The sequence below is a fragment of the Schistocerca piceifrons genome, chromosome 1, assembly GCF_021461385.2.
Source record: "Schistocerca piceifrons isolate TAMUIC-IGC-003096 chromosome 1, iqSchPice1.1, whole genome shotgun sequence".
NCBI lineage: Eukaryota > Metazoa > Arthropoda > Insecta > Orthoptera > Acrididae > Schistocerca > Schistocerca piceifrons.
This window is the reverse complement of record NC_060138.1, coordinates 692753784-692825872: the sequence shown is the minus strand read 5'-3', so window position 1 is coordinate 692825872 and position 72089 is coordinate 692753784.

The window sequence follows — 72089 nt, the reverse complement described above, 5'->3', positions numbered from 1 at the left end:
CCCGAGGAGATCACGAATGTAAAATTAGAGAGATTAGAGCGCGCACGGAGGCTTTCAGACAGTCGTTCTTCCCGCGAACCATACGCGACTGGAACAGGAAAGGGAGGTAATGACAGTGGCACGTAAAGTGCCCTCCGCACACACCGTTGGGTGGCTTGCGGAGTATCAGTGTAGATGTAGATGTATCCATGCTTCCTATCCATACGAAGTATAAATTTAGAAGACTTATAGTTGCTCCCCTATTATTAGGAAATTAACCATCCGTTAAAACGTTTAAAAAAATTGTGTCAGGTGGTTTTTGCAAGTGCTATGTATACATAATTCGAAACGAAAGGTATTTATTGCTACAGTTTGGCGATACGGAAACTTTGAATTGCAGTATGAAACTTTTCCTTAATAACTCTGCAAAAGATGAAATTATGTGAATTTCTTGAGTTTGACTCCCTTACAGACGAAAGTACAACCGGACATTGTAGCTGAGGTCTCCATTGTACGCCAGAAGATGGATTCGAACCGAAATTTTCACAATCAATATTTGACTGGCAAAGGGAGGAGAAGTGGTGGCATAAAATTTCTGATCGCCAGATTTCGCGCCGATGTCTCGGATTACTTTCCAAACCCCTCTGCAGCAGGTCGTGGAATGAGGTCATAATCCGTCCTTCGGATGGACGCGCTAAGCTCGGCGACTCCCACGATGCTCTTAGAGTGGAGTGGGCTGTGGGCCTCGCACCAGGTTTCATTCCTTCCGTTCTCTGATCTTCATACAATACTAATATGGCACGAAAGAATGTTGTTTTATCTACACACCTGGTTTTTCCTCGTAATCTCCATCCCGTTTTATGGTCTCCCTACAGCGCGAAACAAGGGTTTGTATGCCCTGTCGGTACCAATCTTTGTCACGGTGGCGGAACAAGTGCTTCACTGTGTGAACTTCCTTTGCTGATTGACAGATGCAGTGTCAACTGCCGAGTCGTAATGCGTCTGTCCTCGTGAATGACATGATCAGTTCACTGCAACATGTCAAGTGTGACCGCCGTGGATGGTCTCCCCGACCGCTGCAAATCGTGGAGCTCCGCCGAACCGCCTTCTGATGACGTCACCCTCCGTGCCCAGCTATTAACTGTACTTCTGTCGACAGCAGATGCTCCATAGACTTAGCACAAGTGTTCGTGAATATTCCCTATACTTCCTTTTCCTACAGTGAGATATTCAATGATGGCTTGTTGCTTGTGACGTACATCACCTACAGATGCCATTTTGAAACTGACCTGCAGCTACGCTATCTGTCGGAAGCGACGGAAACTTGGCGCGCCCACTCAGGAGACTTCAAGTAATACATAGGTAACGTTTCGCATTCGTAGCATTGTTTTCGGCTGAGAAAAAATATGCGGTGCATTTCTTTCTGGACAACTCTCGTATACATATAGATGGAAAAAAATTGCAGATCCAAAAAAATAATTAGTGGAAGATAATGAAATTTCTGCAATACATTTGCCTAGGTAACATATTTAAGCGATTAACATTGGAACATCACGGGTTAAAGTGAAATGCTGGTACGTTAATAACCGGTGTAATCATCTGAATGTTGAATACAATCATGCAAACGTGCACACTTGTGTTCTGCAGGTGCTGGACATCAGTTTATGGGATGGAGTTCCGTGCCTGTAGATAGGTCAATAAAGGGACGGTTAATACTGATGGGTGGATGACGCTGCAGTTGTTGTCCCATATGTACTCGATAGAGACGAATCTGGTGATCGAGCAGACCAAGGCGCCATGTCTACACTCTGCAGAGCATGATGGATCACAACAGCGTTATGTGGGCGAGCGTTATCCTGCTGGAACACACTCCCCGGAATGGCAGCACAACAGGTCGAATCATCAGACGACCTACAGATTAGCGGTCTGGGTGCGTGGGATAACCACGAGAGTGCTCCTGCTTTCATATGAGATCATACCCCAGGCCATAACCCAAAATTCAATATTCAAGCAATAGAAGTCTTCAGAGTCGTGGCGTAGGCCCTCTGTAAATCAAAAAAGACGGCTACCAGATGTTGGCGCCTGAAAAAAGTCGATCGGACGGCAGACTCAAGACACACCAAATTATCTGTCGTTGAGCGGCCTCGGCGGAAACCATCCTGGGATGGAGCCAGAAGACCCCGAGACTCCAGGAGCCAACACAACCTCTGGCTCACCATTCGTTCGAGTAATTTGCAGAGAACGTTGGTGAGGTTAATGGGGCGGTAGCTGTCCAATGCTGCAGTGTTCTTCCCAGGTTTCAACACTGGGACAATGACGCTGTCTTGCCACTGGGACAGAAACACTCCCTCGCCCCACATGCGGTTCAAGATATACAGCATCAGGAAGCAGTGAGGCCACACAGATGTTTGAGAAATTGGGAGTGAATTTGGTCAGGGCCTGGAGCTGTGTCAGGACAATGGGCAAGGGCACTGAGGAATCCCCACTCAGTAAAAGGAGCATTGTATGGCTAAGGGCGGCGCGATGTAAAAGACAAGTGCTGTCGTTCTGCCCACTCTTTTAATGAACGAAAAGCCAGGTGATAATTTGTAGATGCAGAACTCCGAGCAAAATGCTCAGCAAATTGCTCGGCGATTTAACCAGATTCGGAGCACACCGCCCCATTTACTGAAATCCCAGGCACCCCCAGCGGTGTTGGGTAACCATAAAGGCGACGAATCCGACTCCACACCTGGGGGGCAGGAGTACAAGAACCAATGGAGGAAACTTATCTCTTCCAGCACTCTTGCTTCCGTCTTTGTATTAGGTGGCGGGCAGAGGCACGGAGCCGCTTAAAAAGAATGAGAGTCTCCAACGATGGATGCCGCTTATGTTGTTGGTGGGCCCGCCTACGCTCTTTGATGGCCTCAGCGATTTCCGTCGACCACCAAGGCACAGTTTTACGACGAGGGTATGCGGAAGAAAGAGGAACCGCACGTTCTGCAGTCGATACTATCGACGCAGTGACCTGCTCGACCACCACATTAATAGCGCCATGAGCGGGAGCGTCAACAGTGATAGCAGATGTGAAAGCCAGCCAATCGGCCCTATGAAGGGAACATCGCGGCAGACGTCCAGAAGTGTGACGCTGGGGTAGTGACAGGAAGATCGGAAAGTGGTCACTACCACACAAGCCGTCCTGAACCCTCCAATGGAGGGATGGTGAAAGTCCTGAGCTGCAAAGCGAGAGGTCAATGGCTGAATAAGTGCCATGAACCACACTGAAGTACGTGGGGTCTCCTGTATTTAAGAGGCATAGGTCGAGCTGAGAGAGGAGATTCTCAATATCTCTACCCTGGCCAGTAATCATGGCGCCACCCCACAAGTAGGAAAGGTGGGGGGAGTTGGGAAATCAGAGCAGCCAATTCATTAAGAGGTAGTTCACCATCTGGAGGAAGGTAGACATTATAGACGGTAATATCCAAGGTTGTCCTTATCCTCACAGCAACAGCCTCTAAAGCTGTATGAAGAGGCACTGATTCAGAGTAAACAGAGGTAAGGACATATAGACATACGCCACCTGACGCCCTGTCAAATTTTTATAAAAACCTTGATAGCCACGAAGGGCAGGGGTCCGCATTGCTGGGAACCGGGTTTCTTGGAGGGCAATACAGAGAGCAGGTTTTGAGCTCAAAATCTGTCTTAGTCCAGCCAAGCGGTGGAAAAAACCGCCGCAGTTCCACTGGAAGATAACGATTTCTGTGTTCTGTGAAGGCAAGGAGGGATGGAGAATGCAGGTTACTCCCTAGAGAAGGGTAACGGCTAGGAACATTTTATCTGAGGCATCAGTGAGAGCTAGATCCTCAGGGGACACTAGAAGCTCCACCTCGTCCTCAGAGGCGGAACTGGTGGGTGGTGGTGGTGGTGGTGTGGGAACCACCAGAACCTCTTTTGGTGGAACAGGCTGTTTCTTCTTCGTCTTCGGTTTGTCTTCCCACTGCTTTTTCAGAGCTTGCTGGGAGGGCTTCCCAGAAACAGCATCAGGTAACGACGAAGAGCAGGAAGCCCTTTGACCTGCAGCTCCTTGAGCCACTGGCTAACTTCCACTTGTACACGGTGTGGGGCCTTGTAGAGCCCCAAAGGATCCCGTATGTGGGAGTGGGGCTGAAGAAGAGGGGCACTCCTTCAGCTTAGATGTGGGGACCGGCAGCCCCGATGGTTGTGAGGGCATTGCTCCCGAAGACGGAGGTGCAGAAGCAACAGTGAGAGGGGGAGCCCCCACCCTTGAGGGGGCAGGTGTGGTCTTGTGGCCCAAAGGGCCAGCCACAAGTGGCGTCACTGAGGAACGGGAAACGTGTGTGGTTGCGGTGGCATATGAAGCGTCCATGCAGACTGGGTTTAACTGCTAAAACTTTTTCTTAGCCTCCGTGTAGGTCATTCGATCCAGGATCTTGTATTCCATTATTTTTCGTTCTTTCCGAAAAACTGTGCACTCGGGCGAGCAAGGGGCGTGGCACTCCCCACAGTTGACACAGATGGGAAAGGGAGCGTATGGAGTGTCAGGATGAGAAGGACGTCCGCAATCTCAGCATCTAAGGCTGGAATTACAGTTGGAAGACATATGTCCAAACTTCCAGCACTTGAAACACCACGTAGGGGGAGGGATGTATGGCTGGACGTTGCACTGGTACACCATCACCTTGACCTTTTCGGGTAAGGTGTCCCCCTCGAAAGCCAAGATGAGACACCGGTGGCAACCTATTGTCCTTCGGGCCCCTGTATACGCGCCAGACCAAGTGAACACCTCGTCGCTCGAGGTTAGCGCGAAACTCGTCGTCGGACTGCAGAAGAAGGTCTTTGCGGAAGGTAAGACCCTGGACAGACTCTTATGGGGCGTTATGGAGACAAGAACATCATCCAGGTGGTCGCAGTGAGGAGCGTCCTCAACTGAGCAGATGATGATGTCTGAATTAGGACAGACTCAGAATGCATCTTGGACAAACCGTCCGCCTCCCCATACTTGTCTTCTAAATGTTCGACAAAGAACTGAGGCTTCATGGTGGCGAAAGTTTCCCCATCAGAACGCGTACAAACTAAGAATTGGGGCGAATTTGGCTCATGCCGTTCTTTAGCCTAACATACCCCCCACGGTGTGGCCAGGGAAGGGAACGAGTTCGGATCATCTTTTCTGGCATTGGACTGATGCTTTCCTCGCTTTGACACTGCTGGTTGAGGATCGCTTCATTGCGGGTCATCCACCCTTATGCCACCCACTCCGATCAAGGGCCCTCCCCACAGCCGCCATCCAGCCACAGCAAGGGCCACGTGGCAGGACGGCCATTGCCGTGAGTCTCGATGCCCCAGGGAGATAGGCATCTACTCCTTGGTATGCGTGGGGAATTAACGGCACGGGCATCAGTAGAGCGATCCCTGCGTTGTCAGGGGCTGCAACCAACAGGCTACATGGCGATCCTACCACAACGGACTGGCTACTGTGTTGGATATTAGGTGACAAATAGTCCATGGTCGTCGTCAGTGCAGAAAGCGACACTGCACACTGCATGGCGGAAATCGCACGCAGGAATGTATCCATGCCCAAGAGATGGAGATCGAGTGGGACTGTAATGCAATGACAGATAAGCTGTCTAAAGGTCTCAATGCACGATGGACACAATGCACCAAGTAAGGCGCCCTTCCCCAATCGGATCGCTCTTCGAAATAATTTTGAAATATGGAGGTAATATGGAGGTCAAACCCGAGAGGGGACCATCATATAACGGCCGAAACGTTTGAGACTCCTTTTAGTCGCCTCTTACGACAGGCATGAATACCGCGGGCCTATTCTTACCCACGAACCCGCAGGGGGGTTGGTCTGTTGATTGGGCTTTACGCCACCAGCATAATCGGCTACTTCACAGTTCCTTTGTAGCATCTTTTTGTTTGTATCGTTTCCTTTCGTCTGTACCACTGAGCTTGTCAGGCAACATCCCCTCCCCCTTCCCCCATCCCCGGTCCCTCCCGCCCCTCAGTCGTAAACTATTCACTGGTTTGTCAATACAGTATACAGGGTGTTACAACAAGGTACGGCCAAACTTTCAGGAAACATTCCTCACACACAAATAAAGAAAAGATGTTATGTGGACATGTGTCCGGAAACGCTTAATTTCCATGTTAGAGCTCATTTTAGTTTCGTCAGTATGTACTGTACTTCCTCGATTCACCGCCAGTTGGCCCAATTGAAGGAAGGTAATGTTGACTTCAGTGCTTGTGTTGACATGCGACTCATTGCTCTACAGTACTAGCATCAAGCACATCAGTACGTAGCATCAACAGGTTAGTGTTCATCACGAACGTGGTTTTGCAGTCAGTGCAATGTTTACAAACGCGGAGTTGGCAGATGCCCATTTGATGGATGGATTAGCACGGGGCAATAGCCGTGGCGCGGTACGTTTGTATCGACACAGATTTACAGAACGAAGGTGTCCCGACAGGAATACGTTCGAAGCAATTGATCGGCGTCTTAGGGAGCACGGAACATTCCAGCCTATCACTCGCGACTGGGGAAAACCTAGAACGACGAGGACACCTGCAATGGACGAGGCAATTCTTCGTGCAGTTGACGATAACCCTAATGTCAGCGTCAGGTACAGGGTAACATTGACCACGTCACTGTATGGAGAGTGCTACGAGAGAACCAGTTGTTTCCGTACCATGTACAGCGTGTGCAGGCACTATCAGCAGCTGATTGGCCTCCACGGGTACACTTCTGCGAATGGTTCATCCAACAATTTGTCTATCCTCATTTCAGTGCAAATGTTCTCTTTACGGATGAGGCTTCATTCCAACGTGATCAAATTGTAAATTTTCGCAATCAACACGTGTGGGCTGATGAGAATCCGCACGCAATTGTGCAATCACGTCATCAACACAGATTTTCTGTGAACATTTGGGCAGGCATTGTTGGTGATGTCTTGATTGGGCCCCATGTTCTTCCACCTACGCTCAATGGAGCACATTATCATGATTTCATACGGGATACTCTACCTGTGCTGCTAGAACATGTGCCTTTACAAGAACGACACAACATGTGGTTCATGCACGGTGGAGCTCCTGCACATTTCAGTCTAAGTGTTCGTACGCTTCTCAACAACAGATTCGGTGACCAATGGATTGTTAGAGGCGGACCAATTCCATGGCCTCCCCGCTCTCCTGACCTCAACCATCTTGACTTTCATTTATGGGGGCATTTGAAAGCTCTTGTCTACGTAACCGCGGTACCAAATGTAGAGACTCCTCGTGCTCGTATTGTGGACGGCTGTGTTACAATACGCCATTCTCCAGGGCTGCATCAGCGCATCAGGGATTCCATGCGACGGAGGGTGGATGCATGTATCGTCGCTAACGGAGGACATTTTGAACATTTCCTGTAACGAAGTGTTTGTAGTCACGCTGGTTCGTTCTGTTGCTGTGTGTTTCCATTCCATGATTAATGTGATTTGAAGAGAAGTAATAAAATGAGCTCTAACATGGAAAGTAAGCGTTTCCGGACACATGTCCACACAACATATTTTCTTTCTTTGTGTGTGAGGAATGTTTCCTGAAAGTTTGGCCGTACCTCTCTGTAACACCCTGTATATGAACTAGATTTTGATGCTCCACTTACATAAATCGATCTTATTCTTGTCTCTCGACATCGTGGTATTTCTTGGCCGAAAGCCTTTGAGCAAAAGGAGATATTCAGATTTCTCTAGTTCAGCGTGTGTATAGCAGTGGCATCAATACCCGTCGTCTGCAGCACTATTCTTTATTTTAAATTTGCAAGTTGTTGTTGTGACGAGATAGAAGGAAAGGAGGAAAATACGATTTACCTTGGATAGCCGATAAACATACAACTTCAGCTTATATACGAAATAGTTTAGAGAAGTATTTGGATGGGGAGAAAAGTGGTAATTGACACCGAACAGCAAAACTGTGATGTCCTCCTCATGAGTGCTAAAATAATTTTCGTTACATGTCGATTAAACGATAAATCAGTCGAATTTAAAGCGAGTCGATTCAACTAACTACTTACAAGGAACCCATTGAGTGCGAGATAGCAAAAGGCGCATTATGTTTACAGCGTTCGACGCCCCAAGTATTGTATAACATGCAACCATAATATTGGCTGCAACAGGATACTAGAGTATCTAATATGAGGACAGCATGAAGCTACGGAGCGTAGCTGAATTGTCTTGTCGACGAGGAAATGCATATGAAAGAAGCTTGCAAATTAAAGGTACCAAGAGAATTCTATCAACATCACCTAACATCAGTGCCTTAACGCACTCGAATAGAATTATGCTGACTATTAATCTGGATAATAAATTGGCTGAAAAGTTGTTTATTGCGCTGCGAGAAGTTGGAGGTTCTGTGCCCCCTGCGATTGTTACTCGTGTGTGTTATCTTGCAAGGGCGGTAGGGAATACTTACGTCACAGGGAGCAAGGGTGCGAAAATGGGCTTAAGAGAACTACAACTAAGATATAAGCACTGATTTTTGGCAATAGATTGTCAAAATAACTTGCTTTTGCTTGATTCCTGGTCTGCGTATGAAAATCATGCTCTCTTAGAGCCAAGTATCTGTCTTGAAAGGTGTGTGACGTTGCAGTTCATACCATCTGGACCTGCTGGACAAGTTCAGCCTCTGGATTTTTGTTTTTTTCCGTGCCCATAAAATATATTACCGCACTATCTACAGTTGTACCTTATTGGTTAGTCAGTTTCACGATAGGATTTAGGTGTTAATTTTTCCACGCGCTGTTCGAGAGTGGAAAGACAGTTAAGTGTGAATTACAGAGTAATATCTAGAATTAGATGTGTTACGCAGCATAGTCATATGCTTAATGGTTTTTAATCTAAATATTGTTGGAATATAGTTTTTGTAACGCAACTGTGTACACCTTAACTGAATTCGAGAGCCCTCAAGCAACGCAGCGTAGCACCTAGTGCTGTTGCGTCCAACAGCGAAGGTTTGCTGGAAAGAGCCCAGAATATATGTATTCCATCTCAATAGTGGAAGTCAATTACGATGATTCGACCGTAAGGCCAACACAGCCCCCAGGCACCGACCGGAAAAATCTCCAACCCGTCCGGGACTCTAACCTGGGCACCTTCGGTTAGCAATACGCCACGTTCACCGCTCAGTTATCGTTGTACTCTTGTCTATTTGTTGAACATCAAATAATTCTCGGAGTGCACATGCGCTTTACTAATGACGTTTAGAAACTCACGTGACATATAGAGGATGCTATTGAAATAATGAGCTCAATAGCGAAGCAGAATCGATGATGAACTGTTCGAGTCTTAGAGGAACAAACATGCAAAATGGTGTGTTGCACTTGCCTGCATCTGCTGGGTGAGGGACAGATATTACTTCAGTGTGACTCTGGTAGTTAAAAAATTTAAAGGCAACAAAGTAATGTGTAGGAACTTTCATTGTTAACTGTAGCAGTAGCAGTAAACCAACCCTACAGAAAAACGAACGTGGAGCGTGAAGACTTAGGCTTCGTAGGTGGCTTATTACAACACTACTTCTTACAGTTGCAGTAATCACCAATATCATAGTAATGTGCTATTGCTCTTTTCCTCGGCGAATGTCGGAGTGGAATTCAGTTTTCTTAGAATGGAAACTGTACATTTCTTGAAATGTGTTCAAATCAACAACCACTTAGCGAGCCCTGCAAGTCCGATGATCTAGTACTGAAATTTAGAAACATTCTGTACATCTGCAGCTATTTCTGGGTATCGAATAATAAATACGTTTGAAGGTTAATGCCAACCGTTAAGAAGAATTAATTGAAAAGTGTATGTGTGGAGATCTTACAATACATTTTTGAGTTGTCTATGGTGTAATATTTTATAGCAAATCCGGCATTACTTTTCACACACGCCTTCCAATACGACGTAAACCTTGCTAACAAATCTAAGTGTTACGTTCACCTTCCCCGAAACTGATTGTACGTTATCATCCCATTTCATATCGCTTCTTAAAAAATGGTTCAAATGGCTCTGAGCACTAGGGCACTTAACGTCTGAGGTCATTAGTCTTCTAGAACTTAGAACTACTTAAACCTACACTACTGGCCATTAAAATTGCTACACCAAGGAGAAATACAGATGATAAACAGGTATTCATTGGACAAACATATTATACTTGAACTGACAAGTGATTGTATTTTCACGCAATTTGGTGCATAGATCCTGAGAAATCAGTACCCAGAACAACCACCTCTGGCCATAATAATGGCCTTGATACGCCTGGGCATTGAGTCAAACAGAGCTTGAATGGCGTGTACAGGTACAGCTGCCCATGCAGCTTCAGAAAGATACCACACTTCATCAAGAGTAGTGACTGGCGTATTGTGACGAGCCAATTTCTCGGCCACCATTGACTAGACGTTTTCAGTTGGTGATAGATCTGGAGAATGTACTGGCTAGGGCAGCAGTCGAACATTTTCTGTATCCAGAAAGGGCCGTACAGGACCTGCAACATGCTGAAATGTAGGGTTTCGAAGGGATCGAATGAAGGGTAGAGCCACGGGTCGTGACACATCTGAAATGTAACGTCCACTGTTCAAAGTGCCGTCAATGCGAACAAGAGGTGACCGAGACGTGTAACCAATGGCACCCCATACCATCACGCCGGGTGATACGCCAGTATGGCGATGACGAATACACGCTTCCAATGTGCATTCGCTACGATGTTGCCGAACACGGATGCGACCATCATGATGCTGTAAACAGAACCTGGATTCATCCGAAAAAAATGATGTATTGCCATTGGTGCACCCAGGTTCGTCGTTGAGTACACCATCGCAGGCGCTCCTGTGTGTGATGCAGCGTCAACGGTAACCGCAGTCATGGTCTCCAAGCTGATAGTCCATGCTGCTGCAAACGTCGTCGAACTGTTCGTGCAGGTGGTTGTTGTCTTGCAAACGTCCCCATCTGTTGACTCGGGCTTCGAGGCGTGGCTCCACGATCCGTTACAGCCGTGCGGATAAGATGCCTGTCATCTCGACTGCTAATGATACGAGACCGTTAGGATCCAGCACGGCGTTCCGTATTACCCTCCTGAACCCACCGATTTCATATTCTGCTAACAGTCATTGGATATCGAGCAACGCGAGCAGCCATTGTCGCGATACGATAAACCGCAATCGCGATAGGCTACAATGAGACCTTTATCAAAGTCGTAAAAGTGATGGTACGCATTTCTCCTCCGTACACGAGGCATCACAACAACGTTTCACCAGCAACGCCGATCAACTGCTGTTTGTGTATGAGAAGTCGGTTGGAAACTTTCCTCATGTCAGCACGTTGTAGGTGTCGCCACCGGCGCCAACCTTGTGTGAATGCTCTGAAAAGCTAATCATTTGCATATCCCAGCATCTTCTTCCTGTCGGTTAAATTTCGCGTCTGTAGCACGTCATCTTCGTGGTGAAGCAATTTTAATGGCCAATAGTGTAACTAACCTAAGGACATCACACACATCCATGCCCGAGGCAGAATTCTAACCTGCGACCGTAGCGGTCGCGCGGTTCCGGACTGAAGCGCCTAGAACCGCTCGGTCACAGCGGCTGGCTATCTCTGCTTAATGTTCCCAATAAATACTTATACGATGAGACTGATCTTCTAATTCGAAAATATCAGCGTTTTTATTTTTGTAATAGAGATTATCTACGTTTGAAGAGAACTGCCACACGTCATACCAAGTGTAAAATTTTGTGCAAGTCCTTCGGCATTTTATTACGGTCGATTAATTCAGTGCATATGAATAGTGTTGTCTGTATTAGGACTGTTGTCAAATTTAACTTAAATTGCCATAGTTAGTCTTTACGCTTGATAGCTGTTACTACTTGCTCCCCTCTGAGTTACGTCTGTCTCTTGCACAGTAATATCGGATACATCTTTTGTCGCATTAAAATCTTAAGGACGACTTAGCTGAGAGAAGTGCGACAGGCGCGATTTGAAACGGCGCCGTGGAGATTCCGAACTAACTACGAGTTAGCTTCTGTTTTCGCAGAGCAATTAAAAAGTTCTCGGCTGTAAATACGTGGGGGCAGTCGGCGCCTTGAGGGATCGGAGCAGCGTTAGCGGGCGGGCGCTGAAATTCGCTCCTGGCTGACGGCCTCGGTGCCTCAGCCGCGGTGACAAGTAATTTTCTCTTGTTTCCCCAAGTAGTCTGCTCTCAACAAAGTGCGACGAATTGAGCAGCCTAATGTATTCCATTAAAGTTTCCGGAGCTGTTCCCAGTACAATGCAGCAGACTAGGCTAAAGTTTCCACCTTTTCAGCATCAGACACGTCGTTAAACTGTGTGTGTACGTAAGAAGGCGGGTGAAGGGCAGCGTGTGCGTTGGCAAGTGGCAGTGCATCACGTGTAGGCCAGCCAACGAAAGCTAAAAGATGTCGAAAATTAGTGTAGTCACAATTTTTTGCACTGTATTAGGAGAGACTGCCATGAATAAGATACTAAAACTCCTGCATGGCGGGAGTACAGCATGAGTGTGAGGGTGTTTGAACATCACTTTAAGTTTTTCTTCATTGTCGCGAAAATTGCGGCATGTATAGTGAAAATGTTTCCCGCTACGTTAAATGTCCTACAAAAATGGTCGTATATATTTTTTTCTCTGAGCCTACTATTTCATGTGACGGAAAAATCGCAGATTATTTAAAACAGTATTGTAATGGTACAAAATTGATATATATTGTTAAAACAAGTGGTTCAAGAATAAATATTAAATGTATATACAGGTTAGAAAAGTGTGTTGAAGATTAGCAGCGTCAGGACAGGTAGATCGCCAGATTGTGATTATGCATTTTCCTCCTCCTGTAAGATGAACGAGCAGACAATTCCCCATTTTCTCTACCGCAAAATGTCAGAGAAAGCTACTACAGAGTGTCTTACAAAATTGTGCTAAGCCTACCACAACTTCCTACGCACTGTGTAGACACGTCTGGCGATATTTATTTTCCTGCAGGAGCGTTGAAACTACGTGGAACAAAGATTTGATTTACCAATAATACTATGGCAACAAACGTACATTTCTGCATACTGTTCTACAATGCTAGAGCGGAATTGTTTGTTAGATTTCCTGTTTGGCAGCTGTAATGTTGTTCTGGTAAAGACATTTTCCCCACCGCGAGTGCTTCTCGCTTTTCAGTTTACAGGCAGACTTCTTCAAAAATGGTTCAAATTGCTCTGAGCACTATGGGACTTAACATCTGTGGTCATCAGTCCCCTAGAACTTAGAACTACTTAAACCTAACTAACCTAAGGACATCACACACATCCATGCCTGAGGCAGGATTCGAACCTGCGACCATAGCAGCAGCGCGGTTCTGGACTGAAGCGCCTAGAACAGCTTGGCCACAGCAGCCGACTACTCAATTGATAAACTAAAAATAACGTATGTGCTGGCGTAAGCTGTCGCTAGCACACCAGTCGGCAAAGGGGTTGCAAAGAAGATCGATAATAGGTGCTGAATCAAGCACACCTATCAAGAGGGAGGGCAAAGACAGACTCGCAAGCAACGTGCCTCCAACGGCCTCTCAACAGCCAGTATTTAGATCGCCGCCACGGACCGGAGGGACCACTCATTCACAGACAGTCAGCCCAGTCACAGTCAGATGGCAGTCTCAGAGTCAGTCTGAGTCATAGTCTAGCTCGGAGTCAGTCAGTACCTAGCGACCTGAGTAGTGTGCATAGCAGAACATGTACTTCAACAGCAGTGAGACTAACGTGGACTATTAGAGAAGAGGTTGTACCACAACACATGGTCTTGCTTAAATACAAGAAACTTCTTGTTAATAAAGAACCCTGTTAATACATGAGTGCAGATGTGTTCTAGAAACAGGATACTGGGCATCAAACAACATCCTCTCCCTTGCTTCCCATGGTACAAGACTCTACAGTGTCAACGATGACATAAAAACTTCAATATATAAACGTGAGCTCATAGAAGTTATTTTTTGTACTTACATAAGAGAATTAGACAGGAAATACTGGGGAAGTATAGTCTGCCTGTAAACTGAAAAGCGAGCAGCACTCATGGTGGGGAAAGTTGCCTTTCCCAGAACACCACTACAGCTGCCATACAGGGTAACTAAGAATCAATTTCGCTCTAGCAGTGTAGAAATGTTTGTAGATTCTGTCCATATACGTTTCTTGCAGATCTGTATTCCATGTAACATCAATTCACGTTGTGGAAAATAAACTCTGCCATGCATCTGCACACTACGTCGACAGTAAGTCATAAACCAAGCTGTGAAAGGGTCGCTAAAATTTTGTGAAGCACCCTTTAGTAGCCGAAACTTCCAGCCATATTAAAACTGCGTCAGGAACGAGACTTAAACTCGGGGCCCTTTCCCTTAACGGTCAAATACACTCCGTTGCAGAGTGAATATTTCACTCTGGAAGCATCCCCCAAGCTGTGGCTAAGCCATGTCTCTGCTGTTTCCTTTCTTCCAGGATTGCTAGTCCCGCAAGCTTCACAGTAGAACTTCTGTGAAGTCTGGAAAGTAGGGTAGAGGTACTGGCGGAAGTAAAGCATTGAGGCCGGGTCGTGAGTCGTGTTTGGGTAACTCAGTCAAGCCGGCACAGTAGCTCAGCGCGTTTGGTCAGGGAGCTAGCTGTCTTCTGTTATAATAATAATAATAATAATAATAATAATAATAATAATATTGTCAGAGTGAAATATTCAACGATGAACTTGACCACCCAGACCAAATATCGAGACACTACTGATCAAAATGGAGACATTAAAAGAAAAAAGTCGGTAGAGTACTTGTCCACGAAAGGCAAAGGTGGTGAGTTCGAGTCGGGCCGGCACACAGTTTAAATCTGGCAGCAAGTTTCATATGAGTGTACACTCCACAGCAGAGTGAAAATTTCATTCTGGAAACTCCGGGTAGCTTTTTGCTACGCAATGGGATAGAAGAATGGGGAACTGCCTACACGCTCTCAATTTCGCAGACATGTGAAGGAGTGAGGTGCATGGCCACAATCTGGTGAACTATCTTCCCTCGCACTTCTATCCTCTACCCCCGCCTTTCCACCCTATTACTACCCCGGAAAACAATTTACCCCTTAATGCGATTCCACTGTATTTAGATGTGGTACACACGTTTAATATTCGCACTTAACACACTTCATTTAACACTAAACATCTGTTTTATACCATTACAATACTATTTTTAATAACTTGCGATTTTTCCGTCCTTAGCAACGAGGAAACTAATTAGCCCTAGAAAAAATGAATAATACCTTTTTTGTAGGACATTTAATGTAGTTTAATTTTGTAGTGGGAATCATTTTCGGCAGATCACACAGTTTTCAATACAGACAAGAAAACCGCAAAAAAGTGGCATTTAATCGCCCCCACACCCACGCTCATCTCCAACGGATCAGGATTTTTAATACGTCCTTCATGAAAGGCGGCACAGAATTTTTTAAAAATTCAAGTGTTGGACGCTCTGAGGACGTTCCATTGGGTCCTCAGACTTACTTTCAACATGGCGAAGCCACCCCAACATTTTACCAGACGGATGAGGGAATATCAACACCCACAACCACACTTACCCCAATCAGTGGATTTGTCGTGGTGGTACAATTAACTGGTCAGACCTCAAGCCATTGGAATTTTGTTTATGGGGTTGGATGACGTCTGAGATATACGAACGAAAGGTGAATAAGCGAGATGAGCTGCTTGGTCGCACCATGGACCTGCTTCCCTCATTATTGGACGTGGATTGGCTCGCACACAAGCAACACATCATGTTCTCTCTAGAGTGAACAAATAAAAATTGACGGTGGGGTAATGTAACATTTATTGTAAACTGTACAACAGCTGTAACGTAAACCGAACGGTAATGCTTAGATGTGAATGTGGTAAAAATACGAATTTTTCTATTGTTACTTTGTGAAACCATGTTATACTTCTTTTTAAATGTTGTACGTGTTTCCTGCTTAAATATGTCAATATACTGAATGAAACAGAAAATAAATAACACTGTACATTAAATAAAGTCGTTTGTTAAAAGAGCAGATGACCACATGAATGAATTTTCGGGAATGAAGAAAAAACGTATTTATTACTACATTTCATTGGTTTTCTTAGAATTGTATACTGCAGAACACAGTACTATCAGTATTAATGAGGATGGCTAATCTGAAATCGCTTATATTGAGTAGAATAATAACGTTAATTAATTTTGGAAACTCCGGGCTCTTAAATTCTGAAAAAGAAGAAACACACTAAATATCTATTTTATTGGCTTTTTAATGCTTGTACATGACTCGGCATTTTATTATGCTTGGAAAAGAAATTAAAAAGAAAATCGTGTGTAACAAGTTTATATTAGTTCTCTACTTCCACTAAAGTGCCCTTCGCAATGTCCACATAAAATTCTCTGCAGCGACCTTCCACGTACTGAATGGTTTTGTGAAGTTTTTCATGTTTTGCTTTTTTATGGGCATTTTATCAGGAGGACAGCATACATACCTAGGTAGCTCAACATGCTAGCTGAGTTCAACATTAAAGGTATGTTTGACCAAACAGCTGATGAATGGCAATCCCACAATATACCCAGGATTGTTGGAAACATAAATGGAGTGATTTAAAGACTTTATGTTGAAATGAATTGTCCGGAACCGCGCTGCTGCTACAGTCGCAGGTTCGAATCTTGCCTCGGGCATGGATGTGTGTGATGCTCTTAGGTTAGTTAGGTCTAGGGCAGTGATGACCTCAGATGTTAAGTCCCATAGTGCTCAGAGTCATTTGAACCATCTGAAATGAATTCTCTCATTCCTTTGTTTGAATGACGCTTCTACGCAGACAAAGGTCCTTTCGCAGAAATGGTTTGAGTTAAGGGACAAAAGTACTAAATAATATGAAATTACCTCCAGTCTTCACCATTTATTTTGGCGCCTACATTATTTCAGAGTAATTCTTGTAAGATGTTTCTCTCGGACTTCCTTGCTTTATTATATTTCTCTCATAGCTGTGGGGATTTGATCTTTTCCCTCCAAGAACACATTCATTTGATTTGACGAAAGCATGGTGCTTCGTGTGCTTCCAGACAGTAAAATTTATGCACAACAAGCAGATTTTATAATGCACTACTGTGCTCTGAACTAACAGGCCCAACTGTTGTCAACTATAATGCATTTTGTACTCTCTACTAACAGGAATAAAAATACATTGCAGATTCAATAATAAGATAATATGTGGAGGACATTTGACCTTTTAACGAAATACAAAGGAAATGACAGGTTTTTAAAGTTAGTTGCAATTGATATATAGATACACTTATAACACAGGATGGTAGGCCCACCTTTAGCGTTTCACAATCAATGAAAGAGAGGAAACCATAAAAAAATGTGACATACGACTTTTAACAAATAGCTTTTCATTCATGTACTCTATCTCGGAAACCATTCCGAATTGGCACATATCCGTATTGCTTTGTAAGGCGAGCAACCACAGCCAAACTTCGACATTTTTCCAAATAAAATTCCGCACTGGCTGTATGAATGATTTTTATTAAATCTGCGACCGGTTTCGAACCACTTATCGGTGCATCCTTCAGCCAATATACACTATTGATAACATAGTAACGTTGATCATTGCCCTGTAGCCACTCTCCACCATTCACGTCCAACATACCATCATCTAGTGACTCAGGCCGTGTCCGCTGCTGCGCGGCGCCTCTCAGCTTGCACGGTCATTGCCGCTCCCATCATTTTTAAAAAAAAGTTTTAAAAAGGCTTTTTAAATTTTAACTACCGCTTTCACGAGATGATGGTATGTTGGACGTGGATGGTGGGGAGAGGCTACAGGGCAATGTTCAACGTTACTATGTTATAAATAGCGTATATTGGCTGAGGATGCACCGATAAGTAGTGCGAAACCGGTCGCAAATTTAACAAAAGTCATTCACACACCCATTGCGGAATTTTATCTGGAAAAACATCTCCATATGAAGTTTCTCACTTCAAGTAAACGTTTTTGTAATATCACTGAATATTGACCATTCCTCCTGGGACACCCTGTGTGGCTTACTATGTTTCTTATACAATGAGGTGACAAGAGTCATGCAATAGCGGTATGCATATATACGGATGACGGTAGTATCGCGTGCATACATAAGGTATAAAAGAGCAGTGCATGACTGAGCTGCCATTTGTACTCAGGAGTTTCATTTGAAAATGTTTCCGACGGGAATTAGCAGAGATTGAACGGTAATGGGAACTAGACGCGTGGGATATTCAATTTCATCTACATTTATACTCCGCAAGCCACCCAACGGTGTGTGGCGGAGGGCACTTTACATGCCACTGTCATTACCTCCGTTTCCTGTTCCAGTCGCGTATGGTTCGCGGGAAGAACGACTGCCGGAAAGCCTCCGTGCGCGCTCGAATCTCTCTAATTTTACATTCGTGATCTCCTCGGGAGGTATAAGTAGGGGGAAGCAATATATTCGATACCTGTTCCAGAAACGCACCCTCTCGAAACCTGGACAGCAATCTACACCGCGATGCAGAGCGCCTTTCTAGCAGAGTCTGCCACTTGAGTTTGCTAAAAATCTCCGTAACGCTACCACGCTTACCAAATAACCCTGTGACGAAACGCGCCGCTCTTCTTTGGATCTTCTCTATCTGCTCTGTCAACCCGACCTGGTACGATCCCACACTGATGAGCAATACTCAAGTATAGGTCGAACGAGTGTTTTGTAAGCCACCTCCTTTCTTGACGGACTACATTTTCTAAGGACTCAATGAATCTCAACTTGGTACCCGCCTTACCAACAATTAATTTTATATGATCATTCGACTTCAAATCGTTCCGCACGCATACTCCCAGACATTTTACAGAAGTAACTGCTACCAGTGTTTGTTCCGCTATCATATAATCATATAATAAAGGATCCTTCTTTCTATGTATTCGCTATACATTAAATTTGTTACGAAACTCAATATTCTGAGATCCACAGTATCAAGAGTGTGCTGAAAATACCAAATTCAAGGTATTAATTCTCAACACAGGCAGCGCTGTGGTCGACGACCTTCACTTAACGACCGAGAGGAGCGGCCTTCACGTAGAGTTGCCATTGCTGACAGACAACTAACACTTCCTGAAACAATCGCAGAAAATGTGGAACGTACGACGAACGTATCTGTTAGAACAGTGCGGAGAAATGTGGCGTTAATGGGCTATGGTAGCAGACGACCGACGAAAGCGCCTTTACCAACAGCACGACATCGCCCACAGCGCTTCTCCTGGGATACCGGCCATATTGGTTGGGCCTCGAACGACTGGAAAACCGTGCTCTGCTCAGATGAGTCCCAATTTCAGTTGGTAAGAGCTGATGGCAGGGTTAGAGTGTGCCACAGACTCCACGAAGCCATGAACCCCAAGTTGTCAACAACTCACTGTGGAAGCTGGTGGTGGCTCCATAATGGCGTGGGTTTTGTTTACAGGGAATGGACAGGGTCATCTGGTCCAACTGAACCGATCATTGACTGGAAATGGATTGGCTGTCATTCACGGAACTCATGTTACGAAACAACGATGTAATCGTTATGGTTGACAATGCTCCATGTCACCGGGCCACAGTTGCTAACGATTGCTTTGAAGACCATTGTGGGCAATCCGAGAGAATGTTTTGGCCAGCCACATTGCCCGACGTGACTCCCACTAACATTTATAATCGACAGGTCACTTCGTGCACGAAATCCTGCACCGGCAGCTTTTTCACAAATATGGACGGCTATAGGGGCAGCTTGGCTCAATACTACTGCAGGGGACTTCCAACAAGACATGTCGAGTCGCTGCACGACCACGGCCAAGAGGAGGTTTCACACGATATTAGGACGTATCCCATGACTTCTGTGACCTTCGTGTGTATACGTCTGTGATGTTATAAATAGCGTTGACGGACTCCTGAGATTAGTTCAAACACTGCGCCTTGCAATAGCACTTCTATGGCGTAGAGTGACGCCCTCAGCTCTTGGAATTTCATAAAATGGATCTAGAGAGACGCGCCACGTTTGCGTCTGCGGCACAGTGGGACTTTTCTCGGGGGATTAGGCTAGGGGGGAGTTAATTAAGTAGAGCGGGGCTTAATTATGCGGACCCCTGTATCGTTTGCTGACAGCAGATCTGAGGAATGGAGCAGCGCCGTCCCCCGCAGACGGCGCCAGCGCCAGCGCCGTGTGAATGGGAGGCGTCCCGCGCCTGGCGCGCGCCGCGCCGCGCCGCGCCGCATCGCATCGCGGCCGCCGCCTGCTTAATCCAGTGCGCGCGGGCGGCCTGCTGACAACCCGTCTTCTTGCAACAGGCGATCCCTGCGCGGTCTCTGCCGGAGCTGCTGTTTTGCATTAACAGCACTGCTTCGCAGATACTGCAGCAGTGCCCCTCGTCTCGCGAGTTCCGGACGTAAGCTTCAGAAGGACCGCGCCACTCTCTAACCTTCTGCGAGTCACAACAAAATGTTTTCTACTACCGTAGTGTCGGATTTCTATTGTTAGAGCATTTCTCCATTTCTCCCCACATTTCACTGCTCTCATAATTAAATCTGTTCTTGCCTTTGTAGAAAAACAGCGTCCTCTTATTAAGTGGTGACTATGAAACCAAGGAAGACCAGCGTTGATTGTAGGGAAGGGGGTTATCGCTGAAACAACAGATATACGGTTATATCATTTTCTTTCAGTGCCAGTTCAACGCGAATGTTAAAACGGATCAAAATAACAAATTCTGAGAAAAAATGATTTTTGACTTTTTATTCCTGGTATTTTCCTGTAATAAACGTAGAAATCCACTCCCTCAGTTTCAATTATTTTTGTTTCTTATTTACATGTTTAGTTCCATAGGACCAAATTTGGGAGGAAATCTCCAAGGCCATGGAACGAGTCGGTAATTGAAATTACAACGTAAAAGTAATAACAGATAAAATAAAGTGTTTATCAAAACAAAAATCAAGTCATAAGTTTAAGTGAACGCAATCAACAATATAACATAAGAATTAGTTCAATATTTCAAGGAACTCCTCGACAGAATAGATGGAGTGACCCTTGATAAAACTCTTCAGTTTCAATTTGAAAGTGCGTAGATTACTGCTAAGATTTTTAAATTCTTGTGGCGGCTTATTGAAAATGGATGCAGCAGTACACTGCACACCTTTCTGCACAAGAGTTCGGGAAGTGCGATCCAAATACAGATTGGATTTCTGTCGAGCGTTAACTGACTGAAAAGATGCTATTTCTTGGGAATAAGCTGACATTGTTAACAAGAAACGACAGTAAATAATATATGTACTGGGAGCGTAGTGTCAAAATACCGCAACTAGTGAATAGTGGTTGACAAGAGGTTCGCGAATTTACACCACTTATTGCCCGAACATCCCGTTTCTGAGCCAAAAACATCCGTTTGAAATGAGAAGAGTTACACCAAAATATAATACCACACATCATAAGCGAATGAAAATAAGCAAAGTAGACTAACTTTCGTGTCGAACGATCACTTACTTCAGATAATTATATGTGACGTTTGTTTGAGTACGGAAACATTTCAGTGTTAAAATTTTAGCATCATCTGAAAGGCCATTCGCCCTATTACTAACAAAATGCCCATCTAGTAATGAAGAATGAATAAAAATATTGTCTGTGTCTGTGTTACTGTTTCCCTGCATCCTAGTTGAAAAAAAAAAAAAACCACAGTCTGCATCAGATCATATGAGTTTAGGAGATCTACCAACATCCTTTTCCTTGCACAATCATATACAAAATTAATACTGAAGTCACCACGTATAACAAATTTCTTGTATTTCCTACAAAGTGAACCAAGAACCCTCTCTAGCTTGAGCAGAAGTGCTCTGAAGTCAGAGTTAGAGAACCTGTAAACAACAACAATTAGAAGTTTAGTTTCACTAAATTCAACTGTCCCTGCACAACACAAACCACTGTTCAGTGCAGTGCCGTGACACGTCTATGGACTCAAACGGAATACTGTTTTTTACTTACATGGCCACTCTCCCATTCCACATGGAACTCCTTGAAAACCAGCCAGCTAATCTGTAATCTGGTAAAGGAAGCCTCTGAATTGTCAAATTTTTTAAGTAGTGCTCCGATATACCAATAATGTCAGAGTCAACATCTGTAAGCAGTTCACCAACTTTATCTGTTTATATTTTGATGAAACATGCTAAGTTCTTCTCTACTTGGATACCTGATCTCCTCTGAAGGTGGTTTCTTTGTTAGAGGGACTTTCTTTAAGCAGGGATACCTATCAGCTGACTTCAATCTAAACAAAGGTGCAGCTCTAACGCCAACTACAACAGGAATTTTTCCGTGAGTAATCCCACCACCACCCACTACACTGTCACCTATAAGCTTTACCAGCCTCCCCTTCCCATACCTGTTGAGGTGCAGGCGATGCCTCGTGAAACCTGATGTACTGATAACCTCACCTGGCACCTGAGCAATGTAACCCATGCCTTCTGCCATCAGTGTATTCTCCAGCCCCATGTTAACACGCCTAACAGCCGCATTAAGATGAGGCCAATCATGACGACGAAACAGTTGCACGAAGTGGACATTAGTGCCACCAGTTTGAGTAGCTATCTTTACCAGGTCACCAGGTCTTATTCCCCGTCCCTATCAAAACTATTCCCTGCTCCACCCACAATCACTACCCGACCCTCCTTCGTAAAATTCCTACATAACTCCCCTATGTTAACAGTCACCTGAGCCAACCATGCACTAGGCTTCACATTGCTGGTGACCTGGTACTCACTCCCCAACACTTCCTGCAACTGCTGGCCCACGCCTCTATCGTGCGAGCTACGTAGCAGCAGAACCTCCTTCTTTCTGTTAGACTTTGCAACTGGCTTAGGCCTCATAACTGCTGAGGGATGCTGCATGTTTCCTACACCTACAGCTACATGAGGGTCCTCTCCGCTCAGCTCTGACAGTTGGTCAAATGTATTGCATATACAAAGTAAAACTTCCTGAATACTTTCTCCTCCTAACTGCCTTCTTGTCATTCCCCAGCACCCTTCACCCGCCTCAACCTATCTAGTACCTCCTTAGCATATTGTAACTGCACCTGAAGGTCACAGGTCTTACGCTCCTGCTCCTCTATAAACTTATTTCTACTACAGATTCTGCATTCCCAGGAGAGGATCTCGCTAGAATGCCCACTGGTTTCCCACTGCATTCCCCCAAATGAAAATACTTTGAACAAATCCCACACCGTAACCCACTACTCACAAACCTACGACAAAGCAGAAACTTCTCACTCATGGTAAAATTTCACAGTTACTGAATAAAACTAAACATATACGTTACCTAAGTTCAGTTACAACAGTAGAACTATTTACAGAACTGACAATAGTGTTTTCTAAATTCTCTCTCTACTAAGAAAGCAACAACTTTTATTAATACTACTAAACCACAACTAATACCAATACCAAGGAATCTTCATACAATTTACTAGCTAAAACCAAAAATTCAAGCGGCCACTGGAATACTTAATGAAGTTAAAACAGTGAATGGAAGTTTTACTGAAGTATTGCACTAGAAACAAAGCAACGTCAGCTGAAAACTACCACACGAAATTTACTAAACGGCTTCAACGCACAGAAAACTCTCAAAAAACTGTGAGTGAACGTTTCCAAAAGTTTATTATACTGTTATTTCGCCACGAACAACACGAGACATCGTTGAAAACTACTAAATTTAATAATTGTATAACAGTGCATCACCAACTTTGTCAGAACTTAAGAACATAGCTGCAACTGCACATCACGAAATGTGAACACATTGCTAATATTTAGATGAACGATTAAAAACTACTGAATTTAATATTCGAATCCAGTACTTAGCTTTATAACCGGTACAGCTGGAACCACTAGCCGCGAAATGTAAACATATTGCTATAGCGTGAGACTTGGTTGAACGACGTAAGCACACTCACTAATAACAGACCACCCGAGTCAATAAGAAAAAGACTGAGATGAATGAAAATCCAGTATTGAGTTACTTTTATAGCAAATATTAACACAAAAACTTTAAAATAAATAACTGAAAACTAAAACTTTATAAAATAGTGACGAACAATTACAACAGCAGTCCAGTACACGTAACGTCACACCAAAGACCTCAAGATACATAGAATCAAACTGCTTATTTAAATAGTCAAATAAAAAGTAAACTCAGTCCGCCCACCGCTCTTTGCTTTTCTCGAAAAGTGATAATTGGCTGAGTACTGCAAAAAAAAAGGTATTCTCCAATTTCTAATTCTTTGAAACTCTGCTAAGAAATCATGTTGCAATTGACATCATACCACTATTTGTGTATTAGAGTTAGTCTGTGCCAAAGAATGGAAACTGAGGTTGAAGAACTGTTTTTTGCGTTAATTTGTCAGTTTTCAAAGGCTGCAAGCAGATAAAGGCATATTACATAGACACAGGCAACGAATCACTACTTTGTGTTTTTATTGTAAGCCATGAATGGATTGTTAAGTAATAAGTTTTTTCCCTATATGACGTCACAAGTTTTTGCGGCTCCACCCGTTCTGCATCTTTTAATGGGAGTAGAGCAATGTACTTCAATGACACTGCAATTCGTAAAATACATCTAGACCAGGGATGGCCATTCTGTAATACAACTAATGTCCGTACTTTTTATTTTCATCCTGCTTGTGTAAAGCTTAACAGAGGAAGAAAATCATGTAAAAAGAAGTTATTCAACCCACCAGCGTACAACGCGGATAATCGCCTGAAAAACAGATTGGGGACAACCGCAGAACTGACTCGTCGAATACAGACAACAGTGAGCTCTATGACCTGGCAGTCTTGACATCTTACTATGCAGACACCTCAGAAGATTAGCAACTTTCTCAATGGCAAAGGGCAGGAGTGAACGGTGCTAATAAAAGTGAACTATGACAAGCGGCTTTAGCATGTTGCTTTATGTATGTTTTTTCCGTTTATTGGCTTTCGTGAAATGCCCATTCAGCCATCTCAGTTACGGAATGTCGATTATTACGATGCGAATGTAAGGACAACACCACATACAGTCGCCAAGCGGATAAAATCTCCGATCCGGCCTGGAATCGAACCACGGCGTTTTCAGTAGCAATCCGTAGCTAACTGTGCAGCTTCAGAGGCAATAGTTAAAAAAAAAACCAAAGGGCATGTCCTTCAATTAACGAAATAAAATTTTATGATTTTGAATATAACATAGGAATAAAATAGTGCGTTTAGAAAATGCGAATACATATTTCTGAATAGAGGTCCCACATTTCATTACTGCTACGAGCCTCGAGCTGTTTTAAAGCTGTATGATGGTACTACCTCCTATCGAACGATTACCCTGTGGGTAAAATATGAACATAGCACTGTAAATATTGTACAGTAGGTGCTCTGTAGCTTGCAAATACTGTACAAAAGATATTTTGTTTTTGCAGCTTAAACTGAATAATGAATATATAGTAACGCGGTGTCGGGTATGGTTTACCATTAGTGGTATATAAACGTGAACTTCTACATCAATGACATCCATGTTTCATTACCTTCAGTCGATTATGCAATGTAAGTAGTATTCGCATCACAAGGGGAAAAGTTGGTCAAGGTCATATTACACAGGCATCTATCCAGAACGGATATTGTTATAAAGAAATGTTTCTGGTCTGACGAAGTGTTTCTACTTGTTACCTATACTAGTTTCGAATTTTTTTGATACTTTCTGAAATATAGCAGTTTTGATTCGCATTAAAGTTTTCATATGAAATGAAAGGGTGCTTTACTGTTGATTTTAAGTTTTCTGATGAGTCACGTTTTCTCTCCGTTTGTCCTCAGGTCGACGGCAGCATTTGCATGTCACTTGTTAACATTTTCAGTATGTCCAGCTGTTACACATTCTCTCGCTCTTTCCGCAAGTGTGTGTGTGTGTGTGTGTGTGTGTGTGTGTGTGTGTGTGTGTGTGTGTGTGTGTGCGTGTGCGTGTGCGTGTGTGTGTGTGTGTGTGTGTGTGTGTGTGTGTGCGGGGGCGGGCGTCCACACACACACACACACACACACACACACACACACGCTCTCTCTCTCTCTCTCTCTCTTTCCGATCTGACACGGGGAGGAGATGTCATGTTGCTACTTAATTTGTAAAGAACATACACTATGTTAAGTTAGTGTTTGTAGTATGCGCAGAGAGTAAGAACAACAGAAAAAGTTGGTTTAAATTGAGAGCAACTGGAGCCATACTTCCATATTTTGAAAGAAATAATCCGTACTGATCACTTTTTATTCAAAGTCACGATGGTTTCGCGACGCCAGAAGGCGCATTCTCAGATAATCTGTACAAATAATAAGGAACAATTCTATTACAAAGAATCCCTAAAAATGTTGTGAAGAACAAAGAGATAGTAAAAAGAAGTATTATTGAGCTGTGTTTGAAGAGTACTCACAAAGATTCTTTATAGTAGGTCATTACCGACACGTAACTGCTTCAGAGCAACTCCTCCTCATTCGCGTCTTGTAAACAAATAGCGCGATAAAAGCGATAGTCCTTATTTAAAAGGACGGGGGTAGGAAATTTATAAAAATGAAATCCGGATTAAAAATAAACGAACCAAAAAATGGCTCTGAGCACTATGGAACTTAACATCTTAGGCCATCAGTCCCCTAGAACTTAGAACTACTGAAACCTAACTAACCTAAGGACATCACACACATCCATGCCCGAGGCATGATTCTAACCTGCGACCGTAGCGGTCCCGCGGTTCCGGACTGCAGCGCCTAGAACCGCACGGCCACCGCGGCCAGCAAACGGACCAAGCCAAGCTGTAAACTAGTAACGCATTGACACAATGTCAAAGAATGAACCCAGTAAACGAAAAGAGCCTTACCGCGCCAACAACGGGAAGGTGGTTGAGCGGCATCAGGCGATGCAGTACTGACCGCTCTGCAATGGGCAAGGTGTTTACAGGTGGCGCCAGAGGAGATGGGTCGCGATCAATAATTTTCAGTCCAAAGCAGATACAGTTTGGAAGATTAATTGATTAAACTTCCGTTGCGATTGCTTCTGTTCGGTATTGCATGATAAGCCCTGTCCAATAACAGTTTTTCTTCTTATTGAAGACGATATTCGTTTAAGTTGCATCTTTGGAAAAAAATTATTGACCATGGCCTATGAAAATTTTGGAAATTTGTGATAAATTTCTATGGTACCAAACTGCTGAGGTCGTCAGTTCCTAGACTTACACGGACAACACACACACCCATGCCCGAGGGAGGACTCGAACCTCCGACGAGCGGGGAAAGCCGTACCATGGCCTATGAAGTGGCTATAGGAGTAAACAAGATAGCAGAGAATTACTCTAGCAGTTCCTGTAGCCGTAGTAACCGATCTTCTATGGGATCTGCTGAGAACATTACTATAAATCCGTCTGAATAATAAAGAGCTTATAATACAGGTGGACAAATCCAAATGAGCCGCAACTGATGAACAATACGTCGCTAAAGTGGAACGGATGATTGAGGCGAATCACAATGAAAAACGTAGGTACGATGTAACCGCCAAATATGTAACAGGTACTAAAAACTCAATAAAGAGCACTAAGTCCTTCCTTAGCCCTTTTAAAAAGAGATCTATTATTCTGATGAACCCCTGTGCCCCTAGACTGTGAGGAGGTGTAAAGCTAGATAAAGAAGGCTTGCAGATCCGCCCTATTATTAACGCCAGGAATGGACCTGATTTTCATCTAGAAAAGTTATTACTAGAATAATTTCATAGGAATTTTAAAGACCCATTGAATTACAATGTTTCGAATAAGGAGGAGATGAATAGTAGACTTTCTGATTTGGCAGTCCTGGAGGGCACCCCACTAGTTTCTTTTGACACCAAAAAGTATGTATTCAAGCATATCTGCAGACCAACTACATCGCATTATCAGCGAGAATCTCAAGGAGTATTACGTATGACCTTTTGGCGAAACTGACAAAGTACTTCAGTTACCGAAATTGGTTTTAAGTTTCAATTACTTTAGATTCGTGGATAGCACATATGTACAAAAGCACCGTTTTTCAAAGGGCTCACCTCTCTTACAGCCTCGCCTACATCTTATGAGTTTTTGTGGCACAGTATAACATAGAACTTAATCATTTTTTCTAGTAAGTTGTTCGGGCTCGAAACGTAGATGACATCATTCTGCTATACAAGGGCTCATTTCAAGACTGTGATACGTTTTTAGGTGATCTGAACAAAGTGCATGACAGGATCCAATTCACTATGGAACAAAGTAATAATAGACACCTCCTCTCTCTGGATCTACCTGTCAAAATTGATGGTTGTTCGGATGGTCACGATGTTTATGGGAAGACGACCACTCGTGACGACGTCGTTACACAGGAAACATCTAACCACCCAGTGCAGTTCAAAAAGGCAACATTCAGGGCTCTGCTCCACACATTACATAATGTCCCACTATCTCGAGAATCTTGTGATGGGGAATTCAAAGTACTGAAGTTCACAACAACTTCAAATAGATGTGACGCTGAAACTTCCTGGCAGATTAAAACTGTGTGCCGGACCGAGACTCGAACTCGAGACCTTTGCTTTTCGCGGGCTAGTGCTCTACCATCTGAGCTACCGAAGAACGAATCACGCCACCTCCTCACAGCTTTACTTCTGCCAGTACCTCGCCTCCTATATGACGGTGATTACAGAAATTGATTACGAAGCATAATACTGCTCATGCCCCACTGACTTCTGAGCTTTAACCATCTTTGCCCCAGTAAATAGCAGACCGTTTGCCGTTAATAAACTCCACAGGTTACCATTCCACGGTAATATTTCCAACAGAATCGGAAAATATTTGACTGCGAAGGCTATAACTCCGGCTGTTTACATCTCAAATGCCGCGCGGATTGACCGCGATGTTTGAGACGTTATGTCACGCATTGCGCGGCCCCTCCCGTCGGAGGTTCGAGTCCTCCCTCGGGCATGGGTGTGTGTGTGTTGTTCTTAGCATAAGTTATTTTAAGTAGTGTGTAAGTCTAGGGACCGATGACCTAAGCAGTTTGGTCCCTTAGAAACTCACACACAATTGAACATTTTTGAACTTCCCAAAGAATAATGGCCAAAAGTTCAGGCATAGGGAGACTGCAAAAACATGGGATAAATATAAGCCATAAGAGTTACGTAGTACCAGTTGTGATGATTGTAATGCTACACGTGGGGAGTACAGACGGGAAGAAGCTTCGGAACTCCCTTTAGAGAACACGCTCAACGATTCCAGCTTAAAGTCGACACTAAGGGCGCATTTGCGCGAAACTCGTCACCTCATCACCGACGTCCGAAAGACTATGCCGATACTACATTTCTAAAGCAAAGGCAACACCTTTATTGTTTTAGAAGAAGTCGAGACGTATCGTGCTCTAAAAGGATCCCCTGATGCTACCTAGAATGAGATCTGTGACACAAGAGTCTTCTGGTAAATCTTGACTTTCTAAGCAGATGGGCATTACGCCTATAGCCCACTGTTTTAGTATCAAAAGTCTTTATTTTCCCAGAATAGCTACCTGCGTATGTCCAATGCATGGTATAGTAGTATAGAAAGAGGGAATTTGTACTTTCACTCGGACCTTATTATTATTTTACATTTTAACTAGTCAGTTCAAGTAATTTATGATCTGTATTTATAACTGTGGGAATTTATATTATCACTCAGGTTTTGTTAATATGTCGCATTTTAATTACCCACTTTCGATATTTTTGTAAACGGGACTCAATATTTTTATAAATTTTTAAGTATTTCAGCACCTGTACAGCCACCCCTGCCATTCACGCTCTCTATAGTGTCGCTTTTGTTTCCATCGCCTCTGACGCCACCTGTAAACACCTTCCCCACCGCAGAGCGGTCAGTACTGTCTCGCTTGATGCCGCTCAACACCTTTCTGTCATTGGTGCGGTAACACTGTTCTCCTGTACTGGGTTCATTCTTTGACATTGTCTCGATGCATTACTAGTTTACAGCTTAGCTGGGCCTGTTTAGTTTTTTTTCGTATTTTATTTTTACACGTTTGCTACCCCTTCGTTTTAAATAAGAACTACCGCTTTTAGCACGCTGCCGGCCGGAGTGGCCGAGCGGTTCTAGGCGCTATAGTCTGGAACCGAGCGACCGCTACGGTCGCAGGTTCGAATCCTGCCTTGGGCATGGATATGTGTGATGTCCTTAGGTTAGTTAGGTTTAAGTAGTTCTAAGTTCTAGGGGACTGATGACCTCTGATGTTGTCCGATAGTGCTCAGAGCCCTTTGAACCATTTTTCAGCGCGCTATTTGTTTACAACATGACGTGAATGAGGAGGAGTGGCTCTAAAGCTATGTCCTTTCAGCGATGACCTACTAAAAAGAACGTTTGTGAGTACTCTTCAAGCACAGCTCTATAATACTGCTTTTTATTATCCCTTTGTTCTTTACAACATTGTTAAGGTCCTTTGTAATAGAATTTTTCCTTATTATTTGTACAGATTATCTGAGGATGCGTCTTCTAGCGTCGCGAAACCAGTCGTGACTTTAAATAAAAGGTGATCTATAGTCAATACTGATTATTTCTTTCGAAAGAACAGAAAAAAGATTCTGAAAGTTAGTTATAAAACAACTGTCTCCCTTTCCTCATTTCTCTCATCCCTGCCGTCTTACAATATCGCTTCCGTCTTACATGCATTTGTATTAACAACCCACCTCCCTACCCTCAAGCTCCCAGTCCTGTCACTCCAACACAATGGCGCCTCTTTATTGTCTCCGACCACTTACACACTATTCTCCCATGCTGTAAACTCCATTTATATAAAGTAGTCAATTTTCCACACACTTCTTCAATGGTCTTCGGGGCTCAGTTCGAAGTGGGACTCATCACTGAAATCAGATTTCAGGCCGAAGACGTCTTTGGAGGCGCCCCAGAGACCGGTGGGATATGGAGCTATGGGCCACCATATGGCCCGACAACCACGGTTGATGGTCTGGGATGCCACTTCATTTAACAGCAGGACCGCTTTGGTTGTCACCTGCGGCACCTTTACAGCACAGAGGTGCGTCGCCGATATTTTATCCCAGTTTTATTATCCTTCTTGCAAGCCATGCCGGGCTTACATTTCAGCGAAATAATGCCCGCCCACACCCGACGAAGGTTTCTACTACATTTCCCTTTGTTTGCCGAAGCCTGTTTGGCCAACGAACTCGCAGCATCTCGTCCTAATTGAGAACGTTTGGAGCATTACGGGTGGAGCCCTTCTAGCAACACGGAACTTTGGCGATTGAGAAGTGAGTTGGACAGAATTTGGCACAATATCCCTCAGAAAGACATCCAACAACACTATCAATCAATGCCAAGCCGAATAACTGCTCGCATAAAGGCCGGAGATGGCGGACGCTGTGTTCATTTGATCAATTTGTGAACTTCTTTCTCTTCAATAAATAATCCAGTTTTTTCTGAAATTGAACTCAATTGTCTGTCTGTACATGTACATCACATCTATCGATTTCCGTTGCATTAGGATGATTCCTTCGTAGTGCGTCGTGGTTTCTTTTTTATTTTTATTTTTTATTTTTTGTCGTAGAGTGTACATCACTAAAACAAGCTTATAAAATTCCAAGATCTAAAAGAAAAAGGCCTAATATTCTTCAGTCTTGTATAAATTTGTCCCGAAGTCATTGTTAAAATGAGAATCCATACAGATTACAGAGAGGCGTGTGAACAGTCGGTCTTCCTGTTTTCCAAACTGGAGTAGAACAAGAAGCAACGTTAGTATAGAGCACAACAAAAGGTAACCTCTAACACACAGTCCACAGTGGTTTCCAGAATATTGTGATATATGTATACGTGGATGAGCTTCAGCGCGTTTCTGAACGTGAAGGTATGCGACAACGCGCTATATTGTCCTGTATGGCGACCGTCACAATCAAGAGAAGACTGCGTACACTCCTGGCAATGGAAAAAAGAACACATTGACACCGGTGTGTCAGATCCACCATACTTGCTCCGGACACTGCGAGAGGGCTGTACAAGCAATGATCACACGCACGGCACAGCGGACACACCAGGAACCGCGGTGTTGGCCGTCGAATGGCGCTAGCTGCGCAGCATTTGTGCACCGCCGCCGTCAGTGTCAGCCAGTTTGCCGTGGCATACGGAGCTCCATCGCAGTCTTTAACACTGGTAGCATGCCGCGACAGCGTGGACGTGAACCGTATGTGCAGTTGACGGACTTTGAGCGAGGGCGTATAGTGGGCATGCGGGAGGCCGGGTGGACGTACCGCCGAATTGCTCAACACGTGGGGCGTGAGGTCTCCACAGTACATCGATGTTGTCGCCAGTGGCCGGCGGAAGGTGCACGTGCCCGTCGACCTGGGACCGGACCGCAGCGACGCACGGATGCACGCCAAGGATCCTACGCAGTGCCGTAGGGGACCGCACCGCCACTTCCCAGCAAATTAGGGACACTGTTGCTCCTGGGGTATCGGCGAGGACCATTCGCAACCGTCTCCATGAAGCTGGGCTACGGTCCCGCACACCGTTAGGCCGTCTTCCGCTCACGCCCCAACATCGTGCAGCCCGCCTCCAGTGGTGTCGCGACAGGCGTGAATGGAGGGACGAATGGAGACGTGTCGTCTTCAGCGATGAGAGTCGCTTCTGCCTTGGTGCCAATGATGGTCGTATGAGTGTTTGGCGCCGTGCAGGTGAGCGCCACAATCAGGACTGCATACGACCGAGGCACACAGGGCCAACACCCGGCATCATGGTGTGGGGAGCGATCTCCTACAATGGCCGTACACCACTGGTGATCGTCGAGGGGACACTGAATAGTGCACGGTACATCCAAACCGTCATCGAACCCATCGTTCTACCATTCCTAGACCGGCAAGGGAACTTGCTGTTCCAACAGGACAATGCACGTCCGCATGTATCCCGTGCCACCCAACATGCTCTAGAAGGTGTAAGTCAACTACCCTGGCCAGCAAGATCTCCGGATCTGTCCCCCATTTAGCATGTTTGGGACTGGATGAAGCGTCGTCTCACGCGGTCTGCACGTCCAGCACGAACGCTGGTCCAACTGAGGCGCCAGGTGGAAATGGCATGGCAAGCCGTTCCACAGGACTACATCCAGCATCTCTACGATCGTCTCCATGGGAGAATAGCAGCCTGCATTGCTGCGAAAGGTGGATATACACTGTACTAGTGCCGACATTGTGCATGCTCTGTTGCCTGTGTCTATGTGCCTGTGGTTCTGTCAGTGTGATCATGTGATGTATCTGACCCCAGGAATGTGTCAATAAAGTTTCCCCTTCCTGGGACAATGAATTCACGGTGTTCTTATTTCAATTTCCAGGAGTGTATTTGCAGGTTAGCGGAGGTTCCACACTGCGCTCGAAAACACAGATCGAAAGCATCCTGCATTCAATGGGTAACTGTCGACGATACGTTGAATGGGCATCTGCACGTGAGAGGGACGTCTGCGGTAATTACTGCGGGCTAGCGGTGACAAGGACTGTGACGGGCAGCGGGCAGTTTGACAGGACGGGCACAGCTGGAACTGGAAGCGCAATTACTGATCCGTGGCAGTCACTTTTCCAGCAACGCCCAGCAACGAAATGTTGTAGTCTCTTGTACACAGCTTATCAGGAGACGCAGAGGTCGAAACGGAAACAATGAGTGTGCTTGCCTGTGGCTACATGTCTAGAGAGATGGGGAAACATTCGAATGTTCCTGAAAGCGATGTCTTAGTATTGGTGCTGACATTGCATCTTCGGAAAGGATGAAAGTTGCCAATGCTGCTTTTCCAAAATTCGTGTTTTCTTAGATTCTACACTACATTTAGTACCAGGCACACGTATAGGGTCGATTTAGTTATGTGATGTTACCTAAATCATTTCAGGCAAATAATAGAATCGTTGCTTTAAAAAGGCCGCTGCCAACATTTTCTCCTATACTTTGCCCAATCTGAAACTTTGTTCACTAATAACTTTGTCTTTTATGAAATGATTATACTGCAATAGTCACTTGTTACTGATATTTTAGTAGCACGACGCGTTTCGAAAGCATGCTACCATCATCAGGTGCATTTAGTGTTAGTGGTGACGGCACATGTTGCCGAAACCCGTTCTGCTAATAAAATATTAGTAACAAGTGACTGTTGCTCTATATATTATTTCATAAAAATCTTATAATACAATCAGACTCCTCAAACAACGTTCACAAATCATGGATAATTTTAAGACTAACTTTGTCGTCTCTCCACATGAGGGGCGTTCAATAAGTAGTGCAACACATTTTTTTCTCGATCAATATTACTTTAAAATTGCAAACTTATTGTGGGACATCGTGCAATATTACTGATTCAGCCCCTATAGTTTCATTACGTTCTGGTAGTTGGTGGCGCTGTACGTACCTTCAAAATAGCGTCTGTAACGAAGGTGTGGTCCAAATAGAGACCTCTCACTGCGTTTCTTTCGGCGGAAAACCAGAGTAACAAAGATATCTATAGGCGCTTGTAGAATGTCGACGGAGACCTCGTAATGAATAAAATAACGGTCGGGCAAACCTGTCCGATTTCCCTTGCGCCGGTCGGTGACACACAGCTGTAACTCTCGCAGTGTTGGAACGTACGAACACTATCATTCGATGTGATCAACGGTTCGCAAACAAACACCTCGCTGCTCAACTGGACACCTCTGTTGATAGTGCTGACACATTCGTCCACCAGTTGGGGTACTCATAGGTTTGCGCCCGCTGGTTCCTTGCTGCCTAACGGAAGATCATAAAGAGCAACAAAGGACCATCTGTGCGGAGTTGCTTGGGGATTGTGAGGCTGATCGTGATAGTTTTTGGTCAATCATCATCACAGATGATGAAACATGAATTCATCCTTCAAACCGCAAACAAAACCGCAATACGTGGAGTAGCGCCATACCACCTCTCCTTCGAAGAAAATGTTCAAAATCGCACCCTCTGCCGTAAAGTCATGACAACGGTCGTCTGGGACTTCGAAGGGGTTATTCTGTTTGACGTCCTAGCTCCTGGTGCAACTACAAACTCGGAAGTGTATTGTACTACCCTCAGGAAATTGAAGAAACGACTTCAACGTGTAAATGAACTTTTCCTTCTCCATGGCAATGCAAAGCCGCACACAAGTGTACGCACCTGAGAGGAGCTCACAAACTACGATGGACTGTTCTTTCTCATCGCCTTACTGTTCATGTCTCGCAGCTTCCGACTTCTATCTGTCTGACCCAATGAACGATGCACTCCACGGGGCGCAGTACGTGGATGATGGGGAGGTTGCTGATGCAGCAAGACACTGACTCCGACGTCGACCAGTGAAGTGGTACCACAAGAGCATACAGGCTCTCGCAGTACGGTGACGTGAGGCCGTCACATTCAGCTCGGATTACGTTGAAAAATTGGATTTTTTAGCCAAAACAGTGAAGAATAGTATGGTGTACTGGAATCCTGAATAAAAAATATACATATTCATATTAATAGCGTGTCGAAGACCAACGATCCCGTCTTTCAGTGCACATGCTCACCATCCTGATCTCTTATGGGAACCAGGAACTGCGAGTAAGGGGTTCACGAGTAGGTGACGCTGCATCAGTGGGGTGCAACAGGCTGGGGATTTGGTCGGATGGGAAGCGTTCTCGGATGATGTTAAGCCGGAGATCCGGGCTTGAGTCACAGTGCAGCACAAATTTTCATCTGTTACCACTGATTCATTTCAGTGCCAAAATACGTCTTAAGTTATGACAACCTTGAGCGATTTTGTCGTCGACGTGACGGCAGTTCCTTAGCTTTATTTTTATCATTGGAACTCCTTACTTCGATATTTGAATTTGTGGCACATCCTCCACAACCTTCTTTCTATAACAGAAAATGGTTACTTTGTTTACAATAAAGACATGTATTTCGATCCTCATTACTAAATATAAATTTAAGTAGACATTAAGAAGAAGATTTGTGTGAGCGCTTCTGTGTTATAGTAGGCACGGACATGTCGGAGCTGCTATCCCTTTACTCTTATTAAATGGTTCGTACTATTAACTCCTGGAGAACAACCCGTATTACGTGAAGGCCAAATCACACCCCTCGTCACTGCAGTAGATAAAAGATGTTATGCGTCAGAAAATAGGTTTCTACTCTAGCATGAAGCTACCACGTCACAACTGAAAACATTTCATGCTTTTGATGGCGCATATCACTGTCATGTGGACTGGTTATAGTTAGTGATCAAGTAATGCATTTGGTGAGGCGTTGGTCTATATGGGTTAGGAAACATTAACATTTTTTTCACGTTCACAGTCCTAACTATGGATCACAGAACGCTGAGGCAGAAAAGACAGTGAACAGAATTGTAGAGCAGGCTTGGAAAAATCAGCACTGTTTTGCGAGAGGATGAAATATTCATTTGTTCCCTAAAAAGCTATTTTTAACGTTAAAATTTTTTTGAGAATGTAATTCAATCATGAAGATACAAGACTCACCCTTCGCAAGGAAACTGTAGCTGTATATCTTAGGATACAAAAATTTTGACGAAGTCTCACATACTGCGAAAGTAAAGGAGAGATATTCTGATACCTAAGAAACTTATTAGTACAGAGAAGAATTTGATCTAGTACTTCAGCGTTTGAAGGACAAGAAAGCAATAGAACCAGACGACATAACAGCGGGGATTCTGAAGGGAATAGGAGAAAATATGAAACAAGAACTGTACGTTATTGCTGGGGTGGGTTGTTTGTGGAAAGAGACCAAACAGCGAGGTCATCGGTCTCATCGGATGAGGGAAGGATGGGGAAGGAAGTCGGCCGTGCCGTTTCAAAGGAACCATCCCAGCATTTGCCCGGAGCGATTTAGGGAAATCACGGAAAACCTGAATCAGGATGGCCGGACGCGGGATTGAGCCGTCGTCCTCCCGAATGCGAGCGCTATTGTAAGATTGGTGAAATCCCAGAAAGAAGTGAGGCAGTCGCCATACCTAGGAAAGGATATGTCAGTGAGTGTTCTAACTATATAACAATAGCACTGTTGTACCATGCGTCTAAAGTACTGCTCAATGTTATTAAGAACGGAATTAAAAAGAAAATTAAACAACATACATCTCAGGATGAATTTGGTTTCACATCAGGAAAGAAAACTAAAACTCTGCTACCACTAAGAACTACTCTGGAACGACGACAGGAAGACACGAATTGCATTCGTGCATAAACTGAAAGCTTTCATTAAGGTAACCTGGAAGCAGCTCTTAAAGGCTACGAACAACATAAGATTGGATTGGAAGGAAAAAGATGTTCCTAGAACAACATTGAAGAGGAGATTAAAATCAGTTGTGGGAAATCAGCAGACATCTATGATACACCTCACATGGGCTTTTACAAACTGCATTGTTTGTAGAGAATTTCTGAAGAAAACTGGGTCCAGTGTGAAAGATGCGAGACCTGGGTGCGTAAACTTCGCGCAGTCACTGAGGATCATCGTATTACGAATGACGTTCAGTAAGTAATGCAACATGCAATTTCGATTGGAAAAATGCGGAATTTCCTGTGGGACATTGTGCAATATTCCTACTTCAGCCCCTATAGCTTCATGAAGTTCCGATAGATGGTAGCGTTATACGTAACGTTCAAAATGGCGCCTGGAGCCGAGATGCGTTCCAAGCAGAGATCTGTCATTGAGTTTCTTTCGGCGGAAAACCGGAGCATCGTAGATATTTATAGGCGCTTGTAGAATGTCTACGGAGACCTGTCAGTGAACAAAAACACGGTAAGTCGTTGGGCGGGCGTTTGTCATCTTCGCAACAAGGTCGCCGAAATCTTTCCGATCTCCGCTGTGACAGTCGGTCGCACACAATTGTGACTCCAGCAATGTTGCAACGTGCGGACACTATTACTCGAGGTGGTCGACGGATCATAATCAAACACCTCGGTGCAAAGCTGGATATCTCCGCTGGTAGTGCTGACACACTCGTCCTCCAGTTGGGCTTCTCAAAGGTGTGTGCTCGCTGGTTTCCTCTCATAAAGAGCAACGAAGGATCATCTCTAGCGCCCAATGGAGGATGTACTCTGCCGGAATCAGTACTTGGATGATGGGGAAGTTACAAATGCAGCAAGACGATGGGTCTGAGGTCGACCAATAGAATGGTGTCTTGTGGGCATATAGGCCCTCCCAGCAAGGTGGCGTAACTCCGTCGCATTGAATGGAGATTATGTTGAATAATAGGATTTTGTAGCCAAAGGAGTGGGGAACAATATGGTGCAACGGAATCCTGAATGAAACCAACAACCCCTCATGCTTTCAGAAAAAAATGTGTTACGTTAGTTATTGAACGCCCCTCATATAATGAATTTTTTCTCTTTTTTACTTTGAAAATTAGGCAAGTATTGTTTAACTAACTTGTGTCATGTGAAAGAACCAAAACATTATTTTCCATAGCAAAATTATGTTTTTCTTTTACATTTGTACTTTAATTTTTTGAATTATATTGTTATTTTCATACATACACAGATCACATTTGTTCGCGAACCACAAACATACCTATTTTGTTTAGAAACGTATAGTTTGCAGCATGGTCTACGCTACCGTAACTTTCATTCACATCTCGAAATATAAGCCTTAGAAAATATTTTTTTCCTGCGCATCGTTTTGATTAGAAATCTGTTTTCACCATTTACCCAAAAAGTATCCAATAAAGTTTTCATGGACTTGTGCAAAACAACAATCAAAGTTTTATACCAGCTTTATCTGAAATGTCCTGCACTAGCCTCCGTTCCCCCATACGTGCTCCTCGTTGTATTTTCGAAAATTTCCTACGTGTAGAAAATTTTGAATTGGACCGTACTTAAACTAGCAAACGACTGCATAATTTGCAGCGCCGGCCGAAGGAAACTGCTCGTTTCTGACACGGATGCTTTCAGAAATACCGGCAAAGTTTGTAAAAATCGATTGTATCTTTTTGTACTTTCAACATTGCAGCCCAGTCAGCAATCGCGAGAATCTAATATATAAGAAACTATCAGCCTCGATTGCGGTAATGCAACCAACCTTTACCTAGGTTTCAACCCAAATAATTGAGCCTTCTTCAGAAGATATACTTGAATTTGTCTAAGAGGGCATGGTCTAGAAAGAAAACTAGAACAGCCTAGTCCTACTTAGTTTCACGTCAGCTCCCGAGGTCCACCGCACAGCGTCCATGGAGACAAGGCGCTCGCCAGAGCTTACGTTAAGTCTTGGTATTGACTTAGTACTTATGTACCGCATTTTTAAAATGTGAGCCGGCCGGAGTGGCCGTGCGGTTAAAGGCGCTACAGTCTGGAACCGCGTGACCGCTAAGGTCGCAGGTTCGAATCCTGCCTCGGGCATGGATGTGTGTGATGTCCTTGGGTTAGTTAGGTTTAACTAGTTCTAAGTTCTAGGGGACTGATGACCACAGCAGTTAAGTCCCATAGTGCTCAGAGCCATTTGAACCATTTTTAAAATGTGACTACGCCTATTAAGGCTATTTTAGTTTTATTTATCGACCATGCCTTCTTAGACAGATTATAGATTCAAGTATATCTTCTGAAGGAGGCTCAATTATTTGGTCTGAAACCTAGGTAAAGATAGGTATCATTACCGCAATCGAGGCTGATAGTTTCTTATATATTCCATTGTAACTGCCTACGATCTTCATTGTTAAACCCAAATTTGCTCATGCATGGACTTGAGTTGTCTACGTAGAGCACTAATTAGCTTGAAAGTCAAACGAGTAAATGACATGCTTCGATGCTTCGAACATGTTCCCTCCCGCAACTTTTAGATAAGCACGAACTGTATCTGAAAGTGCCAATTAATGCCTCGTTTAACCTGTAAATAAGTCTTTCTCCAGAGTAGTTTCATTAGTGAATTGTCTGACTTTTTATTATGAGCGTGCTTCCACAATTTACTGTGGGTAAAACGCAGTCCACTTTCCCAGAAACCCCCTCAGCAATCGACTCTCTCCCTGTGTCAAGGCACAATGATCGATGTGCTGTCCATATCGGACGGCAAGTTAAACGACAAAAACATGACAAGCAGTTGCGCAGGCTTTTACGGCGTATCAACTTGGTGAAGAGTTCTCAAGTTCCTACCGCATAATATCCATTTCCACGCACGAGTACGTCAGAAAATTAGGCAGTGACGTTTCAGGATAATTTCTCAAATGATGAACGATTTCGCTGTAAAAATCAGTTACTGGGCCCAGAAGTTTTGTCGACTTACGGGCAAAATATGAAAATGCATTCAGCGGCCTTCTTGAAGTACGCCTCAGTAACAACCTGGCGCGTCACGGGAGACGATATACCTGCCATTTTCTACACTCATATGACGGATACCACATAAATCTTCCAGTCCCATGTAATGACCAATTTTTACAAAGGAGAACGTCAGTTCGGTCGCCTATCACTATTAATAATCAGCATGCTGTAGCTATCGGAGACACGATGATTGGGTAGACTCTTTATGTGTCCCTGTACAGTCGTTGATGATAATGATGAAATTGAGTGCCACGTACCAGCTGTCTAGATATACCTATAATAAAAATGATATCAGACATTACAGTACATTGGAGCGCAGGGAAATCTATATATCGTGGAATGTATGTTGCCAGGAGGCCAGAAGAAGAAGGAAAGATAACAAAGGAAGGAAAGAAAGGTTTCAGAACAGTAATAACAGAGAAAGACAAAGATATGTGTAGAAAGGGACCTCTACAATGATAAAAAAATCTCTGTTACTAGATAGAGGGAAGTTAGGTTTCTCTGCTTTGTAATGAGGTAATCGTGGTGGGCCGCATCCAACCAGTCAGAAGACTGATGGCAGAATAAATAAATAAACAGAGAGTGAGTGAGAGAGAGAGAACAAGAGACAGTCAGACAAACAGAGCTGCAGATTTACGAATCGGCTTTTAGATCAAGTTCGCAAGTGTAAAAAAGATACCTGATGGAGAAAAGGAATAAAGAAGGACATGAAAGAAACGGAGAAGACGTGACGCATTAAACAATAAAATAAAAAGAATGCAGGATTTCGAGTAATTCCAGTAGACGCAGAGAGAATAATACTATTCGATGGACAAGGAGGAACAACGAAGGTAAAGAATGGAAGAGTACTGGAAGTGAAAACTGTAACGGATCACGGAGGATAATTAGTAGATTATATTACGTTGTTCTTAGAGGTTCTTGCTTTAAAAGCAAAAAGGTTGTAAGATCATCTGTGGTACATTAAGCCATAAGATTGCTTTGTCGTATTTTATGGAACGTTTAATATTAAAAATAACTGATCTGAATCATACCTACCAAAAATCAATATTTAAGTATTGCAGGGAGACAGAAAATATAGATTATGGACATGACACAAATGAAGTCACACAGATTCACTTATATTACACAGAGCTACAATAACCCTGGGTTACGTGTGGAGCGGCGGTAGGGTGAATGGACTGCTGTAGCCTGTTGTGGGGTTGTGTATCACTAAGAGATACGGCGGGGACGAAGCCTCTCCGTCGTTTCTAGGTCCCCAGTTCAATACACACATACATATATACAATGAGAAGTAGCAGATATGGGAACAACGAGAAACTCCGCAACCCTGGATCACGAAGTGGATGAAGTTGAGGAATTCTGCTACCTGGACAACAAGATAACCCGTGACTGACGGAGCAATAAGGACACAAAAAGCGGACTATCACTGGCAAAAAGAACATTCGCGGCCAAGAGAAGTCTACTAGTATCAAATATAGGCCTTTATTTGAGGAAGAAATTATGTTTGGAGGAAACATTATGTAGTAGCGAAACATGGACTGTGGGGAAAACCAGAAAAGAAGAGAATCGAAGCATTTAAAATGTGGTGTTACAGAAGAATGTCGAAAATTTGTTGGACTGACAAGGTAAGGAACGAGGTTCTCCGGAGAATCCGGGAAAAAGAAATAAGTGGAAAACACTGAAAGGAAGAAGGGACAGCATGATAGGATATGTGGGAGTAACTTCCATGGTACTAGAGGGACCTGTAGATAGTAAAAACTGTATTGTAAGTCAGAGGCAGAGGTACATTCAACAAATAACTGAGGATCTGTGTTGCTTGTGCTACTCCGAGATTAAAAGGTTGGCGCGGGAGACGAATTCGTGGCCAGCCGCATTCAAACCAGCAGCATAGCAGCCCTTGTGAGGCCAATTGAGGAACTACTTGATTGAAAGTAGCGGCTCTGGTCACAATAATTGCTAACGTCCAGGAGAACTCACGCTTCTCCATATCCGCACTCATTGATGCCTATGTCTGAGGATGTCACAGCGGTCGGTCCGTACCGTTGGGTCTTCCGAGGCATATTCGAACGGAGAGGAATTTTTCGTGGGCTGTAAGATCAGCGATCGAATCCTGTGAAAAGAACATACACTGCACCCCCAGTGCAAGCAGAACGACCGAGCGAGGTGGTGCAGTGGCTAACACACTGGACTCGCATTCGGGAGGACGACGGTTCAATCCCGCGTCCGGCCATCCTGATTTAGGTTTTCCGTGATTTCCCTAAATCGCTCCAGCAAATGCCGGGATGGTTCCTTTGAAAGGGCACGGCCGGCTTCCTTCCCCGTCCTACCATAATCCGATGAGTCCCGCGCCCGGGTTCCCGGGTTCGATTCCCGGCGGGGTCAGGGATCTTCTCTGCCTCGTGATGACTGGGTGTTGTGTGATGTCCTTAGGTTAGTTAGGTTTAAGTAGTTCTAAGTTCTAGGGGACCGATGACAATAGATGTTAAGTCCCATAGTGCTCAGAGCCATTTGAACCATTTAATCCGATGAGACCGATGACGTCGCTGTCTGGTCTCCTCCCCCAAACAATCCAATCCAATCCAAATCCAGGCAGAACGGCCACCAGTGTTGTTCGGCTTTAGTGTTGTTTCCAGGCCTGGTAATGTATATAAAGGGCGTGAATAGTGTCAAACTTTGACTAGTCACTGTGAACGATACAGAGAAACTGCATGCTCATATTCGCACCTGACGGAGTTGAAAAGGGCTCATTGTAGGTCTCCAGTTCACCGACTGATCGAATCATGCAGTGTCCATATTTGTGGGGCATTCGGATGTGACAGTAGCCCAGTGTTGGGTTGCACGGGAACATGAGGGCAGGCATATTAGTCTTCAAGATTCTGGTGCCCACGCCTGACCACCACAAGGGGGAACACTATATTGTGCACCAAGCGCACGTGCCATCCGAGAACAACTAATGGCCTACCTGAAACATTGTGTTTTATCCCGCACCAGTGGTCGGAGACTAACAGGAGCCGGACCAGGGAACTACTATCCCGTGTCTAGACAGCCGTCAGCACCACAACACAAACTGCTGAATTTGAAGTGGTGCCGTAACCGGGAAGCACGGTCTGCAGATGAATGGTGTCCTGTGTTCAGCGATGAATCGCGGTTCTGCACTATCCTGAATGACCATCGCTGGGAAGTATGACGGCGGTCTGGAGAGAGGTCCGATTCCTCCAATGTTTTCGAGAGTTACAGTGGTGTTGCTGCTGGCGTCATGATATGGGGAGCCATCAGGTCCCACTTCAGGTCATAGCTGATACTGAATGAGGGAACTGTGACGGCACAACAATAGGTCACAGACATCCTGCGTCACTGTGTGTCGTCTCTCATGCGACAGTATCGAGGTGCCATTTTTCCAACAGGATGATGCTCGTCTACACATGGCACAGATCACTGTGAACTATGCATGATGTCGACGTACTCCTGTGACCGGAAAATTTGTCCCCGATAGAATATATTTGGAGCCAGTCCAGATGTCCTTTCGAGTGTCAGTATCCAGGACATCAAGGACCAATTATAGCAGCTGTCAGCCAACTTGCCTCAGGAAAGGATACAACGTCTTTATGACGCCGTTCTCAACCGAATCAGTGCATGGATCCCTGCCAGATAGTGTGGAACTTCATACTAATACGTGAGTTAATACTACCATATTCTTTGAAAATCTGTCTCGATGTTGTAATCAATGAAATAACTACACATTCCCTCTCAATACGTGAAGTTCGATTTCGTTTCTTCCTTCTCTTTTGCGTGCTTCAAATTTTTTGTTACCATTCAGTGCGTAGCTAAAGGAGGATGCTCCAGATGTATCACGTATAATGTTTAGTGATGAAGCCGAAAACGCTGAAACATGGACAATTGATCTGTTTTCAATCCTAGTTGTCTTCGTCAGGTGAAACGTCAGCGTCCGTGAAGTGTAATCGTGTGGTGTGGGATAGTGAACCATCAGCTCATAGGCCCGTGTTCCATAGATGGAAGACTGAACGTACGTAAATGGCGCAGCCTCCTAACATACCATCTTCCACGGATGCTAAAAGACGTTACTCTGAAGACTAGGAGAAACCTGTGGTACCAACACAATGGTTATTCAGTCCATAGTACACGAACTACTATAGCATTTTTCACTGATTGTTTTCAAATTGGTGACTTGGACGTAGAGGACCTGTACATGGCCGGCGCGTTCCCCGCATTTGACGCCAGTCGACTTTTTTCTGTGGCGAAAGCTGAAAGACGCTGTCTACAAGGAAATACCAACTACACCCGACGATATGCAACGACTTATTGCTGGAGCCTGCTCCGATATCTCCGACGAAATGCTAACACTTGTGTAGCTGTCGTTCTGTACTAGACTGGAAGCATGTATTGCCGCTCATGGTGGTCATTTTGACCTGTGATGGTCAATTGTCTCGTTAGTGGTCGGAATCCACATAACTGGTCTGTGCCCTTGCGTTATTCTTTATTATGTGTTACCCCAGTTAATGTACAAGTGCCTGTGTGGGATTTTAAAGTATGATATCTCGAAAACGACTCCCACCAGAATTCAGCAACAAATGCAACTGACATTCCAGTTTACCCAACTTTTAGATTGTAAATGTCGATGGGCGTTATTTCATTTTAAAAAGTGTGTATTTGCACAAAAAATAAACTTCCTAAGTATTAAGGCAATCCGTTGACTAGCTAACAATACGTCGTGAATACAGACATGTTTCACCAGCTCAGGATATTATTGTTAAAACTGCAACTCACCAAGCTGCCTAAGACGACATGGTCACCTACTTCGAGACGCAGTTTCCATCAAATCAAGTTGTATTTTGTAATAGTACATGTTAAACTCGTCTCTCCAAATGATATGGATCTTAAACGTGTATTTCATTTACATGTTATAATCGTGTCTCCAAATGACATAGATCTTAAACATGTAATTCATTAGAGCATATCAGCATCTCTACTTTTTCACTGCCCTACGTTTGAGATGATATATAGTTGCTGTTCTTTTTTTATCAGAGATACTGAAAAATCACCACCCTTATTTTCACAGATATCGCTTGGTGCATCGAGTCTGCAACAAAAATCTTCCTATTGATCAATAAACGGATTCTTGTTTTCAAAAACGGCCCGTGTCCATTGACAGTAATTTTTCAGGAGACAGAAGAGACCTTCCAGCAAGTCACAGTTTTCGGGTAGATTATACCCTAATTAGACTATCAAAGCTATATTTTAAACTACAACCAATACATACGAACTGTAGTAAATACGACTATGGAAGGACATGGGCTGTTTTCGTAAGAAAACCGTGGAACAAAAGTTGTACTTTGAATGAGAAGCGAAATTATATTATTTACTATCTTTATGTGTTTTAATTTTTAGTGTTACAACATTACTGAATTATTTAATGGCTTTTTTGTATTAATTTTTAATGTTACAACATATCTGAGCAATGGTAAAACAATGACATATGCTTCCTATCCTTTTTTCAGGTTTTAGTTCATGACTCTTCACCGCTGGATTATCTGACCCGTCAGTACAAGCAGTATCCACCTTACTTCGTCTAAAAGAGTCAAGATAATTTCGTCCTCTGTCAATATGGGATACAGTCTTTGCAAATCATTCACTTTTGCACCATTGATTGGTACTAGTTCTGTATATAGCCAGGGAAAATGAAGTTCTGAGGGCATCTCTTCCTGTTTCGTACGATTCTCCACGATCCGAGCCACAAATGGTTGTTACCTGTCCATCCTGTACATTCTAAGTTTCTTCAGCTGAAGAGGTGGCTTTGGAGTCTTCAGAAGGTAAGGATGTACAGCTTCCTTTACGCTGAGAATATTTTCTTGTACAACTTTTAGAAACTTAAATGGGCTCGTTTCTTATTCTGAAATGATGCCATTATGTCATTCCAATGCTTTGGAGTTGCTACAGTCTCCACTTTTTTCTTTTAGAGTTGAGTGCAAAGTCCTGATCATTGGGAAGGTACGAATGGTCCCTAACCGAAAACATTTGAGTGATCGTATTGAACAATTTCAGACAGTGCACCAAGAGATGCACAGACTTAATCATGGCATTGTTCATATTCTGGGCAGGATAGACGTCGGAAACCAAAACCAGATGATCGCGCTTGTTTTCCATACTCGTGATGGAACAGAAAAATGAGATGTTACCTCGTATTGGCCTCTCTTGCCAATCCTCTCATGACAGATTCGTTAAGCATAAAATGTCTGGTTTGTGCGTAAATGTGGTATAGGAGAATTCTGCATATAATAAACAAAATTACAGAGCATTTTCCGTTGCGAACATGTTGTTTCAGTTTCCTTGTCCTCCCCCGAAACATTTAGGTTCTTGGGAGATGCAGCACCTTCTCTCTCTCAATGGTTGATTCATCAGCAGATGATGACTGATATTTGACCTTTAGAATGTCACGAAGTGTACATGGGTCACATTTGCGTATTCCGTATTTAGTATTAAACGTCTGAGAAAAACGGTCCAATGGAACTTGTATGTCACATTTGTCTTCTACATCTCAAGGAAAATTGTATGAACTGTATTATATTCAGTGTTTCTCGTACGTATTTGCGGTTTGGATTATCTCTGATTGATTAATGAGACGACCTTTGTTTAAATGACTTTAACCCGTTCAACAATCAAGTTCTTTTGCTCTCCAGGACATTTTCGTTGTCTGTTACCACGTTTTCCTCTCTGATCATGCCTGAGACTACACTGGATTGGATGCACCTCAGACGTCGCTTAAAACGCATTTCGACGTACGGGTACATCTGTGGACTACTGTTTTCATTCATTTCTGCCCTGCATGAGAATGACAATGAGTGAATGAATCTTCCATTTCCGTTTTCGTTTCCTGTCATTCCTTTCCTGCACTGTACAGCGTCCATCGTAAAGAAACCACCTAAATAAGAGTCTTGGGCGTTTTTACACGGAAAGTTGTAGAACTCCATGAAGGTTTCTTCATGTTGCTGTGCATTTATTCATACAAAGCACTTGTATCGGATGACTGCTTGTTATTTAAAGTTATTTAAGTTTTCGCATTTGTTAAGTTCAACACAATAGTGAAGAATTATGTTCAAACTTTACATGCCTTTGAAAAAGAAATGCAAAACAAATAGTTACGTGCACTCATCATCAATTTTTTTCACTTTCTTCCCAGCATGGTTAATACGACTTCGTCCCTTTACTTTTGCATCTCTAATGATTTCTTCTTAACACCAATTGCACCGATTGTCCATATTGAAAATGATGTATGCAGATACAGTAAACAACAGAGTAATGTAACAAAACCAACAAAGAAAAGCTATAAGTCTTGAAATGGTGGCAGCCTTCTTGTTTATCAGAACACCAACATTTCCAACGAAAACAGCCCCGTGCAAGAGACATTCATGTAGAAAAAGAATGGGAAAGGGCTGTTTTTGTACAATATGAAATTATTTGAACATCTGTGTTTTGTAACGTGGACTATTTTGCCGAAATTATACCACAGGAATGTAATTCATCACTCTATCCGTGTATAGTGTCAATATTACAAATTTTGTATATTTTGGACAGGAGCTGTTGTTGTAAGAAACCATTCAGTATTGTAACCCATGTACTGCAATTACGTACAAAAACAGCGTATTCTAATATTTAAAAGTTAACGACGAAGCACTTTAAAACTGATTTGTGTAATGATTTGAAATAGGAGTTTAAATTTTACTACGTCTGCTATGTTACTGAAAATATTTTACTGCTGACATCGACTGTTTTGCACCTTATTTGATATTTTATTATTATACATTACTCTTTGAGTAACTGGAATTCTTTTAGGTCGATTATTGAAACTTAGTGTTTCGCGTTTCGGATACGAGCAGCTAGTACAGACTTTTTTTTCTTTGTCGTACCTGAAGCAATCATGTATTTTTAAAATCATGTCACGAAACATTATTTTGCTTATGTACTTGAATTGATTTTGGGAGCTTTTACAACATTGTACACGAAGGTGTTCATGAATTCCACAGCTCAGGTTGTTATGTGTCTCATTCGCTGTAGTGACAGCAGTGTTATTGAATAGAATCCCCGATTTGTTTTAAACTCAAGTATCGTAGGGATCTACGGTATATTGACTCATATAGAGCTATTAAGCGAACTACGATGTTGCGCTTTCACTCTTCTTAATTTTCCTCTATATACAGAGCTTTCTTCGTCACATTTTGTATTAAATACTCACACATTCGTTAACTGAAATACTCAGGTTTATACGGATTTAATTAGTTCCGTGGATAACGGCCTTAAAAGGACGTGATTTATGAGACTTTGATCGCATGGAGATAAAATGTGGTGGTGTCTATGAGGGATGGTTTTCTGTAATCTTCAAAGCTGAGCGTGTTGTTATGTTGATTTGACGCAAAAGTTAATATGTTTTCAGTACTTATTTAAAGCGTACAATAGATATAAACTAATTAGCAATGTTTTCCCCTCCTACATCAGTTTCAAATTTCGTTAGTTACAAAACGAAAAAATTGAAAGTTGTGACGGAGTCAGGAAGATATGTGGAATATATTATCATCTCCGTTACAAGGAGCTAGACTGTTGCTTTTAGCATAATGACACAGCGTGAGAGTCACTTACGAAGTGCGGGTCCCATGTCCAGCAATATGTACTCAAATAGTTTAAACATTTATCTTACTTTCATGTAATACGTGAAGGTGATATCTCATTATATTTTATTTCACTATCTTAAACACTAACGGATGATAAACACTTTCATTTTAGGACTGCTATCTTACCAACATAATAAACTTTATTCAAGAGATTTATAACTCCTCGGCATAGTTGATTTTATTGCTTCATTCACATAGCATGGAAACCACTCCTTAGGGAAGTAAATATATAACATCCTATGTTCTGTGTCCCTTCATCATAAGAAAATTAATAACATGCTGAAGCAGACATGCGACAACATGTCAAAATTGGCAGAATGTAAAGGTGAACCAGATCGTTCAGAACTAGCCTCTCTACGGTGTTTATACAGTCACCAGATCTTATATAGGCACTGGTGAGCTGCAGAAGTGTTTACGCTATAGTTACACTTACACAAACAGAAAGGATATGAGAATCACGTCTACATGAAATCGGTTTCAAAACTCACATATCTACTCGTACACGCCGGCCGGAGTGGCCGAGCGGTTCTAGGCGCTACAGTCTGGAACCGCGCGACTGCTACGGTCGCAGGTTCGAATCCTGCCTCGGGCATGGATGTGTGCAATGTCCTTAGGTTAGTTAGGTTTAAGTAGTTCTAAGTTCTAGGGGACTGATGACCTCAGAAGTCCATAGTGCTCAGAACCATTTTTTTTCCACTCGTACATTTACTCATTAGGCACCCTGTTCAAACTTAACATGTGTAGCAGGACATTTATACACACAAAAAATGCATTTAGATACATAGTCAGTCTCACATGAAATTCCCCTAACGCAGTGTCGCCGTTCGTGCTAAGGCCTTCCTGAAAGTAATGTTTAAAATTTTTAAATTATAAGCTGAACAATCCTCCACACCAACGCTCTAATAACTGATAATATTAAGTGGAAAATTATGATACCTACTCAGATAACACACTTTTACGAATTTCTTTGACGAACTGTACAGATCGACATCAGTGCACAAGCTGGCCCTTTGTTCTAAATATAAGTTGCAAGTACAACAGCGTGACATACGAAGTATAACAAATAATATGTCGTCTTTTCCTGTCAAAAGGAAAACTATTGTTGTTATTTTGGTAGAAATCGCTTACCACAATTATCATGTTACTGTGTCCTTTATGTTATCAATATGTAGCAGTATGTAACACGTCAACCATGCAACATTTTCCAGGAACGTATGAAATGATTTATTTGCCACTCCAAAAGACGCTGATAAGATTGAATTCACTGCTATGTTATACAAGAATTATTAGTTTCTAGCCGCGCAGGGCATCCGAGTAGTCGGGGGCGCCTTGTCACCGTTCGCGCGGCTCCCCCCGTCGGAGGTTCAACTCCTCCCTCGGGCATGTGTGTGTATGTGTTTGTCCTTATGTTAAGGTACAATAAGTAGTGAGTAATATCAGGGACCGATGACCTCAGCAGTTTGGTCCCATAAGAACTTACCACAAATTTCCAATTTTTTCCGATTACTTTCTAGTCTTAAATTTATTCGGCGCCACTGAGTGATTTGATAAAACAGCTCTGTATGTAAGACACGTGGGCTCCTGTTAACGTTCAGCTCTATCCCAAGGAAAGCCACACGGCAAATATCGTACCGTTCAAACTGAAAAACGCTACATTTGGTCCGACGATTTCAATGCAGCTATTAAAAATTTGGGCCAGACGTGAGATTCGCAGCTGGACCTCCCACTCTGCACGAGTGCCCGCACTTGCCAATTGGCCCACCCGAGCACACATCCAGTTTAACTGACCTATCGCTCAGAAACTCTTCGGTAACATAGAAATAGCACATCCGAAGGCACCTTTGGTAAGAGGCAAGATTTTGATGCCGCCACAAAGTACTCTGCTATTCGAATCGAAGAAATCAGTTCTTTACCCTGAATAAAATGCAAAGTAAATCTGCGTCCGACATATGTTTCTTCACGAACATAGGTTGGTCCGATACGGTCCGACTGGTACAACAGACCGTTTTCGAAAATCAAGGGAGTCATTTTCGAATCTAGTTTTTGGAAAAATATTTTAAATGATAACATTGAAATCATGTTGCCAATATTGAGCCTTCGGGTTTATGACATACAGTATTTTCTCGTAAATGGTGAAGAGAATTATATTTTTCGATCATATTAATTATAGCTAAACTAGCAGTTTAGCAAAAAGTATGGCAGAGTTATCCAACTCGCTTTTTACCAATAATAAGTCTCTTCATCACAAATTGGGGAAAAAAAATTGAGCGACTACCCACTCAGGCCCTGAATACAATGAACTGACGATGTTACTAGGTTGTTCTTGCTATTGCTTTCACTAAATGGGAAGATTAAGGTGACGATTGTTCCTCGTTTTTTACTGTTGCGTGAATTACTGGCAAGCAGAACTGACACTTACCTGCCCTGCAGTTGCAGGTGTTGACTTACAAAGACTGTTTCGAAATTTATTAAAATTATTACAACTCTCGTTAGAATTCGTTATATCAGAAACTTATAAAATTTAGACTTCTGGATGGAACAAAATTCCTTGACACATTTCACAGAGCTACAGCACACAGTAAAGACTCGAGACACACGTGTTGGAAAAGCCTAGTCTGTGTTGTGCTTGGCAATGAAAACTGGAAGTCGATCACTGCCATATTCGGACAATGAGCACATTGTCGGACCTGAATAGATTTAACGTTCAAAATTATAATTTCACTTAAATATGTTTTAACATGAGAACATAGTGTAGTATAAAGGAACATTAAAAATGAAATTAAAGTTGATTAAAGCAAGGTAAAACAAGATCGTAAAAATATCACTAAGTGTGCTCCATTATCAAAAACGTAATCGAAAGAAATCACTTTAAGATGTTCTGAGTTATTTTTTATATTCTTTATTTCGCCATTGGTATCAAACAGTCATTTACCCAGCTAAAAAGCAAATAACTGACGTACGGTACAAGACATAAACTGATGAGATAATGTGAGAGGTCACAGATACGAATTTAACAAAGAGCTTTATGAAACTACTGTTGACATGATGTCAAATATTGAACAATACGTTTGGTTAATTTAAGTAAACATAGGGTAACAATATAACAATACTAGTAGCCTGTCTCAGCTTGGGACAGGTAGCAATAAAAATCTAATGCCGGACAGCTGGTCTGATGAAGTGGTTATTGCAGGCCATAGTGTACAGTCAGGATCAAAATTCAGAGAGAAATGTTAAGTAACTGAATACCATCACTTTATGTCATTTAAACGAGTCAAGCACTGGGTATAAGCCACTTTCTCAGGAGTTACTAACGTTACCTGTTGCGTGTTTAACTGGTGTTTGGAGTGATACCCTGTGGCAACGATGGGACCAGTAAGCTGCCAGCCATCAAGCATCAGTCTGGTGCGAGCTACAGCCATTTACCAGCCACATCTGCCTGACTGTAAATGAGTTTGGCTTGAATTACGGCCACTTACCGGCAACTGACTACAACGCCAGTTAAGCACACCGTCCTCCTGACCACAAAGGAGCTGGGTCAGAGCTAAAACCAATTTCCGGCCACCTGACCGCAGTGCCAGTACAGCAGTGTCCTTCTTACCACAAAAGAGGTGGCTCCAAGCTACAGCCAATTACTGGCCACCTTACTGCAGCCAAATTAATGCCCTCTCTGCCTGACTGTAAACGGGTTAGGCGTGAGCTGCAGCCACTTGTGGACCACCTGCCTTCAGTGACACTCAGGTGCGAACTGCATCTTGAGTGGCCAGCGTGACCCCTCCCATGTTTCCCTTCACACTCTTTCAACATTAACTCTATACAGAAAAATTCAGGCAGTTCGCGTGAAATATTTATGTACTATGCTCACAAACCTTCCTTGTGAATCAGTCTATCTAACAGTGAAAACTGTATCGAGATACTTACAGTAGTTCCTGAGAGTAGTTCAAACAAACAGACAATTACTGTGGTGGGGGCTTTAATTCATATATGAATAGATGACAGAAGAAGATAGAAGGTAGGAAGACAGCAGATAAAATAATAGTTATCAGTGAAGCTGTGGCACGAACATAAATATACAGATACATCTTTAACAAAGACATTTGATGTGGTGTGGAAAATGTTACAGGGCGGTTAAATAAAGATACTTTCCTGACATTAAAATATAAGAAATTAAATGAAAAGAATAGTAAAAATAGTGATATAAACGTTCGATGCCTAAATTGAAATAACTGCATGTAGGATACATATTAATCTGAAGGGATTGTTAACATAGCGCCAGTTGCCGCTTAAGAGCTCCAAGGATATCATGGCAGCTCATAAAAGTTTAAAAAGCTCCTTGTTATATATGGGATTACTCAAACAAAGTGGAATGGTAACTATCATGGGAAACTCTACTTTCAGACAACATAATTGTTCCAAAACAATTCTCTGTTTCTCTCCCATTTTTCATATGGAGAGAGGACATAACTGATGTGATCTTGTAGTATGTAAGCGGAATCACACAACAGAGTTGGATTTATACCAGTGCAACGAAAGTGCACTGAAAAATCTTCCGCGATTAAATGTCAAGTAACAGATAGTGGAACATCGTAAAACAAGGGTCAGCATAGAATTATAAGTTGAACTGTTGGAGCTGTTCTGATGTCCGATAGCTTGACTTGGCAGCCTACGTCGTTTGGGACTACTGTACATCATTGAATGGTTTTTAAAAGTATGGTATAAGAGACGCAAAGCACACGATGTTAGTCAACAATACTGAGGCATTAATACATAAAAAAAATTTACTAACTTGAGAAATGCTACTGTTTAAAACGAGTGTACTTTTTAAGCAATGACAACACTAATGCAGTGCAGCCAAAATCAGTGAGAAAATAGGTCGCACAAAAAAATACATTACTTAACTGTTTCTTTGGACTTTTCGACTTACATCTGGTCTGCTGAAAGAATACTTTTGTGTCTAGGTAGTATGATCCAGGTTTTGATTTTCAGACAAGAGCACAGCGTGGTTAAAATACATTCACTTGTTAATTTATTGCCTTATTTTAACATACGGCAATCTTGATTTTTCCAGAACGTCTTCAGACATCGCTCCACAAATCAAAAATTATAGTTTCTGTTAAAAAGAGAGGTATACTTAAGTAAAACAGGACATCAACACTCAGAATTCTATTACACAGTGTCATTTGACTTAATTTCCAAGTATAAAATGATATCTGAGCTGTTTAAGATGACAGTGTGCACCAATAGCTACACCTCGCTTCTTCCAACATACGATTTCCACTACTCACTAAGAAGGACAAAGATCGTTTATACATAAAAAAAAAGTTTTTTTCACAACAAATGAATCACTTGCACATTATATTTTTTTGAAGGCATTTTGGAAGTCTGTAATTAATATGTTTAATGTTGCTTATTTTGAATAGCAATAACATTTAATAAACAAAGTATGCAATAAATCCAATAAATGTTGGCATCATATAATAAACTTGGGATGTGTATTGGGTTGATCCTTTCTCATAACTGTATCCATAGGTGCTAATGTAGCAAAAGATGAGACACTGACGAGTTCCATAACAAAGCGTTAGTTCATAATAATATTCAGCAGACGAGACTTCAATAGAGCATGTAAATAAATTCTTTAATCAACATGTAATGTGTAAAATATAGTTTAATAAAGAAAAATTCTTCAGATATTTGAAAATACATATTATTACTCCAAAGATGTATTATGTCCAATGTTTTTAAAAACTACAAAATCCTGAGCTATATTATTATTTTCGATTCAAAGCTGCTAATGGTGAATTTCCCTCCGAAAGTATGAGCAGTAAGGCTGCATGGCCAGTGGCATCATGTGCTACGTGGATAAACCACCTCTGGTGATATCATGCTGTGGGCATACTTAATACAATACTCTCACTGGTTGCATTCACTTGGGAATGCCAGGCAAATAAATAAATGAGAAATTATCAATACTAAAATGGCAGTTATGGCTAGATTTATGAACTACATTCATGTTAATCATGCCTCTTTTAACGCATCATATGATTAACAATATCATCTTCTGTTCATAGAGAGAGGTTTTTGTATGAGGTTTGTTTAACTTATGCATACCAAAGCCACATCTTTATTTTTCTGATGGTAATTTAGGGACGTCACTTTTCCAAGCCAATTTCTTTCTTTTACTTGTGATAGGCGGGAAGAGATATAAAAATTACCATCTGCTGATTTTGCTGTATTTAGCTGAAACATGTAATACACACATGTATTTGCTGGCTATTTTAGTCATGTGATCTATTTTGTGTTTTATTTTGTTGTTGGTGTGACAACTTATTTTGACTTTGTGTGCTTTAAACAGCTTTGTGAGTTGACAGGAGATGTTGCTGAAGAAAGGCAGGAAGACATATTTAAGTTGTTTTGCTACTATGGTCTGTATAGGTTTTCACACTAACAACAAAACATATAACAAAATTATTTACAACCCTAAAATAGCGAAGTCACCTTATTACAAATCTGCTATATTTAAACTAACTTGTAACAAGTGCTCTTGCTACTACAAAGGGCAAACAGGAAGAAACACACACACACACACACACACACACACACACACACACACACACACGAAACTTCCCGTTATCACCCTCCCAAACTCCCTCATAACTTACCATATTGATTGGTGCCATCAACGTGATAAGGTCTCATGTCTCTTTCATAAACTACATGTAATAAGCAAGAGTAAACCTGATAAATGTAATTTCGGTACTAGAAAATAGAAAAGAAATGCCATTCGGAATCCTGTACTATCATTCAAGATCAACGTCCTACTTTCGAAAATATGTGTGATAATAAAGAACACCTCTGCTCCTAAGCAAAACCTTTGATCATTAGCTAAGTCAAATTCAGTGGTTTATTTACGTCCTGCAAAGTATGTGGAAGTCACTGCCTGCATGAAAGGAGTGTAGCGTTGCGTAATTAATATGTTTTCCAAAGTGATTTGTGCACCAAGAGCAATCCTCCGGAATCAGTTTTGTGCAAGAAACATCATCAAGGCAACACAATGAGTTTACATTAAAAAAAAGTCCAAATACATCGCCACCTACAGTACTTACTTGTTTCGATCTTTACCTGTGATGTTAAACCTACACAACGACCCCCACAATACCATAAACTGTACCATCCTATTACGAATTTCTAAGCAACTTGAAACGTAATGAAAAATAAAATTTCAACCACCACAAAAGGTTACTGGTAGCAGTCATTATTGAAAACTTTTGATAACCACGTCTATAATGGACAGAAATTTGAGTTGGCAGATCTCGAATGATTCGCGCTATATAATACTTGACAAAAGCCTTAGATCAGAGAAATGGAATATGTTTTACTGTAACATATAATAAGAATTTTCCCTTTTGCATACCGTTGTTTTTCATATGTTCCGCGCTTCTGTGCTTTTGTCGATTCTCGCAGGCAAAGACACGATTTGATTCTCGTTGCATGTATATGCCGTCGCTGAGCGAAGGAAAAAGCACAGTGAGACAGAGGCGCAGGAAAAGTGTGGAGTGCGGAGCCGTTGTTTGGGTGTCTGGGGGGGCGGCGGTATGCGCCAGCAGGCAGGCTCCCCCTTTGTTCTGGCGCGTTCCTTTGTCAGCGGCAGGCCGGCGTCTTTGCAGGCAGCGCCGCGCGGGCCATCACTCCGGAATGCGCGTCGCAGAGGCAGGGGCGCGCTAAAAACATCTCGCGCTAAGCGACGCCGCGCGACCGCAGGTGGGTTGTCCGGGCAGCTGCGAGCAGCGAAACGTCTGCACAGTGCATAGCCGAGGGTACATCGTACCAGCGTTATCCATTTTTCCCCTATTCATTCTCGTACTGAGCAAGGGATAAGTGACTGTTTGTATGCTTCTGTATATGCCTATCATTTTTATCTCATGATCCCTAGGAGAGTAATACAGTGCTGCTAATATAGCAACTCGTCGAATACAGATTCTGTAATTAAAAGAGTTTTACTAGAACTGCGTCGACTTTCTTTCAAGGATTCCCATTCAAGCTCTTCTATTATTCCTGTTACATTTTCTTGTAACGATCTCTGCATTTGTTCACTGCTGTTGCCAGGCCTACTTGATAAGGACTCCAATACTGGAACAATACTCCACAATTGGTTGCACTAACTTCTTCCATACGATTTCCCTTGCAGATACATAGCATTCTGACAGAATCTTTCAGACGAATCTGTCTTCTATTCGACTTCTCTAACACCGATTTTACATGATCATCTTGCCTCACTTTACGTCACATTACGTGGTGATTTCCCTATCGGGAGATCTTGAATTGTACTTGCAGTTTGATCGAGGGTCCACCCTCCTTCTCTCCCAAACCTATATGCACTTGAGTTCTCATATTGACCCGGGTACCCAAAGAATTGGGGGAAATTAAATTCCTTGATAATGTTATATTCAGTAGCTAGTAAGCCCCGTTAATTTTCCCCAGATTTGCGGAGTGGAGTTTAGAGTTCGCGCCTTCACACGATTGCTAAAAAAATGCCCATGGAAATGGTATAGAAACGAAAGAATAACTGATCATACGCTTTGTTGTGCTGCAGCATAGTTCCAGGGTACATGCCTAAATTTTTTAAAGATCTACCCGAAGAGCTCAAAGCCGAGGAGGGCAGTTCTGGGCGGTGTGCTGATTGGAATGTCAACACAGCGTACAACCGATGTAGCAGAAGACAGGGCACTTGGCGAGCATTGGCATACGACACCCACACGAAGGAAGCAAAAGTGCAAACGCCAGAGAGCTACATAACAGGGCAGTGAGAAGAAACATCACATAATTTCAAGCCGCAGAGCGTCACTGCAATAATCAAACGCTGCAAGAAGACCCCAGCTCGGTGACGCAGAATAATTGTTGAACCACCATAGCGAGGCAGGGAGTGATGGAAAGACCAATAAACGAGGACAAATTCGACCATGTATCCATAGATAGCACGCCATAGGAGCTGGCTCGGGGTTTTAAATAATGAGATTTTCGGAGCTCGAAGACATGTGCCACCATACTGTCTGTTTTGCTAGACCCAGAGAGAATGACAGACTATTGAGTTCCAGTGAAACCAGCTTGCTGACTTCTGCACCGAAATGGAGACAACCTGATGCAAACGATAGCTGTGGTGTGCTGTTGCTACCTACTGGCACATCGCAGCTGGGGAGAACACTAGTGTGATGCCAACCCTCCTTCACTGTGGGTCATTCATGGATGACCTGCAAGGTATCATCTCCACACCTTGCAGATATGGCAAGTTTGCGCAGCCCCATGGCCAACTTGTTGACAGTCTTGGTTGGTACATGGACCGATTCTTCATGGCAGCCGACATTCTGGACCACACAGTTGGCTATCCTGACCTATGTACACGATGGATCGTCTACTAGAGTGCTGAGGTATAAGGGCACAACAGTGCAGAAACGTTTGGGGCGAGAGGTGCCTGCCTGTCTTCACACTGCCGTCTGCATGACAATGCACAACTGCTCAATTACCTGTACCTCTGATGGCACAAATTGCTGATGGGGTGCATCAGCACTTCTTTGTGTCTCGTGCTGATGTCCAACCACCATCCAACCCACTGACATTAAACTCTGCAGACTCCTCATAGCAAATAAATGTTAATACATATACCACTGCGTCACTAAAATATGCATGTGTTATGGGTTTGAAGGACTTTGTATAGCGCTGTTCAAACATTGTAAAATACTGACATTGCAAAATCTTTATTACATGCCCAGTATGAAAATATGATAAGAATAACAATGTCTTTCCCTGTATGGGTATCATATGAGTAGTTCTTCGAGCATAGGATTGAACACTGTGCCGGCCGGTGTGGCCGTGCGGTTCTAGGCGCTTCAGTCTGGAACCGCGTGACGGCTACGGTCGCAGGTTCGAATCCTGCCTCGGGGATGGATGTGTGTGATGTCCTTAGGTTAGTTAAGTTTAAGTAGTTCTAAGTTCTAGGAGACTGATGACCTCAGATGTTAAGTCCCCTAGTGCTCAGAGCCATTTGAACCATTTTTTGAACACTGTGACTTGTGAAAATTTTGGTCAGTGCATGGATACCCAAGCAGTTGAGGCCACTGTTCGCGATAAGCGAGACATCCAAGTTCAGGTCCTGGAACATCATAAATTTTAGCGACTCATGCACGTCTGAAGAACATTTCATAGTACTATTTAGACACTGTAAAATACAGACATTGCAAAACATGTATTATTAAGCCACCAATGTGAAACAAGGTGCGCTATAATCACCTAAGTCTGTCTACGACAGTACCGAGGTGTAAGGCTCGCTCTGTATCACAGAAACATGTGGGGTAATCGGCACCTGCTCGTCTCCACACTGCCGCCTACACGACAATTCATAACCATCGCTGACTCATCCACCAGTCTAATAACTCGATCAGAGGGTGCGTCAGCTCTTCTTCAAAGTTCGCGCCGACGACTTTCCACCAATCGACGCACTGAGGAGGCATAACTCTGTAAACTCATTCTGGCAAATAAGTGCTATTACAGGTACCATTGTGTCACTAACATGTGCAGGTGTACCCTGAACTACTCTCTCACACTTTTTGCTTAGCCTCCTGCACACAATGTGGTCCAATCTCCCCAGGTCACAACAACTTTTGGTAAAATTAAATCACTTCAATAAACTCATATTAATCACCAATACCTCAATCATCACACTCAAAAACTCTGGCCACCTGAAGAACTATAAGTTTTCTGATATTATATTCTTTATGATATTATGTAAATGCTGTGCTGTATTTCCATGCCCAATTTATGTCTTGAGTTCAATTAATGAAATATTACACAAGGCTTGTCCTGCCACATTGATCTATTCGTTATACAGTCCAAGTCAGAAATGAACATATAACATGATCAGAAGGGATTTAATTTTCTTCAGTCGAGGCGGCAGAGTATTCTTTAGCTGCTAGCAGACTGTCACCTTGCTTTCGGGCTCACAGTGTAGAGTTCCAGTTCTCGTATTCCCACTAGTCCCATAGCAAACGGCGTGGATCGTACAAGTAAAAGACTTCTGTAACATAATTAGTTCCACCATAAACCAAATACAGTTCCAATCACATTTAGATCGTTTGACCTCCTGGCAGCATTGGTAATAAAATTCTGATAACCTGACCACATAGTTAGGAATTAAAACAAATCCTGACTAGCACAACAAGCGATCTGTTACGGCTATTCCACGTGAATATTTATATGATGTCGCGCGCTCAAGATCACAAACACTAATCTTGTAATGGTTCTTTTTTTACAGGCGTTGAAATTATCTGCAAAGAGCGCTGCCATTCATTGCACCAAGTGGAAATTTTGTGCAAGTCTTTCTGGAACACCATTGTCAGCGAACAATCGTAATACTAATGATGGTCCTGTCTCAAAAACCGATTGTGTATATCGAAAACATTATAACTCCTATCACACTTTCCTGGGGCATACCCAGTATTATTTCAGTTTCTGTGAAACATTCGCCGTCCAGCGTAATTTACTGGATTCTATTCGCCAAAGATTTCAGGATCCAGTCCAATTTTTCGAAAATATCCCGCATGCAGGTAATTTACTTGCTACTGACGATGTGGTAAAGTGTGGAACTCCTTTCGCAAATTTGATAGCAAAGAAATTATTTGTTCACCTGCATGTGCTTCTCATTTCATAGTAACTCACGCAGCGAAGAACAAAATACGTTCCATTGGGAGTTTGTATTATCATTGTTGAATATGCGTTACTCAATGAACGCAGTAAAACAAAACAGCGTTGCATTCTCGTCCTGTGGGGCTTTTGCCTTTTGAATGATCGCTGAACCATCGTATGTAACTGGGCGGAAGTACTGGATTTGTGGTCAGTTTGGCCTTCAGGCCGTTAATCACGGTTATCTTAAAGCGACTCAGGGCAGTATCTCTTCTCTTGTACAATGCCTATAATGAAAATAAGCTGAAACTACGGCGCATAAGGAAAAATAGCTTCAAATTTAGCATATTTCTCGGATCTTTTTGCGAAAAATGCCATAAACATTAGTGAACTCTCTTCACTTATAAACGACTTCGCAAGCACGCTTTCTAGATTCGTATTGTGCAAGCACTGAAACGAAACGAATTGAAGCTTCGCCACGAATTTTCTTTGGAGAAGTTGGACCGCATCGGGCAAAATTGCAACTATCCACCAAATGTCGTTTTCTCTGACGAAGCAAGCTTTCACATGTGTGGGAAAGTTTATCGGCACAACGTTCGCCTTTGGTGTCTGGAAATTCTCCAATTTTTGGGAACAGGTGAGAGACGGAGAAAAGGTGAATGTATGCTCAACGCTGATGAAAAATCAGCGTAGTTGCGTCATTTTTCTTTATCGAGTACACAGTAACAGGAACCGATTATCTGGACATGCTTAAGCAATTTCTGTCCTTCAGATCATTCCCCTTCAGCCTAATGTGATCTTCGAGCAAGACGAGACACCACCGCACTGGAAATCACGTGTTTGTGACTTCCTGGACCCAACATTTCCACAGCGGTGGATAGGACGTGCCGGCCGGGGTGGCCGAGCGGTTCTAGGCGCTACAGTCTGGAACCGTGCGACCGTTACGGTCGCAGGTTCGAATCCTGCCTCGGGCATGGATGTGTGTGATGTTTAGTTTAGGTTTAAGTAGTTATAAGATCTAGGGGACTGATGACCTCAGAAGTTAAGTCCCATAGTGCTCAGAGCCATGTGGATAGGACGTGATGATCTAACCAAGTGGCCACCGCGGTATGCAGACATAATCCCTCTGGATTTCTTCCTGTGGGATTACATGAAAGACTCTGTGTATGGCTGGGCTGTATGTGACCTTGTCGATCTTCGCAGAAGAATTGTGGATGTAACAGTATTTTGTGCTGACAGCATGAGATAACAGAGTATCGACTAGACATTTTAAGTGTTACGAAAGAAGCCCATGTAATTTAGTTACTAGATGCCACGAACGGCAAGCATCTATGTCTCACAGCTTATTTAACGGTATTTGGAAATCAGAGTGGTTTCATGGGGACGACTTATAAATTTTTATCGATGTCTGCATCAGAACATGCTAGGAGCCAGCACATTCGTGATGATCGTGCTAGAGGACTCCTTTACCATGTTTCAATGTAGAATCTCGACACAACTATTCTGTAAATCGTAAGAGGTATCACTGTTATGCTTACTTTGATATTTTGGTAGATAACATAATTTGGAATGATAATAATACTGCAAAGTACTTCACCATTTACATACTATCAAAACCATCACTTCGATGCCTTGATCTGTTAAGAAAGACAAAGAAAGACACACTGATTGGTAAGTGATGTTGCTTATATTTTCTACCCCCACTGAGTCGACAGTTCTGTCTGCAGCGGTGTAAGGCTTACAACATGACGATTGAAATTATAGAAGTCGAATAATTTAAGCGCAATGATAATGTGCTCACAATATTTTGAACTGGAAGATCAGAATACGTTATTCCAAGTTTTTCAGATTTTCCTATCACAAGCCCATCAATCGTTAAACTCTCGATAGATATCATGGCCGTATCATCCGCTCGGCGAAAGACAACCTTACTTTTTACTCTATGACATTTCCTGCTTTTGCTTCAGCGGAGTGAAATTGTTTATAGCGTTATATCCACTTTACACTGCCACGAAAAACCAGCGCTGTTTGAAGTAAAAACATTTACTCTGAACACAGCGATTTGATGCAAGATGTGGAATTAAATGCAGTGGGACGTAGCTTTTCTGGGTTCGGTAAATTCAGCTGCAAATGCCGACAAGCGATAATGCAGATGTTCATTAAGCGATAACAAAGTGACGCACACACATTGTGCTTGTGTGCTGTTATGAAAACATTTCAACGGTCTGCTTCTCTGGGTGCATCTCCATGAGTCAATAACACCGATTACAGCCCGTACAGTGGCCGCATTATTTGCGCTGATAACATTTACGGCTTTGCATATAGCGTACAGTTTCTAGCAGTATCACTGTTGTACGAAATGGTCCTCTCTTTATGCTTGAAAGCTGTCATTCATATCGACCTTACTGAAAAAAATTATAGTTTTCCTTATGTATTCCGTGCAGATTATTTTATGGCACATTAGTTCGCGCCTCTGGGTTGCTGCACTATTGGTAACATCTCAGCTTTAGGACCAGAATAAAAATAGTTATTGCGGAATGTTTCATAATTATAAATGATTTTTGTAGGGCAGGGAAGGTCTGAGATTAGCAACAAAATATTTGCACTTCAACAACTACACACAGATGTGCTGTGGATATAACTTTTTCTGTAGTTTTCAGTTTTCCAGCTACGGGAAATGTTTCTGAAGTTCTGAGTCATTTCTACGGATGATGTCACTAAAATTTCGCAGTATTTCAACGGAGCTCCTGCTGGTGATTTTCAGAGATAGTACTGACGTTTAGTGGAAATGCTCTGCTTTGCGCCTTTAGATTAAGCTGTCCACATGAGAGCCAGGTTCCACTGCCATTCAGCCACGTTCATTTCAGGATCTTTCTGCAGAAACTTGAAATTTTGTTAATTCCAGCTTTCAATAAAATACTGCTATAATATGAAGAGACCAAAAAAGCATTAATTTAGCATTGTACAGAAAATGAGCATGTCAACATCTCCATTTCTCGATTAATTTACTTTTAACTTTAACTTCCCTAACAGGAATATAGTGAAGCGGAAGCACAGAAATTTATTATATCTATAATGATTTCTAATTAATAGTTACACCGAAAGTGGTACCATGTACTGATGGGTTAACAGAATATTATGCGATGTTTAATGCTAGGAAGTATTGAGAGAGAAATGAGAAATATAGAAATTTGCCGAGTGCTTTAGCGTGTTTTTCAGCGTAAGTGTGGTAAATCTGGAGTAGTTTCAACTAAACCAGACGTGGTACACGTCTCATCTACTGTTTGAAAAAATAGGCTATGGAGGCTAGAAAATGGGAGTGGAAACTTTATGACTCACAGTACTCGCTGATTATAACAATTCATTTTTTATTTATTTTCTCGTATGAGAATCATACATATTAGGCACTGTTATACATATAGAACTTCTTCCCAAAACTTAGGCACTTACAACGCATTGTCGAAGATCGCCCTCTGTAAGGAGTCTGAACACAGTCGTCACTGAAGCATCTGATGAGCAGTGTGGTCTTCTCTACAGTCTTACTGAATATCTTGATCAGTCATCTTGTCAAATTAACCTTTGATCTGACAACTCCAGATCTCAGTCTATTCTGGGACTTCAAAGTCGTCCATTCCTCACCATTGCCAGGAAGTAAAGTAGCAGAAACCCTTCTCCAGCTAGGAGGAGTGCAGGTCGTAGCTCTCCATAGTTGCAGCCTAGCTTTTTCAGTGGTGGTTCTAAGTGCCGTCGATGTTGTAAGAAACTCCGCCTTGATTTCAGTCTTTGCAGTAGCGGTTCATGCTCATACAGAGGATGGTTTAGCACCTAATCCACTGCCTTTCTTTCCTCATTCACTGATATTTCTCTTCAAACAGGAGGTGGCACTATTCCTGCGAGGTGGTAAAGCCACTCGACTGTGGTGGATTTCAAGCAACTTGATATGATTCTCCAGATGCCACTTAGTGCTATGTCCACTTGTTTGGCATGTGTTGAATTGTACCAAACAGGACACGCGTGCTATGCCTCAGAATAGCGTAGTGACACTGCAGAAGTTCGTATAGTTCCAGATTGACTATCCTACTGTGATCCGGCCAGTTTCCGTAGAAGTGTTTCTGGTGGGAACTTTCTTGAAAGTAGGATATCTGTCAAGTGTCACTCCAAGACATTCTGGGGTCTCACAGTGTTCCAGTTCGACTCCTGACCATACTATCTTTAAATTGCGACTGTCTTCCCTATTTCTCAAATGAAAAGAACACACTTGTGTCTTTGAGCGATTCGGTTTGAATTGTTTTGTGATTTAGTACCTGGAAAGTTTTTTAAGGGCGCTCGAGAGGTTATTCTCCACCAATTCCAAATCTGCGCTCTGAGTGGCTAGAGCAAGGTTAACGGCATAATAGAAGCTCCTCCTATCGGATGCTACGGGCTGGTAATTCGTGTGTATACTAAACAGAATTAGAGCTAGCACACTTTCCTGCAGCAGGCCTTTTTCTACAGTTCCATGGGGTACGCTGTTACTGGAACCCGTGATTCTGCAAATGAGTGGCGATAAGCCTACTTAGCCTAAATTTCTTAGTCAGGTTGTAGACATTGGTTAGTAGTGGCTGGTGACTGACAGTGCCATATGCTGCTGATAAATCGACAAATATAACTTCCGTCACTTTGCAAGCTTCGCACCCATCTTCTATAAATTGTGTGAGATTTGTCAAATGTCTGGTAGATATTTACTAGATCGAAATTCAGATTCCTGAGGTACAAACAAATGATCAATTACGGATGAGAGGTGATTTAAAATCAATATTCCCGGCAGTATATAAAGGTGATATAGTGCGACTGGTCTAAAATTCTATGGATTATTTCCTTCTTTGCCACGTGTCAGCAAAGTAATCACTTGTCTCTTCCGCCATAACTTTACGATTTGGCTTCTGCTCACACAGTTGTTGAAAAGCTGCAGACCCCATTTCTCTGTAGTGTTCAATTTGTGCGGTTCTTATATCATCCAAGCCAGCTGATTTTCCATTACCGGTCTGTTTAATGACCGTCTCTGGTTCTTCCATGCTGAATGATGTTGTGAGGTCACTACTCTCCTCTTGTTCTTCTCTTTCAAAAATGGTTCAAAAATGGTTCAAATGGTTCTGAGCACTATGGGACTTAACATCTGTGGTCATCAGTCCCCTAGAACTTAGAACTACTTAAACCTAACTAACCTAAGGACATCACACACATCCATGCCCGAGGCAGGATTCGAACCTGCGACCGTAGCGGTCACGCGGTTCCAAACTGAAGCGCTTAGAACCGCACGGCCACACCGGCCGGCTAAAAATGGTTCTAATGGCTCTAAGCACTATGGGACATCTGAGGTCAACAGTCCCCTAGTCTTAGAACTACTTAAACCTAACTAGCCTAAGGACATCATACACATCCATGCCCGAGGCAGGATTCGAACCTGCGACCCCAGCAGCAGCGCGGCTCCGTACTGAAGAGCCTAGAACCGCTCGACCACAGCGGCCGGGGTTCTTCTCTTTGCAGTTTCGGTTTTTGTGAGTTGTGGGTTGCCTTCACGCTCAGCGGTAAACGTTGTGCTGTTTGATTGGCACTGATACTATAACGTTGTAGGCAGCGGTCGTCGGCAGGTGTTGTGAATCGCTTGTGATCTCTGCCGGGCGTGTCTCACGATTGCTAGTGAGTGACCGAATGGCGCTACCGTGGTGGACGCCAATTTGGCGGGCAACATCCCAAGCTGACAATCCTCCTTGTCATAAAGTGGCGATTGCGAGCAGTGTCTAAGCTTGGTATGAGTCTTCGCGGCATGTTGACATACTGAACAATGTACGCAAGCCATATTGTCCATTTACGATTGCAGAGTGGAAGACGGCCGGCCGCGGTGGTCTAGCGGTTCTAGGCGCTCAGTCCTGAACCGCGCGACTGCTACGGTCGCAGGTTCGAATCCTGCCTCGGGCATGGATGTGTGTGATGTCCTTAGGTTAGTTAGGTTTAAGTAGTTCTAAGTTCTAGGGGACTGATGACCACAGATGTTAAGTCCCATAGCGCTCAGAGCCATTTGAGCCATTTTTTGAGAGTGGAAGACGAAAAGTGAGGGCATAGTTTTATATTTTGACAACCGCCTCTCAGCACGAAAGTTTTAACTGAAATAAGTGTTGCGCTTGAAAGCCAACTTTGTATGAATGCAGGTTTACTTTGACCTCTGTTACACAGATTACTAATTCCTCCCAATGATGTGCAGTGGAATTGAGGTCGGGGATTTGACCAGGTGAGTCCAGATGGTTTAATCTTATTTAGAATTCAAACTAATTAAAGGGTCATATCAACTCTACCAGTTTGTTAACAATAAATATATTTGTTAGATGTGTGCTCTTTTCTTTCAAACCTATGGCTTCGTACTACAACTGCAGTGCTGTTAACTGTCTCAGTGAGACACTTATATACGGTGCAGTCGCAGTAATGTGACCACTGCCTATATTCTACGCCAACATGTAATAACTCTCCCAGACGGCAGGCTGCGGGACAAGCAGTGAGGATACACAAAGCATGTCGCGAGGACTCGGCAAACACTGCCGTCGTTGTCATGATGAGGAAACGAAGAGATTTATATGATGTCCATAAGGGCATGATCACTGGTATTCTGGCCAAGAGTGGAGCATTTCAACAATGGCTAAGTTTGTAAACTGTTCGCGTGCCGCCGTGCTTAAAGTATACCGTGCATGGCAAAACCAACTGTGGTTCACCACGGGTCATAGACAAAGGGGGTGAAAAGCGGATGCAGAGTTGTGTACAGGCTAATAGACAAGCTACTGTTGAGCAACTGGGCGCCCAGATGAACAAAAGGCTATCAACGGTGTCTCTCCGACGACCTAAAATACGACGAATCTCTTTTTACGTTCTAGAACCCAACATAAATTCGGCTTGTAATATCGGACGCAGTGCCCCCAGACAACTGCAGGAAAACAGCTGAACTCTCGGTGTTTCATTCGTAAAGTTTTTCGCTCACGTCGCTAGAGGCGCCCGCAGTCACTAATTCATCCGCGCCGTTATTGATAGCAACAAATCGTAAGACTTCCACGTGATCGTCAGAACAGCGTAATACTCATCTGGATGGTTTCTTTTCTTTGAGGTACCTTTATGATCAAACAGCTAAATGAAAGTAGCTCTCAGGTCAAGAGCAAACCCACACATTTATTTACATATGAAGAATTTTAATCATGTTCGTCTTATTAAAAAAATGTGATCTGACGTCTGGCGTCTCCGAGGATATGCCTATCTTCTACATCTACATCTACACCTACATGGATACTCTGCAAATCACATTTAAGTGCCTCGCAGAGCGTTCATCGAACCACCTTCACAATTCTCTATTATTCCAATCTCGTATAGAGTGCGGAAAGAACGAACACCTATATCTTTCCGTACGAGCTCTTATTTCCCTTATTTTATCGTTTCTCCCTATGTAGGTCGGTGTCAACGAAATATTTTCGCATTCGGAGCAGAAAGTTGGTGATAGGAATTTCGTGAGAAGATTCCGTCGCAACGAAAAACGCCTTCCTTTTAATGATGTCCAGCCCAAATCCTGTATCATTTCTGTGACACTCTCTCCCATATTTCGCGATAATACAAAATGTGCTGCCTTTCTTTGAAGTTTTCCGATGTACTCCATCAGTCCTATCTGGTAAGGATCCCACACCGCGCAGTAGTATTTCAAAACCGGACGGACAAGCGTAGTGTAGGCAGTCTCCTTAGTAGTTTTCTTTTACATTTTCTAAGCGTCCTGCCAATAAAACGCAGTCGTTGGTTAGCTTTCCCCACTACATTTTCTGTGTGTCCCTTCCAATTTAAGTTGTTCGTAATCTGAAAACTTTCGTCATTTGTTTTAATATCTTAATAATTTTTACTCACTAAATTAGATTGTGAACGACATTCATTTTTATTGATAATCTGATGATCATCAAATGAATGGGTGGTGGAAGGAAGTGCGAAACCACAGGAGCATATTGCATGTTATATGTTTGGTTAAATTCTGAGATCAGACCATAAATGCAATCACAAAAAGCAATTCACGTAGCAGATAGCATTTTCTAGCGGTACATAAAGTAACTACTTGTTACCAGTATGTTGTGCATTCGAAAGTACAACAGATAAAGTTGAAAATCCCGAGAGTGAGAAAGAAATGTGACATCTCACTTAATCTGAGATTAATTGAGAACAGCACACCCTTGAGACACAGTGCTTAATTTAGTGTGCACAATGGATTTACCAGAGCTTTAATTGATTGGCCCCAGCAAACACCTCAAGTTGGCGACTAGACGTATAATATCATTTAAAGGTAATGATAATGATCTCAAGATTTAAATAACACTACGATTCACTATCGAAAACAAATGAATGTTAATGTAGTAAAACACAATTATGATGACAAGAGCATTACAAGAATGTTCCCTACCATAAGTATTGCTAACTAAAACTCTGAGTTGGCAAATATACTGAAAGAACCAAAGTTGCATCAAATCTCAGATCTAATTCTGTGAGACAGGCGCAATTGCCTGACTATCATGATCACAGTGACAGTTTGTCTGGAACCGTCACTCAAAGATTCTACCGAACTGAGAAAACGCTGATAAATGACCCAGTGGCGGCAACCGAAGAGCAGTAATTACAGTTTTAATAATGTGCTGAGCCGTAAGGAATGCTTACCGTAATCTTCTCTGAACTGTGAGCAGCGTGGAGAGAAAGCGACCTGGCGACTTGAGTATGCAGCCAAAGTCTAGTCTCCACGTCTCTCGGTCGGCTCCTCTCTTCCGTGTCTCAGACAGCACTCTTCGTATCCACATGTTCCTATCGACTCCATTTCCACGTCTCTAAAAACGCAGATTTCTGCTGTCTTCCCGCCAGAATTACACATCCACCAATCCTCTAAAAGGTTTCCAGCGTAATTGTTTCATAGACAAGTTTTTGCTCCTACAAATGCTGAAAGCCAACAGGCCGAAGAATAAAATTTATTCCCCTCTTTTCTGAAAAGCCTCGCATTACAGGTTCCATGAAAATGTAAAAAGCTTGCTGTGAGGCTGGTAACGGACTCTTGCTGTAGCGTCCGTCTGCAAAATGTGTTAGAGCTGTTTTCGTGTTTTTTAGCAACACCAAGTATGTCACTTTACGAACTCCCAGCACCTATCATCCAACACCGACTTAGATCATAACAAAGGTAGGGAGAGGAAGGGAACTCATCACATCCCCTCACTGTGATGGTGATAGGTATTTTATCTATCTAATTCTACTTCCCTCCATTTTCACAGTTAAAGGAGACCGAAGAAATAAAAGAGACTCGCTGAAGAACTTGCCACATTTCAAACTTCAGAGTGAGCTTACTACAATGAGATTTAACAATGGAAAATCCAGGATGGAATGTAACAATACCAGAGAAAGAAAGTTGCTACTCACCATACAGCGGAGATGCTGAGTCGCGATAGGCACAATAAAAAGATTCACACAATTAATGCGTTCGGCCATTTAGGCCTTTGTCACTAGTAGACACACACACACACACACACACACACACACACACACACTAACATAAACGTAACTTGCACACAGATCTGCAGTCTCAGAGCTCTCTGAGACTGCAGATGAGTGTGCAAGTTGCGTTTATGTTAGTGGATTGGACTGGACTGTTTGGGGACAGAGACCAAACAGTGAGGTCATCGGTCTCATCGGATTAGGGAAGGACAGGGAAGGAAATGAGCCGCGCAATTTCAAAGAACCATCTCCGCATTGGCCTGGAGTGATTTAGGGAAATCACGGAAAACCAAAATCAGAATGGCCGGACACGGGATTGAACCGTCGTCCTCCAGAATGCGAGTCCAGTGTGTTAACCAGTGCGTTATGTTAGTGTGTGTGTGTGCGTGTGTGTATGTGTGTCTACTGCTGGCCGAAAGCCTTAATTATGTGAATCGTTTTTCTTTGCCTATCGCGACTCAGCATCTCCGCTATATGGTGAGTAGCAACTTTTCATCTCTGGTATTGTTACAATGAGATTTATTATCTTGTTCTGCTGGTCCCATCCAAACCTTTGATTTACTTCTACTGACTTTATTTTATGCTCAGTATGCAGAATATGTATTTTTGTATGGGACTAGATTATAGATGAATGAATTCAGGCATAGCTTAGAGGCTCATATTACATTCGTCGATTTTGAAAAATGTTTTCGTCTGAATAGGTAAAAATACGCAATGGATTACAATAAATAAAAGTTCTAAGGCCACAAGCGTCAGGCTTGATAACTGAGTAAGGAAAAATATACTTGGCAAAAAGTGTCTTAACAAACAGCATGTCCCCTAAGTACGAAGTATGACTGATGTGCCTTTTGTGATGTAGCGTCGCTGGGTTCCAATATGATCTTGTTTTGACAGCAGAGATTAGCTGCTTTTAACGAGGCCAGTGTCGGTCTGTTGTGGGTGCGAGGAAGCCGCGCTCTTGTGGCGGTGTGTGGTGGGGGACAGCAGTAGCGGCGGCACAGCACGGTACAGTATATCTGTGTTTGCGCAGCGGCGCGGCGCGGCGTGGCCCGGCTGCACAGACGTGTGGCGCTGTCGCTGCGCGGCTTGTTGCGGGATTACGGCTGGCGTCTTCACCTCGCGAGTCAGCTCAGCCCCGCTCTCCGCTGTAGGCTGCCTGTGCGCCGCTACTGTGCGCCCGTCTGCGCTGCCGCCGAGTTTCCTCTGCGGTTCGCCTGGCTGTGAATTCGCGGCGCCGAGGTGGCGGCAAGCGAATAGCAGGATTAAAATTATAAATGCGTATTTCTGCTAAGCTGCTATAAGATTTTCAGTGCGCCATTTTAGTTCATAGCCCACAAGTAGGCGATAAATACAAAAACAAAAGAGGCACTAGCCATCATTTATAAGAATGGCGTCAATATTTGCCACGATATTTTGCTGACAACCATTCAGACATCTACAGGTGAGGTTTGGAGAGTATAAAACTCGCCTGAACATGGTTGACAGCCGAAATATTGTGGCAAGTTATCGATTTCGTTCGGCTGCACGCCCCAAACCTAATGGAATAATTGTACTTTAACTGACAAAGCATGCACTGACAAATTCAAAGGTTACCTGTACCATTTGTCCACCTGTGGCCGAATACTGACAAGGGTTTCACGCGCAGGCACAGCAAATGTTCTCCATTACAGTAATCAAATACACTCTCCAGTCATGTTAATGTGACCACATGTCAAAAACCTGGATAACTACCTTCTGCATCGTGGACCACTGCGAGACGTGCAGAAAGAGAGTCAGTGATGTTCACGAAGGTTGTAAGGTGCCACGATTTGGGCACTTACACGTTACCTTACCAACATTAGTATTAATAATAAAGGGACTGCCAAGGGCATCAGATCATGACTTTATTGAATTACACTAGTGACCA